Raw genomic sequence first — 72,089 nt, forward strand, 5'->3', positions numbered from 1 at the left:
TATTGGTTGGACTTTGGAGTATTTGCATCAGTGTCATCAATCAAAGAAGCCCATTCTCATACTTAATTTTGACTTTGAAAAAGCCTTTGACTCCATTGAGCACTATGTTATTTTTGAGATCATGAAGTATAAGGGCTTCAATAAGAAATGGATTGGTTGGATCAGGGAGCTTTTGACTACTGTTTCTTCTTAAGTGTTGCTTAATGGTGTGCCTGGTAAACACTTCTTGTGCAAAAAGGGGGTCAGGCAAGGTGATCCCGTCTCACCTCTTCTCTTTGTTTTGGTTGCTGATTTGTTGCAGTTAGTTGTTAATGAGATTCATGCCAAGGGTGATCTGCAGTTGCCAATTCCATGCCATGATAAAGATTATCCAATCATACAATATGCTGATGACACCTTGATAATTGTGCCTACTGTGGACAGTCAGTTGCTGGCTCTAAAGAGAATGCTGCTGGTTTTCTCTCAATCCGCTGGACATGATAAATCTTGCATGATCCCAATCAATGTTTCTCAGGCGGAGACAAAGAGATTGGCTGATATCTTTGGTTGCCAAGTAGGAGTTATGCCTTTTACTTACGTGGGTGTTCCTGTTGGCACTACTAAGCCTAAAATGATTGATCTTATGCCCTTGGTGGATTGCATGGAAAGAAGAATGACTGCTAGCTCCTCCTTTTTGGCCCAAGGGGGGAGGCTTCAGTACTTAAACTCTGCTCTGTCATCTCTTCCTATTTTTTTCCTGTGCAGTATCCTCATTAATCCTGGAATTTTAAAGCAGTTACAAAGGATTCAGAGGCAGTGTTTGTGGAGAAAGAACGGACAAGAGCCTGCCCCCTGCCCCCTCTCTGGCTACTTGGGAGCTGATCTGTATGCCTAAACATATAGGTTGGTTGGGTATTTTGAATCTTGGATTTCAGAATGTGGGTCTTCTTCTAAAGCATTTGAACAAGTTCTTCAATAAGGCTGCAGTGCCTTGGGTTAATCTTGTCTGGAATTCTTACTATCATGGAGTTGTACCACAGGGTACATCTTCATGTGGATCTTTTTGGTGGAAGGATATTCTCAAGTTGGTGGATAATTTCAGAGAGGTGACATGGATTAAGGTCAATCAGCGGGATACTGCTTTGTTCTGATCTGCCAAATGGCAGCTAGGAAATTCTGTTACCCCTTTGCAGCAAAGATTCCCAAGGCTCTTTTCTTACTGCATAGATGCTCTGTCAACCGTCAAAGAGGCCTTGGTTTGCTCAGACCTTATTTCTTGGTTCAATTTGCCTTTATCTGAGCAGGCTTACATGGAGTTTCTTTCTCTTAAAGATTTGTTGCTGCTTGATCCTTCTTCCAAGGATGTGTGGTACTAGCATGGATCTGATAAATCTTATACCCCCAAGAGGTTTTACATCCAAATGCATTTGAATCTGCCTTTTAATCCCCTTCTCAATTGGATTTGGTCAAGCTCTTGCACAATGAAAATCAAGGTTTTCACTTGGATGATGATCATGGACAGGTTAAATACTAAGGACAGTGTTGAGAGAAGGCATTGGCATATTGAAGATGGGATATCTTGTGTGCTTGTCATTTGCAGGTCAGGGAACACAGGGATCATCTCTTTTTCAATTGTCTCTTTAGCCAGCTTGTGTGGAATTACCTTCAGATTGATTGGCCTCAAGGTAACAACATGACAGAAATTGCTGTCAATGCCAGAAGGGATTTCAATAAGCCATTCTCTGCTAAAGTGGTGTTCACTGCTTGCTGGAACATTTGGCTGATTAGGAATGCTAAAGTTTTTAGGCATATCAGACCTAGCTTCAATCATTGGAGGAGATCTTTTGTACATGACATATCTTTACTCTCCTTTAGGATTAAGCCTAGATTCAAGGATAGCCTTGTTCGTTGGGTAACCTCTCTTCCCCCTTGATGTACTTTCCCTTTTTTCTTGCTTAGTATAGGCTTTTCTTTGGGGTTATTCTTCATAACCTTGTGTATATTGTAACCTGTTGGGATGGAATAAAATGATAGGCTGTGGGGGTTTTCCCTACAGTGCGCATTCAATAAAACCTTTTGACCATCGTATCATTTTGTGCAGTTTCACCAAAATCGAGATGAGCATCCCTGTGGCAAAGAAATTGAAGAAGCGTGATTAGAATAAGATTACTGGGACTAGTTGATGAGACATAAACTCATCACAAATACAGTACGTAGAAGCCAGTAGAGGTATGTGCGGGGCAAAGAAGTAGAGAAATATCCACATGGAGTGATGTGGGCTGCTGGAGCAGTGGTGCAAGCCAGCAGTAAAGGAAGTTGTACCTGAGGGATGTCGGGACGTAGATCAACCTTGAGGAGGGCGGCGGGAGGCGGCAACTGCCCACGTCGCAGCAGTGAGCAAGGGACGAAGGCATCCTCACCAGCTTTGTGAGAGAGAACAGCGGGGACCCCTGATCGGGACGTGCCGACAGTGGGTTTTCACCGTCGACGACGGCGACCGCATCTACACTAAGCATCCACCCCTTCCCCCGGCCGACGTGATCCACTGGGATGTTAGAGATGTGGCCACAATCGTTTTGTGCGAGAGAGTGTGAAGAGAGCAACCCCAGCCAGCAACCGTGTAGGCTGGCCCATCCTGACTATGTATATAGTGGAGCGGTTTCCTTTTCTCTCCATATTAACCTATCATATTGGTACGTGCCACTGAAGAAATTTATAAATGACGTGGCACCTACTACTCATTCTCCTATAACCTTGCGCTTGGCATCTCGAAAATATTAACCTTGCGATTGGCTCTTCGCCTCTTCGGGAAGTCGAGCAATAATGGTAGTGCAGTATATATCATTCTGGCTATATGAGACCGAATGAATTGCTGCACGTCTAGCACGTGGGCGAGGGTCGAGGGGCGAGGGAGAGTGATACATACGGAGCAAAATGAGTGAATCTACACTCTAAAATACTTCTATATCCATCAGTGTTTGGAGTATGTACTAGTAGTTCATATTGAAATCTACTAAAGTACATATATATTCCAAACAATATGATATAATCTCTATAACCAAGGTAGTAGGGACAAGGAGTAAACGGAGGGAGTAGTAAATTTTTCTCCTCGTCCTGCGAGCCACCCCGCGTGTGGGCGAGGGAGCGGGCATAAGGCGTACAGTAATAAACAAGCTTCACCTCATCCTGCGAGCCACCGCGCCCGTGGGCGGGGGAGACGGTGTACTCCCTCCATCTCTTTTTAGTCTGCATATAAGATTTGATCAAAGTCAAACTTAGTAAAGTTTGACCGACTTTGTAGACAAAAATATCAACATCTATAGTACTCAAGTTATATAGTATGAAAATTAATTTCATGATTCATCTAATATTATTGATTTCATATTGTGAATCTTGGTATTTTTTTCTATAAACATAGTCAAAATTAACAAAGTTTGACTTTGACCAAATCTTATATGCAGACAAAAAACAAATGGAGGGAGTACTAAGAAAGCTTGTCCTCATTCTGCGAGTTGACGGGACACATCAAAAATACTCCAGTGTATAGAGCCTTGCCTCTAAGGTAGGCCCCACATGGTTTGCTTCTTTTTATAACATAACACGTCAAGTCGCAATTTGTTTGTTCACTCGTGGTAGACGATCCTCCCTCCACCAAGTGGACAACCAGTACACGTGCCAAATTACCATGTGGGCTGCCTTTTCGTACCGAAATGAGCTCCACCATGTACCCGCGCGGGTGTGGTTGGGAAAGAGACGGGAGTATGTGCGCCGTGCATGCACCTCTTCTCTTCGTGCACGTCCCCACCTATGTGGGTGTGTGTGAGAGATACAAACCGCGTTCGTGAGTGTTTTTTTGGGATGGGGGGTGGGGGATGGAGGGGTTGATTTTGTGAATGTATTTGTGGGAATATGTGTCGATGACATCTCAAACAAAATTTTGCATGCAATGTGTGTGAAATGGAGGCCTATCCATATCATATATAGAGGGTCGGGCGATCCACGAGAAGAGAGGGAGGGGTCATAGATATCGATAGAGTCGAAGAGAGGGTCAAGTGGGTGGGTGCGAGATCGATGAAGAGAGCCATCGAAATTGTGTGTGTGTGTGTGTGTGTGTGTGCAAGTCAAAGATATAGGGCGACAGACCTACCGGAACGTCAGAGGGCACACGTCAAGTTTGTGTGTGGCAAGGAGACATGACTAGAGCGCTCGATGTATCGGTGTGTGGGGGGGAGGGGGTGGGGGGAGGGGGAGGCAAAGGCCTAACTATAGAGGTAGAACGACTCGTATATGTGTTGAGAAGGAGAGACCCAACTATGTCTTGAGGGAGATCGGTCGACATCCATACATAACTGAAGGACGGGAAATATGATGGGACAGAGAGAGAGAGGAGAGAGAGAGGGAGGGAGGGAGAGGGGTAGAGTGCTGATGGGTGATGGAGTTGCTTCTCGAAGATGGTGGGAGAGGCCTACTAGACAAACTGAGGGTGGAACTGCAATGTTATCAGTAAGAGTGGGGATGTGTTTCTGTGTGTGCCTGTGCGTGATAGATCTGTCGGGACGCATCCATGGATGATGAAGGGGAACCATGTGTTTGGTAGGCAAATCTAACTAGATCGGTAGATCAATTATTGTTTGTCAAAGAAAGGGAGAGACATAACTAATGAGGTAGATCGATGGATGCGTGTGTAAAAACGAGTTATAAGGACCTAGCTAGCTATGTGTATAGCGGGAGATCGGTCGATGTACGTCCATTTGTTAGAGGCAAATAAGGCCCAGCGAGACGGATAGACAGAGAGAATGGAGCTAGGAGGTGGTGCGAGAGGCCCAGCTATTAGCTAGATAGGGGGAGGAGTGTGCTGTTGTGAGATCGATGAAAAGAGGGGCGAGAGTTTACACGTGTGTGGGACCGTATGAGAGACACGAGGCAAGGACACATAAAGGTGGAGATTGAAGGTGCGTGTGTATGTTGTAGGCAGGCATCACTAGAGAGGTTTATCGATCAGCGTGTGTCGGAAAGGAGTTGTGGAGACTCTGGGAGAATGACCTAAAGAAAAAAAATGAATGTGCCCGGTGGATAGAATGCCGAGGGTGGGGGAGGGGGAGGGCGAGGAGGGTCTGTGCATGCACGAGAGAAAGTTAGTGGTAGCTACAAAGGTTAGAGGATTGTGTGGGTGTAAGAGACTAACAAAGATCATAATTTGATATGAAAGTGGATTCATATATTTGAATAGGGGATCATAGTGTTTTAAACATATGCATGCATGAATATAGCGGTGATACGCGTGCTGTGCACATGTTATACCATAATGTGATAATGCATGGCGTTTGCAACTCGCAGCTAAATGTCGAACAATCTAAACCATACTATACATCAAACAATCTCACATTTTATTTTAATTTGTGATAATGTGTGGCATTTGCAGCTTACAACTAAATATCGAACAATCTAAACAATACTATATATCGAACAGTCTCACATTTTATTTGAATTTGTGGTAATTTGTGGTGTTTGCAACTCAAATCTAAATACATGTAGGCGTAGGGGGCGGGGCACCATAAATAATGTGATAAACACATTATATATATGAGTCATGGTTTAGATTATGAAGATCTAGCTAGAGCTAGAAATGTAATGTGATTTGAAATCAATATAAAGTGGATTCAAAAAATTGAGTTCGAGTTCATATAGTACACATAGTTCATATGTAACTCGAGACTAATCATGTGGTGTGCTGTGAAGATAGTACACAAACGATGGTTTAACTTGACAATAATGATGATTGTAGATCTTATTAAAACAGAGAAACGAATTCAAATGCTTTGACTGCACAACAACCATTACTGTAGATCTTATTCAGATAGAGAAACGAATTAAAATTTAGTTCATATTGAAGCAGTAGTATATACGTTTGGAATGCACTAAAACGTTCATTTGAGTAGTAGGTTGCATGCATTATACACGTAGTGAAATATTTTAGTTGAACATAACATGAATTCAAAGTTTTGAATGACATTTGTAGTGCGAATTGATTTGGTACAGTACACGTTAGGCTTGTCTGGAAATTTCAACCCGCGCCTTGTTAGCCCGAAATATTTAAGATATATCTTTGTCTCGTTGTGCTTCGACAACTCCCTCCATCTCAACCCGCACCTTGCTATTCCAAAATTACAACACTCACGAAAACTCCCACCTCCTATGAAATCCCGACATGCGAAATGCCCGTGGTACCCCTGAACTGAAAGAACCGCCTCAAATCGGTGGGGGTACTTTCGTAACTTACCCCACATTTCGGACAAGCGTGTCCCTAAGCCATGGTTCCCCAGTCCCATCCCATCCGCCCAGCCATTCATACACCGAGGCCGTGAAAACTCGCGGCGAAGCCCCACACCCTCCTCCGTCCGCCACCCAGCCAGAGCCTCTTCCCCGACGACGTCGTCCACAACAACACCTCGACGTCCCTCATCCACCGTACCGGATGAGGATCCATCGTCGATCTCGTCGTCCCGCCGGTTCAGCCACCCCGCCCTCCACCTCCAAGGAGCTACCCAGATGTTCCCCTCATCTTTTGCGCCACCTCCATTCGCACACCGCCGTCTTCACCTGCACCACCGGAAGAGCATCATCATCACCGTTTCCTCGGATGAAGTTGCTGCCTAATCAGTGCCACCAAAGAGGTTCTACACTAATCGCCGCATTTTCTTCTTGATTCGATATCGCGGTGCTGCCGGCGCTCGGTCCCGAGCCGACACAGCGTGGCTCCATCCACGGTGGTGTCACCGACCACTTCCTCCATGGCGTCCCTCCCTCGGCGGTGACGTCCACATCAGTAGGAGTTGCTGCTGCTTTAGCTCTCGCTTGCGCTGCTGCTCTGCTCTTGCTCTTGGTCCCCTGCCTGGTCTTCTCTTGCTATTTCTCTTGCTCGCGCTGCTGCTCTCGCTCTTGCTCTTGCTTGTGATGCTGCTCCGATTTAGCTACACTTCAGTCGACTTAATCGACTTTTGGGTCAGTAGATTTTCAGGGGGTGGGGGGGCTTGCCGGGGTGAAGGAAGAACCAGCCGTAGCGGGGAGTGGGGCTTGCCGGAGAGGTACCCCATGATCTATCATAGGGCTCAGGGTGGGGGCGGTGGTCGCCGGCAGTGGTGGGGTGGTGGCGTGGGGATCGCCAGAGAAAAAGCTTGGCACGGGGGGGGGGGGGGCTAGAGGGATGACCGGGGTGGTGGCGGACCGGCGGTGGGGAGTGTTTTCGGGGCGGGCGGGGCGGTGCACCGCCGGCAGCGGGCAGAGGGGGGTTGTTGTTTGGCTGGTGGTGGCTGGCGGCTCAGGGGGGTGGAGGTTGAAGTTGAACTACATGCCCTTGATTTCGTATCCAATGGCTGCAAAATTGACTGACCAGAGATGAAAAAGTTAGTCGATTTACGTGTAGCCTCACCTTGCTAGTGCGTTCAGTTTCGACAGTAAAATTCAGTTTCGACAGCAAAATTCAGTTTCGATAGTTAAGTTCAGTTTCGACAGTTAAATTCAGTTTCGAAAGTTAAGTTCAGAGATGAGCGGCTGATGCATTTTACATCTATCACTTTGTGGTTATGTATTTTACGTCATCTATTGGAGATGCTATTAAAATTCCACTCAGGTTAACATTGTATCTCTTGTCCTGCTTCAACCTCGGCGTCGTACAACTCATCGGAGCTGCTCCAACGACGAAACCCTCCATCACAGCGGAGCAGTACCTCGGGCTCAATCTCCAGACACCTAAGATCTTCTTCTCCTCCTCCGACAGCCAAATCAGCCGGAGCATCCTCACCGGCCAACCCAATCACGTTGAGATCGACATGGCTTCGCCAAAGAGGTTGTACACTTGTTGCATCTCTTTTTTTACTCTACATGTTATATATAATGTCCACTGAGCACACGTAGTAACAGGAAATATGATTATTTTATCCTACTATATGACAAGCAGTGAGGTACCAGGCAACTTAGCTATCCGTGATGGACTCTCTTGAACGCCATCATTATTTAGCTCTGCGCGTTTGAGCTATGCATTTGTCGATGGCCCAGGGAGTTGAGCTAGTAGGGCAGTGGCCTGGGTCCAAAGTAGCACAAAAACATTTTTTTACTGTAGGCTTTTCCTTGCTCAAGCCTGCGTAGTAGAATCGCCAGTGCTTGAAAGGAAAAGTGAATGAAAGTTTCCTATGGTACTACTATTCATGAATTTGGTTCAAAGGAATGGACCAAAGGAAAACTGTAGGATTTGTTACTTTAGTGTCCACTTGAAAGAAAAAACGTAGGAATTTTAATTTTCACTTGTCCTCCTTCTCAAATTCCTATTCATGAAGCACAACACTAAGAGATAGTAGCATAATAGCATTATAACTGTACATTTTCTTGTGGTTTGACTTAATCTCACCATGCTTCTTTGCATCCTGTGATCTTCCAATTGTTGTGAATCAAACACCCAGATTGGCAAAAATCCTGTGTTTTTAAATTCTCTGTTTTGCACGTGCATTCCTATCCTATTCCTGTCTATTTCCTATCCCTGCATTGTTGGAATCCTCCAATTCAAATGAGCCCTTACAAACAGATAGTTGTCAAATAAAACCTTGCGTAGTTTGTCCCGCTCATGTTGCGCCGTCGTCCACCCCAACTCAGCTGCTCCAACGACAGAAGGGTCAAGCACAGCTGGGATCCGGCCTCCAGACTATCTTTTGCCGCCTCAGATCTTCTTCCCTGCCGCCGATAGCCATGAAAACTACATTACCATCATCAACCGAGCAGATGATCTCGAGGACTACACGGGTCCGCAAGAGAGGTCTCACTCTTTCGTGTCTGCTTACGTTATGCATCGCTTAATATTACATGCTACTTTAGCGTCCTGTTCACCGATTAGACTCTAAGTCAGCTCCAAACTAATGGTTAAACTTGAGTTTTAAATGGTTGTGGAGTACATAGCGGGGCCGCAATCAATATTATCTCTCTACTATCTAGTTAATCTCCGGTGTCTACTATGAGTTTCATGTTGGGTGGGAAACAAACAATAAAGAAGCCATTATCTGTATTTTTTAACTGAAGCCATTATCTGCCAGCTACTCTTAGTTTTGGGTCTATCCACAGGTTGCTACCATCACTCTGGATTTCTGCATGGACTCCTTATATAATCTCACTATGTTTTATTCCACTACTAGGGAAAACTTTATACACAGAATCTTAGCAGCAGCACGACACAAAAAGAAGCGCTACTGCTAATTAGCAGTAGCGCGGGTTTTTGACCCTCATTACTACTAAGTTGATAGTAGTAGCACGGGTTTTTAACCCTCGCTACTACTAAGCGGTCTCTACCATGCCCACCGACACATGCCATAGTAGTAGCGAGGGGTATAAACACGCGCTACTACTAAATTGATAGTAGTAGCGCGGTTTTGTACCCCTTGCTACTACTAGGTACGAGGTAGGTGAAGTCGCCATATCCTCGGCCGAATCCCCATCTCCTCCCCCAAATCCCTCCTCTCTTCCACCACTCTCTCCTCTCACTTTCCATACACTCTCACATGGACCTCTTGCCCATGCACCCATCCTCCTCCATGGCGCCGAAAGAGGCCGCCGCCTCGCGCCACCGGCGTCTAGGAGCTCGCCGGTCTTCCACCGACGTCTAGGAGGCCGCCGCCCCGCGCCACCACACCGGAGCACCTCGCCACCGGTGACTAGCTCCGCTACTCCCTACATCACCTTCCTGTCTCCCTCGGTTTTCCTTTTCCCTCTCTCCCTCTGGTTTGACTCACCCTCCCATGTCCATGCCCGTGCAGGTCATCGCCATGGATGACCCGGAGGTATCTGGCATGGTCGGGAAGAGGAGCCCCACGCCGCGGCCTGGCTCTGCCATAGAAACGGGCCCTCTCCAACAGCCACTGTTGGATCTGGTCTTCCGCTGTCCGTTTATGCCTTCGGCGACGCCAATCATCGCTAGATCTTACCATTGCTGCCATTGGCAACATGCACGGGATCGAGATTTTTTTTGTTTTTGAAAGTAATAGCAGTAGCGCGGGGTATAAGACCCGCTACAGCTAATTAGCAGTAGAGCTGTTTGCAATGCACGCTACAGCTAACCATGTATAGCAGTAGCGTGTGTCAACACGCACTACTGCTACAAGTTAGTTGTGGCGCCGTATCAGTAGCGCGGGCACCCGCGCTACTGATACACCCAAAACCCGCGCTGCTGCTAGGCTTTTCCCTAGTAGTGTTCCTATGCATGACATGTATTGTAAACAATGGAACTGAACATGTAGAGTAAAAGAGACGAGCCTTGCGTGGCAATAAAATTTCATGTAGACGTCGCTCCATGGTAGGTGCAAAGGCAGCCCCCCCTCCACGCATTTCAAATTGTAATCGAGAGGAAGATATCTGTTCTGAGGGGGATTCAGAAGGATAAGACAACTTCTATTTACCCCCTGAGGTCTTCGCTCTAACTTGGCATTCATGTTGGTTATATCATGCATATGGTGCCTTGCATTGCTTACTTTATACATCAAATATGTCATCTGCTTAGTTTAGACATCCTCCGTGCGAATGCAATCTGTTTAGTTTATTCATTGTTTATGTGAATTATGCAACGCCATCTTGTTTAGCTAGGCATCATATATGTGAATTTTGCAATGCCATCCTGCTTAGCCAGTCATCTTATATGTAAATTATATCAGGCCATCCTTTTTTTTCGTTATATATTACATTTGTCAACAATGTTAGTACATTCAACTGCTCTTTGTGTGCATCAGCCATTTGACACGGTGATGGCAAATTCTGGAGTGAAAATAAGGTCTTCAAAGCAGACTATGCTATCTGACAAAGCGCATATCTCGCTGGTTACGTATAGCTCCTCAGAGGAGGATTCAGAGACAAATACCAGTCCTATCCCCCCCCCCCCGAGGTGTATGCTCTAACTTGGCAGGGTTATGTTGCTCATATCGTGCGTATGGTGTCTCGCATTGCTATGTCATTTGGTTAGTTTAGACATGCTTTGTGTGAATGCCACCTATTCATTGTCTAATTACCATATATGTGAATTATGCATTGCCATATTGTTGCAAGACACTATATATGTGAAGTATGCAATGCTATCTTGTTGCAAAGGCATTATATATGTGAATTATGCAATGCCATGCTGTTTAGCCAATCATCATGTATGTGAATTATATCATGCTATCATTTTTTTGCATTATGTGTTCCATTTGTCGACAACGTTTGTATATTCAACTACTCTTCCTATGCATCAGCCATTTGAAGCGGTGATGGAAGTATCTGGAGTGAAAACAAGGTATTTAGAGAAGATAATGCTACCTGCTGAAGCAGACATCTTGCTGGTTATAGAGAGCTCCTCAGAGGAGAATTCAGAGACTGATGACCAGTCCTATTTCCCCCCTGAGGTCTATGCTCAAACTTGGCAGGGTTATATTACCCATGTCATGCATGTTGTCTTGCATTGCTTAGTTTTTAAATCATATATGGATTGCCATCTGCTTAGTTTTTACTATATAAATCATATATTTGAATTTTATCATGCCATCATGTTTACATAGTACATACACACCATCTATCTGAATTATGACATGGCAACCCATTTAATAAAGACATCATATAGTTATATCATCTCATCCTGTTGAGTGTTTACAGTCATCATATTTTGAATTATGGCATTCTATCCGTGAATGTATGTGAATTATGGCATGCCAACCTATTTAATAAACACATTATATAGTTATATCATGTCATCATGTTTACGTAGTCATCATATTTTGAACTATTCTTTCCATCTTTTTTAGTTAGCCATCATAATGTGAAATTGTGTCATGCTATCCTGTTTAGTTAGCCATCATATATGTGAAATTGTGTCATGCTATCATGTTTGGTTAGACAACATAAATGTGAATTATTTGATGCCCGCTTTTATTCCCCACTATCCATTGCACATGTCTATCAAAAAATGTCTATTCTTTCAATTACTTTTCTTGTTTATCAGCCATTTGAATTGGAGAGGGTGATGTCAGTATCTAAGGGAGTAACAACACGGTCTTCATAAAAGATAGTGCTACCAGTTGATGCAGATAGAACCACGGTTGTACTTGCCCAAGGACCAGATCCACCACACATAACCCAAACTCTCGCAGATTTTACCCCTACCCAGTTGGACATAGAACTAGCTACACCGCTTCTTACCCCAACCCCGGCAGATAGTAACCCAGTTCCAGTTGACACAGCACCGTTTCCACCATAGAGCACCCAAACATGAGCAGTTAGTAAGGGAACTGCAGTGCCCAAAGCACGAGGACCACCACTCCGAATCCCATCTCAACGCTTAAAGGAGAAGAAGATTTGTTCTTAGGTTAGGTTCTGTAGCTATGGTTCATACTCCTTTGCTCTTGCATTACTGTATTTACTCATACCAACTATTTTCAAATTTGAAGGATGGAACTGAAACTCCAATGGTGCAACAGGTATGTTTTAAACCTGTTTCTTTAACTAGTTTGCTATTGTAACCTGCTCTATGTTGATTTTAGTTTCAATTGAATAAATAGTTATGTTCTCATGTCATGCACATTACAAGTGTTGTTATTGCTCTACAGTTTCCCACACTTATATTCTGTCTATTCTGCTTTGTCTGAACAAATATTATTTGAACTGTGTCTCTATCTTGATTTGGCAACAAAAACTAGAATGATATAGACCATAAAGTGACCATGGTACATAGATATATGTTTGTTTCATGCTGTTATCCTGTCCACTTTACTACTGAACTCATTTACCAAAATTAGTTTTATATACAACATGGTAAATGTAACGTCCCGGATATACTTTCCATATTTGTATCCAACTCTTGCCGTCTCCGGCGCTAAGTTATATTTATTTCTCGGGTTTGGGTCTTTGTCTCCGTGTGTTGTTTTCTTTTTCGTGCATCTCTTATCATGTCATCACGTGCATTGCATTTGCATACATGTTCATCTCATGCATTCGAGCATTTTCCCCGTTGTCCGTTTTGCATTCCGGCGTTTCGTTCTCCTCCGGTGGTCATTTCTACCTTTCTTTCTTGTGTGGGGTTTAAACATTTCCGGATTGGACCAAGTCTTGCCAAGCGGCCTTGGTTTACTACCGGTAGACCGCCTGTCAAGTTTCGGGTCATTTGGACTTCGTTTGATACTCCAACGGTTAACCGAGGGACCGAAAAGGCCTCGTGTGTGTTGCATCCCAACACCCCCCAAATTTGGCCCAAAACCCACCAAACTCTGCTCCATGTCCTAGAGCGTTCGATCACGATCGTGTGGGCGAAAACCGCACCTCATTTGGACTCTCCTAGCTCCCTCTATGCCTATATATACACCCCTCCGTTTTCGGATCTCTCCCTCTCCCCGAAACCCTAAAAAAAAACATCCCCGCCAGATCCGCGCCGACGGACGTGTCCGCCCCCGGCCGGACATCGTCCGCCCGCCGCCCACCGCCGCCACGTGTCCCCGCGGGACCGCATCGCCGCCGCCGTCCCGGCCCGGGAGGCCCAGGAGGGGCCCCCGCGAGCCCGCGCCCCCGCGCCTCCTCCTTCCCCGAGCGCCGCCGCCTTCCGCGCCTCCGGCGACTGGCGCCGCCGCGGGACGCCGTCGCCGCCACCGCACCGGCCGCCGCCGTGCCGGACCCCGCCGCCCGTCCGCTCCTCGCCGCGCGCCCGCGCCCCCGGGGCCGCGCCCTCGTCCGCGGTCCACCTCGCCGGTCCACCTCGCCGCCGCCTCGCCGGCCTCCCCCTCCTCCACCGGCTCCGGCGAGCTCGAGCTCCGCCGCCGGCGCCGCCTCGGCTTCCGCGCCGTGATCCCGATCTGGATCCGGTCGCGTGAACAGTAAACCCTAACCCCGATTTTTTTTGCTAAGTCCTAAAATTTTTGATCCATGTTGCTCTGTTCGAGGTCCCGTAGCTTTGCAACCGTAGCTCCGTTGTGGGCGTATGATACATCAAAATGTTCGACTCGACATGTACATCATTTCATTCCATTGCATCATTTGCATTTGAGGTCATCTTGATACCCAAAATGCTGTTAGAAGGAGGCTTCGTGAGTTAAATTGCAGATCCGTTAGTTCATCATGCACTTTTGTCATTTTTGCTATATTTAATCCGTGCATGATATGCCTGTGCCCCCTTGGGATGTATGGTGAAGCATTTTGTCTTCTTTCCAGAGGCGCCACCCATGCATTTTTAGGATGTGTGTGTTGTCTTGTGCAAGCTTGCGAAGTAGGGTACCTGAGATTGCAGATTTCAGGGACTTAGTGATTTTCGCTAAGTCTGGGATATTTTAGTTCATGATGCTATATGTCCAGCTTGTTTCCTAATGATCCGTGCCTATTTTGAGGATGATCAGTAAGGGAGTTTTGATATTTATGTTATGCTCTATCCTTCCATGTCTTTGTTGGCATTTGTGGAGTGCTCTAGGTTGACTCAATCGAGCTCAACTTTTGCTTCGTTGTTAATCTGGGCAGATCGTCAACTTGTTTGCGATTTCGCCGATGCTACCGTTAGTGTTCCATGCATGCTATGCCTTTGTTCTTGCCTTGAGTAGCTAGAACTTTGTGCCTGCTTGCTGGTCATATGCTTTACTTGCCATGACTTGCACCGTAGTGAGTGCATCGAGCTCGTTTACATGCCTTCGTGAGTTAAATTTCAGCATGTCTCAGTTTTCACTAAGTCTGGAAACTGATTGTGTTCGAGCGATGTTCGTGAGCTCGGTAGAGTATTTTGTGAACCCTTTTGGCCCCAAGTCACTTTGGGTGTTTTATTAAGCTTGTTGAGTAGCTCCATGCCATGTTCTTACTTGTCATGTTCAGGTTTTCTATCATGTTGTTTTGCTGCTCCGAAGAGAGCTTCGTGATCTGAAATTTCAGACTAGTGTTAATTTCACTATGTCTGAAATCTGTTTTGCATTTGCATTTTAGCCATGCTTGTTTGAACCTCTTAATGAATGAATTTGCCTATGGCTCAGTGCTAGTGTTTTGTCAACCATCTTGTGTACATCACTGCCATGTATTTTGTTTTCATGTTTGGTGGCTGTAGCATGTTCATTTCGTTGCATTTTGATGCCTACTTGTTGTGAATCGCAGACCGGTGTCATATCTTAAAACGCTCGCCATTTCCAAACCGTAGCTCCAATTCCAATGATCTTTATATCGTTTTCAAGCGATTTCATCCCCTCTATCCAGTGGCACACTTGGTTTTCCAAGTTGAGGCCAGGTTCATGCATTTCCTGTCATATCTTGCATTTTGCATCCCGCATCGCATCCCGCATAGCATATCGTCATTTCATCATATTGCTTGGTCTTGCCCGTGGTTGATTGTGTCCTTGTTGCTTGTTTGTCTTTGGGTAGAGCCGGGAGACGAGTTCGCTACCGAGGAGCCCGTTGAGTTTGCTTGTGAGGATCCAGTCAACTCTGACAACTGTGCAGGCAAGATGATCATACCCTCGAAATCACTACTATCTTTGCTATGCTAGTTTGCTCGCTCTTTTGCTTTGCCAATGCTACGATGCCTACCATTTGCTTGTCAGCCTCCCAATTGCCATGTCGAACCTCTAACCCCCCTTTGTCCTAGCAAACCGTTGATTGGCTATGTTACCGCTTTGCTCAGCCCTTCTTATAGCTTGTTAGTTGCAGGTGAAGATTGGAGCCGTTCCTTGTTGGAACATTTATTTACTTGTTGGGATATCATTATATTGCTATGTTATCTTAATGCATCTATATACTTGGTAAAGGGTGGAAGGCTCGGCCTCTCGCCTAGTGTTTTGTTCCACTCTTGCCGCCCTAGTTTTCCGTCATATCGGTGTTATGTTCCCGGATTGTTGCGTCCCTTACACGGTTGGGCTATAATGGGAACCCCTTGATAGTTCGCCTTGATTAAAGCTTTTCCAGCAATGCCCAACATTGGTTTTACCATTTGCCACCTAGCCTCTTTTCCCTTGGGTTTCCGGAGCCCGAGGGTCATCGTATTTTAGCCCCCCTTGGGCCAGTGCTCCCTCTGAGTGTTGGTCCGAACTGAGCTGCCTGCGGGGCCACCTCGGGGAAACTTGAGGGTTGGTTTTACTCGTAGCTAGTCTCATCTGAGTGTGCCCTGAGAAAGAGATATGTGCAGCTCCTATCGGGATTTGTCGGCACATTCGGGCGGTGTTGCTGGACTTGTTTTAACCTGTCGAATCATCTTGTTGTACCAAGGTACCGAGTCTGATCGGTGTGTCTTGGGTGGAGGTCTATTCCTTCGTTGACCGTGAGAGCTTGTCATGGGCTAAGTTGGGACTCCCCTGCAGGGATTGATCTTTCGAAAGCCGTGCCCGCGGTTATGGGCAGATGGGAATTTGTTAATGTCCGGTTGTAGATGACTTGAACTAAACTAAATTAAAATGATTCAACCGTGTGTGTTACCGTGATGGCCCCTTCTCGGCGGAGTCCGGGAAGTGGACACGGTGTTGGAGTTATGCTTGCGCAGGATGTTCCTTTAGCTTCTCGCTCGTGCTTCGCCTTCTCTTCTCGCTCTCTTTTGCGTATAAGTTAGCCACCACATATGCTAGTCGCTTGCTGCAGCTCCACATATTTTGCCTTATCCATTCCTATGAGCTTAAATAGTCTTGATCGCGTGGGTGTGAGATTGCTGAGTCCCTGTGGCTCACAGATACTACAACTCCAGATGCAGGTTCAGGTGTTTCTGCTCCAGTTGACGATTACGAGCTTCAGTGGGAGTTCGACGAGGACTCTCAGCGTTACTACGTATCTTTTCCGGATGATCAGTAGTGGTGCCTAGTTGGGGTTATCGATTCAGGACCTTGTCGCATGTTGGGGGTCTTTTCCATTTTGGCGCCGTAGTCGGGCCATGAGTGCTTGTTTGATGGATGTTATTTATGTACTCTGATGTGACGTGGCGAGTGTAAGCCAACTATGTTATCTCCCCCTTTTATTATATATTACATGGGATGTTGTAATGATTGCCTGACTTGCGACATTGCTTTCAATGCGGTTATGCCTCTAAGTCGTGCCTCGACACGTGGGAGTTATAGCCGCATCGAGGGCGTTACAAGTTGGTAATCAGAGCCTTCCCTGACCTTAGGAGCCCCATTGCTTGATCGTTTTTAGCAGCCGAGTTGTGTCTAGAAAAATATTTTGAGTCCTTAGGAATTATATATCGGAGAGCTTAGGAATTCTTTTTACTTCCCAGTCTCCTCATCGCTCTGGTAAGGCATCCTGGCGTAGAGTTTTGACTCTTCTCTTCTAAAATTTCACTAAATTTTTTTTAGGTTCACGCGAGTATCTTGGTTTTGTTCCGATGGTTTTGTGACGAGAACATTGTTCTTGGTGCCTCCTGTCTTTAGGGGTTGTGGCAGTGTCCCGGGGAGTTGAGCTCCGAGGTGTTGTCGTCACAATTTTATCGTTGCAATTCTGGTATACTTGAGATATGTTCGCCGACATCGAAAATCTCTTTTATGCAGTTCGTTGGTGAGATAACCTCGACGCCACCCAGTACTGGGGCGGGAGTTCGGGAGTATCGCCATAACTTGTATAACGGATGCTTTTCGAAGGTTGAGGTAGATGGTTTCCGAAGTTTTCCTGGTTATGTGTTGAAGGATGGATACAGCTGGATGTAGGATTTGCTAGTTTGGGTGAGATATTGTGCTTCCCCTGTATCCCCAACACCTGATTGCATAACCGGAAAGGTTCGGGAGTTTCATAGGTGGGAATTCTAGTAGCTCTAGTTCTTCTTCCACGGATATTGGTTTGAGATTGGGATTTCTTACCGATTATTCGTTCTTGATCCGTACCTTGTTGATTTATTTCTCTACCTTAATTCTTCGTGGCTTCGCAATTTATGGATATGTGATCATTTGAAGAGGAATGCATTCGTTCATTTTGTTCGGATGTGAAGACTATATGTTGCAATTTTTCATTCCGTTGGATTCAGCTTCTATATTGTTGTCTATCTATGTGCTAATGGTGGTCAACCTGTTCAGGATGGCTCCTCCAACGCGCACGACTCCGAATCCTAATCCGCCTCCACCTCCGCCTCCTCCGGAAGCATGGCAAGCTGTGATGGCCGCTACTAATGCAAACACACAGTTGATCATGCAAATCCTTCAAGAGCGCAATCAAGGCAGTCAAGGGAATCAAGGCCATAATCAGCACCACTTTGCTACTCTGAACCAGTTCCTTGCTAATGGCCCAAAGACGTTCAGCGGTTGTGTTGAGGCTACCGATGCTGACGATTGGCTAGTGGATCTGGGCAAGCATTTTGAATGCAGCAACGTCAGGCCTGAAGATTTCGTCAAGTTCGCTTCTTTCCAGCTCAAAGATCAGGCTGCAGAGTGGTTCCAGCAGTACAAGGATTCCAGAGGTGGACGTCTGATCACTTGGGACGATTTCCGTCAAGATTTCCGCGCTCATCACATCCCTCAAAGTGTGGTTGAGAGTAAGCGTCAGGAATTCCGCAATCTGAAGCAAGGCTCTTTGTCTGTCTATGACTACAACAAGTTGTTCCAGAAGCTCGCCCGTTTTGCCAAGCAGGATGTTCCTGATGAGAAGAGCATGATCTATCAGTTCAGGGGTGGTCTTCGTGAGGAAATTCAGCTCGCTCTTGTCCTCTTTGAGCCGTTGAGATACGATGAGTTCTACAACATGGCACTGAAGCAAGAGGCTGCTCAGATGAGATGTGATGCTTCCAGGAAGCGTGCCAGAGATGTTACTCCGTCTTCCTCTACTCAAGTGGTCAAGCAGCAGAAGTATTGGCTTCCTCCTCCTCCGTTCCGTCAGCCGTATCAGCAGAAGAGCAAAGGTGGCGGTGGTTTCTCCCACCCACCCAACCCAGGCTTTCAGAACAAGGCTTCGTCTCAAGCTCCAAGATCGAGTGCTCCGTATCACCGTCCGCTTTCAGAGGTCACGTGCAACAAGTGCCAACAGAAGGGTCACTATGCCAACAAGTGTACCAACCAGAGGCGTCTTCCTCCTCCTCCTCCTGTCAGATCGGCAAGTACAGCGGTGGTCAAGCACAATCCCAAGCACGCCAAGGTCAATATGTGAATGCAGCTCAGGCTGAGGATTCTTCAGATGTCATTATGGGTAACCTTCCTGTTAATGATATTCCTGCAAAAGTTCTTTTTGACTCTGGTGCATCGCATTCCTTCATGTCATTTCCGTTTGCATCGGAGAACAATTTTAGCACTAGGGCATTACCTAGAGCTATGCAAGTCGTCTCTCCAGCTAAGCGACTAAGTTCCAGCATGGAGGTGCCGGATATTTCAATCTTGATGGGCGATTTCAAGTTTCTTGCTTCTCCTATGGTTCTTGGCAACTCGGATATCGATCTTATTCTCGGGATGGACTGGCTCTCTAAGCATAAAGCTCAGCTTGATTGTGCAGCCAGGCAGATTCAACTGACTCATTCGTCTGAGGAGTTCATTGTCTTTGCCGCTCGGGATAATTCCGTCCGGTTGTTTTCTCTCAATGAGAAGGGTGAATTGGATGCTATTTCGCAGATTCCGGTTGTTTGTGAGTATCAAGACGTCTTTCCAGAAGAGCTTCCAGGGATGCCTCCGCACCGGCCAGTTGAATTCGTTATTGAACTTGAGCCCGGTACGGAACCTGTGTGCAAACGTCCTTACAAGCTCGGCCCCGAAGAGTTGAAGGAGTTGAAGAAACAACTCGATGAGCAAGAAAGATTGGGTCTCATTCGGCCTAGTACTTCTCCGTGGGGTTGTGGTGTTCTTTTTGTGAAGAAGAAGGATGGATCGAGTCGACTTTGTGTTGATTACCGTCCAGTAAACAAGAAGACCATCAAGAACAAATACCCACTTCCCAACATCAATGAGCTGTTCGAACAACTCAAGGGTGCTCAAGTATTCTCCAAGCTTGATCTCCGTATGGGTTATCATCAGATTCGTATTCGTGAGCAAGATATTCCCAAGACGGCGTTCAGAACAAGTTTTGGTTCATATGAATACACCGTCATGTCTTTTGGCCTCGCCAACGCTCCTCCGACGTTCTCTCGCATGATGAACTTCATCTTCAACCCCTACACCAATGAATTCGTTTTGGTCTATCTCGACGACATTCTGGTTTTCTCGAAGAACAAGAAAGATCATGCCAAGCACTTGCGTTTGGTTCTTGACAAGCTCAGAGAACATCAGTTCTACGCCAAGTTCTCGAAGTGCGAATTTTGGCTCGATGAGGTTCTTTATCTTGGTCATATCATCTCTGCCAAGGGCATTTCCGTGAATCCTGAGAAGGTGTCCGCAATTGTGAATTGGGAACCTCCTCAGAACGTGAAGCAACTCCGCAGTTTTCTCGGTCTCGCAAGCTATTGCAGAAGATTCGTTGAAAACTTTTCTAAGATCGCCAAGCCTCTCTCAAATCTTCTTCAGAAGCACGTCAAGTACGTTTGGTCTCCGGAGTGTGATATTGCTTTCAACTCTTTGAAAGAGAAATTGGTCACTGCTCCAGTTCTGACTCCGCCTGATGAAACCAAGCCGTACGAGGTCTTTTGTGATGCCTCTCTCCAAGGTCTCGGTGCTGTACTGATGCAAGAGAAGAAAGTTGTTGCTTATACCTCTCGTCAGTTGAGACCTAATGAGAAGAACTACCCCACTCATGATCTCGAGTTGGCGGCAGTTGTGCATGCCTTGTTGACTTGGAGACATCTTCTATTGGGAAGAAAAGTGGATATTTTCACTGATCATAAGAGTCTCAAGTACATCTTCACTCAGCCTAATCTCAACCTCAGGCAGACTCGATGGGTCGAAATGATTCAAGAGTACAATCCGAGTATCGAGTATACTCCAGGCAAGGCTAATGTGATTGCTGACGCTTTGAGCAGAAAAGCATATTGCAACAGTCTGATTCTCAAGCCTTATCAACCCGAGCTTTGTGAAGCTTTCCGCAAACTTAATCTGCAAGTTGTTCCTCAAGGTTTCCTCGCCAACCTTCAAGTCTCTCCTACCTTAGAAGACCAGATTCGCCAAGCCCAACTTCTTGATGCTATGGTGAAGAAGGTGAAGATTGGTATTGCAAAGAGTCAGTCCAAGTACAAGTGCTACCGACTTGATGACAAGGACACTCTCTTTTTCGAGGATCGAATTGTTGTGCCCAAAGGTGAACTTCGTAAGGTGATCATGAACGAGGCTCACAACTCTCTCCTCTCCATCCACCCTGGTAGTACGAAGATGTATCAGGACCTCAAGCAAGCTTATTGGTGGACTCGAATGAAGCGCGAGATCGCTCAATTCGTGAACGAATGTGATGTCTGCAGAAGAGTGAAGGCAGAACACCAAAGGCCAGCTGGTCTCCTCCAACCTCTTGCCATTCCAGAATGGAAGTTTGACCATATTGAAATGGATTTCGTGACTGGGTTTCCAAAGTCCAAGCGTGGCAATGATGCTATCTTCGTTGTCATCGACAAGCTCAGCAAAGTGGCTCATTTTCTGCCTATCAAAGAGTCAATCACTGCAGCTCAATTGGCGGAACTCTATACCTCTCGCATTGTCTCTCTGCACGGTATTCCTCAAGTGATATCTTCAGACCGTGGCAGCATCTTTACCTCCAAGTTTTGGGATTCTTTTCAGAAGGCCATGGGCACCAACATCCGCTTCAGCACAGCTTTCCATCCTCAGACAAGCGGTCAAGTCGAGCGTGTCAACCAAATTCTTGAAGATATGCTCAGGGCTTGTGTGATCTCCTTCGGCATGAAGTGGGAGGATTGTCTTCCTTATGCTGAATTCTCATACAACAACAGCTTTCAAGCAAGTTCGGGCAAGGCCCCCTTTGAAATTCTATATGGCAGGAAGTGCCGTACCCCTCTCAACTGGTCTGAAACCGGTGAACGTCAGCTGCTGGGTAATGACTTAATCACAGAAGCAGAAGAAATGTGCAAAGTCATTCGTGATAACCTCAAAGCAGCCCAGTCCCGCCAGAAGAGCTACTATGATAGTAAGCACCGTGATCTGGTTTTCGAGATCGGAGATCATGTTTACCTCCGCGTCTCTCCCATGAAAGGTACTCGTCGCTTCGGTATCAAAGGGAAGCTTGCCCCTAGATACGTGGGACCTTTCAAGATTGTCAGCAAGAGAGGCGACCTCGCCTATCAACTCGAGCTTCCTTCAAACTTTGCAAATGTTCATGATGTGTTCCATGTCTCTCAGCTTCGAAAGTGCTTCAAGACTCCTGACCGCACCGTCAACTTCGAGGACATTGAGCTCCAAGAAGATCTCTCCTATCGTGAGCACCCAGTTGCTATTCTCGAAGAGACTGAACGCAAGACTCGCAACAAGTCAATCAAATTTCTCAAAGTCAAGTGGTCACACCATTCCGACCGTGAAGCTACCTGGGAACGCGAGGATCACCTCCGTTCTGAGTACCCGGAGTTCTTTCAGTCCTAGATCTCGGGACGAGATCTTTTCGTAGTGGTGGAGTGTTGTAACGTCCCGGATATACTTTCCATATTTGTATCCAACTCTTGCCGTCTCCGGCGCTAAGTTATATTTATTTCTCGGGTTTGGGTCTTTGTCTCCGTGTGTTGTTTTCTTTTTCGTGCATCTCTTATCATGTCATCACGTGCATTGCATTTGCATACATGTTCATCTCATGCATTCGAGCATTTTCCCCGTTGTCCGTTTTGCATTCCGGCGTTTCGTTCTCCTCCGGTGGTCATTTCTACCTTTCTTTCTTGTGTGGGGTTTAAACATTTCCGGATTGGACCAAGTCTTGCCAAGCGGCCTTGGTTTACTACCGGTAGACCGCCTGTCAAGTTTCGGGTCATTTGGACTTCGTTTGATACTCCAACGGTTAACCGAGGGACCGAAAAGGCCTCGTGTGTGTTGCAGCCCAACACCCCCCAAATTTGGCCCAAAACCCACCAAACTCTGCTCCATGTCCTAGAGCGTTCGATCACGATCGTGTGGGCGAAAACCGCACCTCATTTGGACTCTCCTAGCTCCCTCTATGCCTATATATACACCCCTCCGTTTTCGGATCTCTCCCTCTCCCCGAAACCCTAAAAAAAAACATCCCCGCCAGATCCGCGCCGACGGACGTGTCCGCCCCCGGCCGGACATCGTCCGCCCGCCGCCGCCATCCAACCCGCCGCCGCCACGTGTCCCCGCGGGACCGCATCGCCGCCGCCGTCCCGGCCCGGGAGGCCCAGGAGGGGCCCCCGCGAGCCCGCGCCCCCGCGCCTCCTCCTTCCCCGAGCGCCGCCGCCTTCCGCGCCTCCGGCGACCGGCGCCGCCGCGGGACGCCGTCGCCGCCACCGCACCGGCCGCCGCCGTGCCGGACCCCGCCGCCCGTCCGCTCCTCGCCGCGCGCCCGCGCCCCCGGGGCCGCGCCCTCGTCCGCGGTCCACCTCGCCGGTCCACCTCGCCGCCGCCTCGCCGGCCTCCCCCTCCTCCACCGGCTCCGGCGAGCTCGAGCTCCGCCGCCGGCGCCGCCTCGGCTTCCGCGCCGTGATCCCGATCTGGATCCGGTCGCGTGAACAGTAAACCCTAACCCCGATTTTTTTTGCCAAGTCCTAAAATTTTTGATCCATGTTGCTCTGTTCGAGGTCCCGTAACTTTGCAACCGTAGCTCCGTTGTGGGCGTATGATATATCAAAATGTTCGCCTCGACATGTACATCATTTCATTCCATTGCATCATTTGCATTTGAGGTCATCTTGATACCCAAAATGCTGTTAGAAGGAGGCTTCGTGAGTTAAATTGCAGATCCGTTAGTTCATCATGCACTTTTGTCATTTTTGCTATATTTAATCCGTGCATGATATGCCTGTGCCCCTTTGGGATGTATTGTGAAGCATTTTGTCTTCTTTCCAGAGGTGCCACCCATGCATTTTTAGGATGTGTGTGTTGTCTTGTGCAAGCTTGCGAAGTAGGGTACCTGAGATTGCAGATTTCAGGGACTTAGTGATTTTCGCTAAGTCTGGGATATTTTAGTTCATGATGCTATATGTCCAGCTTGTTTCCTAATGATCCGTGCCTATTTTGAGGATGATCAGTAAGGGAGTTTTGATATTTATGTTATGCTCTATCCATCCATGTCTTTGTTGGCATTTGTGGAGTGCTCTAGGTTGACTCAATCGAGCTCAACTTTTGCTTCGTTGTTAATCTGGGCAGATCGTCAACTTGTTTGCGATTTCGCCGATGCTACCGTTAGTGTTCCATGCATGATATGCCTTTGTTCTTGCCTTGAGTAGCTAGCACTTTGTGCCTTCTTTCTGGTCATATGCTTTCCTTGCCATGACTTGCACCGTAGTGAGTGCATCGAGCTCGTTTACATGCCTTCGTGAGTTAAATTTCAGCATGTCTCAGTTTTCACTAAGTCTGGAAACTGATTGTGTTCGAGCGATGTTCGTGAGCTCGGTAGAGTATTTTGTGAACCCTTTTGGCCCCAGGTCACTTTGGGTGTTTTATTAAGCTTGTTGAGTAGCTCCATGCCATGTTCTTACTTGTCGTGTTCAGGTTTTCTATCATGTTGTTTTGCTGCTCCGAAGAGAGCTTCGTGATCTGAAATTTCAGACTAGTGTTAATTTCACTAAGTCTGAAATCTGTTTTGCATTTGCATTTTAGCCATGCTTGTTTGAACCTCTTAATGGATGAATTTGCCTATGGCTCAGTGCTAGTGTTTTGTCAACCATCTTGTGTACATCACTGCCATGTATTTTGTTTTCATGTTTGGTGGCTGTAGCATGTTCATTTCGTTGCATTTCAATGCCTACTTGCTGTGAATCGCAGACCGGTGTCATATCTTAAAACGCTCGCCATTTCCAAACCGTAGCTCCAATTCCAATGATCTTTATATCGTTTTCAAGCGATTTCATCCCCTCTATCCAGTGGCACACTTGGTTTTCCAAGTTGAGGCCAGGTTCATGCATTTCCTGTCATATCTTGCATTTTGCATCCCGCATCGCATCCCGCATAGCATATCGTCATTTCATCATATTGCTTGGTCTTGCCCGTGGTTGATTGTGTCCTTGTTGCTTGTTTGTCTTTGGGTAGAGCCGGGAGACGAGTTCGCTACCGAGGAGCCCGTTGAGTTTGCTTGTGAGGATCCAGTCAACTCTGACAACTGTGCAGGCAAGATGATCATACCCTCGAAATCACTACTATCTTTGCTATGCTAGTTTGCTCGCTCTTTTGCTTTGCCAATGCTACGATGCCTACCATTTGCTTGTCAGCCTCCCAATTGCCATGTCGAACCTCTAACCCCCCGTTGTCCTAGCAAACCGTTGATTGGCTATGTTACCGCTTTGCTCAGCCCTTCTTATAGCTTGTTAGTTGCAGGTGAAGATTGGAGCCGTTCCTTGTTGGAACATTTATTTACTTGTTGGGATATCATTATATTGCTATGTTATCTTAATGCATCTATATACTTGGTAAAGGGTGGAAGGCTCGGCCTCTCGCCTAGTGTTTTGTTCCACTCTTGCCGCCCTAGTTTTCCGTCATATCGGTGTTATGTTCCCGGATTGTTGCGTCCCTTACACGGTTGGGCTATAATGGGAACCCCTTGATAGTTCGCCTTGATTAAAGCTTTTCCAGCAATGCCCAACATTGGTTTTACCATTTGCCACCTAGCCTCTTTTCCCTTGGGTTTCCGGAGCCCGAGGGTCATCGTATTTTAGCCCCCGTTGGGCCAGTGCTCCCTCTGAGTGTTGGTCCAAACTGAGCTGCCTGCGGGGCCACCTCTGGGAAACTTGAGGGTTGGTTTTACTCGTAGCTAGTCTCATCTGAGTGTGCCCTGAGAAAGAGATATGTGCAGCTCCTATCGGGATTTGTCGGCACATTCGGGCGGTGTTGCTGGACTTGTTTTAACCTGTCGAATCATCTTGTTGTACCAAGGTACCGAGTCTGATCGGTGTGTCTTGGGTGGAGGTCTATTCCTTCGTTGACCGTGAGAGCTTGTCATGGGCTAAGTTGGGACTCCCCTGCAGGGATTGATCTTTCGGAAGCCGTGCCCGCGGTTATGGGCAGATGGGAATTTGTTAATGTCCGGTTGTAGATGACTTGAACTAAACTAAATTAAAATGATTCAACCGTGTGTGTTACCGTGATGGCCCCTTCTCGGCGGAGTCCGGGAAGTGGACACGGTGTTGGAGTTATGCTTGCGCAGGATGTTCCTTTAGCTTCTCGCTCGTGCTTCACCTTCTCTTCTCGCTCTCTTTTGCGTATAAGTTAGCCACCACATATGCTAGTCGCTTGCTGCAGCTCCACATATTTTGCCTTATCCATTCCTATGAGCTTAAATAGTCTTGATCGCGTGGGTGTGAGATTGCTGAGTCCTTGTGGCTCACAGATACTACAACTCCAGATGCAGGTTCAGGTGTTTCTGCTCCAGTTGACGATTACGAGCTTCAGTGGGAGTTCGACGAGGACTCTCAGCGTTACTACGTATCTTTTCCGGATGATCAGTAGTGGTGCCTAGTTGGGGTTATCGATTCAGGACCTTGTCGCATGTTGGGGGTCTTTTCCATTTTGGCGCCGTAGTCGGGCCATGAGTGCTTGTTTGATGGATGTTATTTATGTACTCTGATGTGACGTGGCGAGTGTAAGCCAACTATGTTATCTCCCCCTTTTATTATATATTACATGGGATGTTGTAATGATTGCCTGACTTGCGACATTGCTTTCAATGCGGTTATGCCTCTAAGTCGTGCCTCGACACGTGGGAGTTATAGCCGCATCGAGGGCGTTACAGTAAACCTGTGATGTGTCTGCTTGTTTCTCTTTTAGAATGCGGACAAAATATTGGAGAACAGTACCGCGTTATGCAATGGTAAAGGAAGTAATGTAGATAAGGTTCAAGATAGTGAGACATACCAGTTGGTCTCCAAGAAAGCTGATAAAAACTACCTTGACGATAGTGAGAGAACCCAAAAGTCCTGTCTTGATCTAGTGTTCGAGTTACTGGCCATTACTGCTGGCACAAGCTCTTCGAACTCGCTGCCTGAATCAGTTCGTCTTCTTGAGTCTCAACTTCAAGTTGAAAGACATTGATCAGATGTGCTGCGATAGGAAGCTGAAGGACTGAGGAAGTCCCTACAGAATTCAGATGCATACTTCCTGGTGCAACAGCAAGCGCTGGAGGATTTAAGCGCCAAAAAAGACAAAGTTAATAAGCTTGCTAAGCATCTTGCCAGCATTATGGGTACCCAGGATATTGTTAGTTGACATCTTCTGAAGTGCTTTTAGTTCTGGATTTGTTTTGCTCCGGCATTTATTTGCGCTGGTCGCCAACTTTGACAACCATTGTATATGATATGCTGCTTTGTTCCCTATATTTTCACTGGTGGCGAACTTTGATGCCCAGTGGATGTAATATGTGTAATAGCTGTGATAGCCTAGCATTAGTTGCTTGCTTATTTATTTCCTTATTGTCTTGTTTATCTGTTTTCTTGTAATCAGTGCAGTTCTTTTTCCACGGTTTGCTAGTGGCCGCAATTACCTATTTTTAAAAACTAGGCCACAATAACCATGGGCTACATATTTACTGTAGTGACACTGGGCCTCCTACCGGCCATAGAAACAATGGGCCTTCTATGGGCCGTATAAACAATGGGCCTTCTACGGGCCGTAGAAAACAATGGGCCTTCTACGAGCCATATAAACAATGGGCCTTCTACGAGCTGTATCATCAATGGGCCTTATATGGGTCGTATGATCGATTGGCCAAACATGGGCCAATAACAGACCGCATTATGGCCGTAAACGGGCTAGAGATGGAATCGTCCGTTCATGGGCCGACCATAACGGGCCGTCGTCAATAGGTCGTATTTGATGACACTATGAAAACGGCCCAATGTATTAATGGGACACAAACGGGCCGACTGTAACAACGGGCTGAATTTGGCCCACAAGTAGAAATGACAGTAATGGGCCGTAAGTAACCGAATGCTGGAAATGAGCCCAAGAATAAATGGGCCCTGAGAAGGCTGAAAGATAACATGGGCTGGAAAAGGCCCAATGGAATAATGGGCCGTTAATGGGTATAAAGTGATACACTGTTTATTACGGTCCAGTTTCACCACGGGTCGTTAATGGGCCAAGAGTTACCAAGGTCTCATATGGGACGAAAGACGTCATGGGCCATACATGGGCCGGAAGTTAAAACGGACTGGAATCATGTTGGATGGCCCATATGATGCTACGGGACCTAATTCGGATAGGTCGTAAAAGGCCCTGGGTTAGCGGGCTATAAGTGGGATATATGCGAACAGGCCGTTAACAGGCTTTCAGTTGGCCGGCCCGCCACCTTTTGACCAAGTCAAACGGGCCGGCCTTTTCACAGGAATGGGCCTCTGTTGGGCCGTGCAACGTGTCAACGTATCATAGGCACCTTCTGTCCAATGAGTGGATGACATCTGTCCCAACGATGAGCTGACACGTGTTTCCTCCAGCCAATGATGATTTTACACATGGAAAATCCCCATTGGTCGGGGCTGTTAACGGGTTATCGGATCCAAAACTGGACTCGATAGCTTAACGGCGTTCCGTTACGGTGGATGCCACGTGTCGGTCACCCTTGATGAAAGAACTTCTGTGACACACGATTTATCGTCATGGAAGTGGACACTTCCGCGATGATAATTTTGGTAATGTCATGGAACACTTCTACGACAGCACAGGTATGACTATTTTGATTCTGTCATAAAATCATCATGGATGTACATGCATGACAAAAAACTCGACCTACTGTGACAAACACGTATCATCACGGAAGTGTATTTTTTTTTGTGAAAAGAGTTACAACAAATAGATCTCCAAGAGACCATTGTATTAATAATCAAAAAGAGAGAAGAAGCGATCTAGCTACTGCCTACGGACCCGCAGGTCTACAATGAACTACTCACGCATCATTGGAGAAGCACCAATAAGGATGATGAACCCCTCCGTGATGGTGTCTAGATTGGATCTCATGGTTTTGGAACTTGCGGCAGCTGTACTTGTGTTTCATCGACTCCCCTAGGGTTTCTGGATTTTTGAGGTATTTATAGAGCAAAGAGGCGGTGCGGGAGGCCACCGAGGTGGGCACAACCCACTTGGGCGCATTTGGGCCCCCAGGCGCGCCTAGGTTGTGCCCTCCTCGGGGCACCCCTTTGGTACTTCTTTGGCCAATCTTGGGTCTTTTGGTCTAGAAAAAATCTCCAAAAGTTTTGCTACGTTTGGACTCTATTTGATATTGATTTTCTACAAAGTAAAAAAAAAGCAAAAAACAACAACTGGCACTGGGTACTATGTCAATAGGTTAGTCCCAAAAAATGATATAAAGTTGCTATAAAATGATTGTAAAACATCCAAGAATGATAATATAACAGTTTGGAACAATAAAAAGTTATAGATATGTTGGAGACATATCAGCAGCAATCCCCCAAAATAGTATCGGAAATGGAGCTCCGGTCAAAGAGATCGAAAATCTCAGTTTTGAGAGCAAGACACGAGAGAGTGAGAGAGAGACAAAGACATACACACACACAGAGAGAGAGAGAGAGCTACATGTTTTTTTCAGGAGGTGAGTGACGATGTGAGGTAAGGGAGTAAGAGAGGTGGTCCTTGTGGGGCCCACTACCCACCAGGGCACGCCATGGGGCACCTGGGGCAGCCCCATGTGGTGTTTTCAGTTCTAGAAATTCTCAAATATTCAGAAAAATTGTGTTAAAATTTCAGGTCATTTTGAGCACTTTCACTTTTGGGCACTTTTTTATTGCACGGACAATTCAAAAAACTAGATATTCATGGAACTTTATTGTATTTAACTAAAAATAATAGAAATATATAAAATGAGTATTGATTGCTTGTATCTGTGTTGGTATTTCCCCAAAGAGGAGAGGATGATGCAGCACAACAACAGTAAGTATTTCCCTCAATTATGAAACCAAGGTTATCAATCCAGTAGGAGAACCAAGCAACACTATGTAAACATCACCTACACATAAATAACAAATACTTGCAACCCAACGCGTAAGAGGGGTTGTCAATCCCTCCTCGGTATTGAGATAGATTAAATTGTATGATATTTGATAAATAGATCTGACAAAAACACAAAATAAAATAAATAAAGAAAAAAGTGCAGCAAGGTATGTTAGGGTTTTTGGAATAATAGATCTGAAAACAATATTATAGGAAATAGACCCGGGGGTCGTAGATTTCACTAGTGGCTTCTCTCAAGAAAATAGCATACGGTGGGTAAACAAATTACTGTTGGGCAAATGATCGAAGAGCAAATAATTATGATGATATCCAAGGCAATGATCATGTATATAGACATCCACTACTAGGGAAATGCTTATAGGTAGGACATCAATAGTAGCGCTGGAAAATAAAAAGCGTTGCTGCTAATTAGCAGTAGTGCTGGTCTCTTGCAGCGCTACAAGTGCTGCTTTAGCAGTAGCGCTGGAAATGAAAAACGTGCTACTACTAAGTGGGACCCAACGAGCCCACCGATGCTAGCTGTAGTAGTAGCGCGACCCAAAATACTGCGCTACTGCTAAGATTTTAGCAGTAGCGCTTGCTTTGACAACACTGCTACTGCTAGTGGGCCCCACTTAGTAGTAGTGCTTTTCTTGGCAAGCGCTACTAGTAAGCACCAAAGTAGTAGCGCTCTCTAGAAAACAACGCTACTGCTAGGCGTGGCTGGTGTGCCACCTTTTGAACCCCCCTCTCCCCCTCTCGCTCATCCCCCCTCTCTAAGTTAGTTCTCCACCATTGTTGCACTTCTTCTATTTTCCTTCTACCTCTCTCCTCTCTGCCCATTAATGCCCCTCCACCATAATTCTCCTCCATAAATGGCCTCTATTCTCTACCTAGCTACCTCATTTATCTGGCTCTCCCTCCTTCCATACGTATAGATCTAGCTAGCTTATCTCTCCCCCTCTCCATTAGTTAGCTAGATTCATCTCTCCTCCCAACAACTAGATCTAGCTAGCTATTTAGCCATCCACACACTTTCGATCATCCCTATAGGTAGCGAAGGCCTCATCTAACTGTGCTCGATCTCTCTCGGGGGATAAGTGAGTAAAAAGTTGTGCATTTCAAGAATGGGAATATGTGTGTTTGAGATATGGACATGCCCCCGAGTTGCTTATGTTTTTTCGAAATGTTTATTTATTTATGTTTCGGTGACTTTTGAGCAAACTCGATATGTCCTATTTTTAGGCAAGGTCATGCAAATTTTTATTTGACATTGATGCATGCATGCATTTTGTTTATAACCCTTTTGCTTGTTGTACCGTGCAGTAGATCATGAAGGTGAGTGGATGGAAGGTGGAGCGATACTTGGAATCCGCGGCGATGGACATGTATGCACTACTAGGGAAAAGCCTAGCGGCAGCGCGGGTTTTAGGTCTATCAGTTGCGCGGGCTGGAGCGCTACTGGTACGACGCTACATCTAAAGGTTAGCAGTAGCGTGCCTCAACCCACGCTACTGCTATATCGACTTAGTATTAGCGCTTTCCCCGAGGAGCGCTACTGGTAATTAGTAGTAGCGCTTCTCCCTGCCCGTGCTACTACTATTATTTCGTATTTTATTTCTTTTTTATTTCATGTTGTATTCATACACCTTTACACAAGTTTTCATACAACAGGAATTTAGAGATTGTTTTTACATCATAATGAGTTATTACATCATGGGGTGAAAGAACCTGGACTAGTTTCAAGTGGATGTCTTCCGGGGAATCCCCAAGCTTTGACTTTTTGGTGTCCTTGGATTATCTTGTGGGTGCCATGGGCATCCCCATGCTTAGTCTCTTGCCACTCCTTGTTCCATAATCCATCAAAAGAATTCACCCAAAACTTGAAAACTTCACAACACAAAACTCAACATAAATCTCGTGAGCTGCGTTAGAGAAAGAAAACAAAAGACTACTTCAAGGTACTGTAATGAACTCATTCTTTATTTATATTGGTGTTAAATCTAATATATTACAACTTCTCTATGGATTATAAACTATTTTACTAGCCATAGATTCATCAAAATAAGCAAACAACACACGCAAAACAGAATCTGTCAAAAACAGAACAGTCTGTAGCAATCTGTAACTAACGCAAACTTCTGGAGCACTAAAAATTCTACCAAAATAGGAAGTCCTGGTAAATTTGTTTATTTAACAGCAGCAAAAAGAATCAACGCAAAAGCACATTCCTGTGATTTAAAAAAAGTATATTCGTGCGTGCAAAGTTTCTGTTTTTCAGCAGAATGAAATCAACTATCATCGTAGGTTATCCCATTGGTTCTACTTGGCACAAACACTAATTAAAATATAAAACCACATACAAACAGAAGCTATATGTATTATTTATTCCTAAACAGAAGCAAAAACAAAAAACACGAAATAAAATTGGATTGCCTACCAACAAGCGCTATCGTTTAACGCCCCTAGCTAGGCATAAAAGCAAGGATAGATCTAGGTATTGCCATCTTTGGTAGGAAATCCATAAGTGGCTCTCATGATAGATTCATATAGTAATTTTATTTTCTTTCTAGGGAAGTGTTCTATAGCTTTCTTTAAGGGAAATTGGAAGCTAATATTCCCTTCCTTCATATCAATTATTGCACCAATTGTTCTAAGGAAAGGTCTACAAGAATAATAGGACATGGAGGATTGCAATCTATATCAAGAACGATAAAATCTACGGGTGCATAATTCCTATTTGCAACAATAAGAACATCATTAATTCTTCCCATAGGATTTTTAATAGTGGAATCCTCAAGATGCAAGTTTAGAGAGCAATCATCAAATCACGGAAATCTAGCAAATCACATAAAGTTTTGGGAATAATGGAGACACTAGCACCCAAATCACACAAAGCATGAAACTCATAATCTTTAATTTTAATTTTAATAGTAGGTTCCCAATCATCATAGAGTTTTATAGGGATAGAAACTTTCAACTCAAGTTTTTCTTCATAAGATTGCATCAAGGCATCAACAATGTGTTCGGTAAAGGCCTTATTTTGACTATAAGCATGAGGAGAATCTAGCACGGATTGCAACAAGGAAATACAACCAATCAAAGAGCAATTTTCATAATTAAATTCCTTGAGATCCAAAATAGTGGGTTTAGCAACACCTAGGTTTTTATTTCTTTCAATCCCACTTTCATCAATTTCATCATCAAGATCTAGAAACTCTGAATTCTTAGAACGCCTTCTAGGTAAAGGAAGATCATATTCAGTTTCATCAAGATTCATATTGAAAAACAAAGATTTGATAGGGGACACATCAATAACTTTTAGATCTTCATCTTGATTTTCATAGGAATTGGAAGAACACGCTTTAATAAAGGCACCTTTGGAAGCATGCATCCTAGCGGTTCTTTCCTTGCACTCATCAATGGAAATTCTCATGGCTTTGAGAGACTCATTAATATCATGCTTAGGAGGAATAGATCTAAGCTTTAAAGAATCAATTTCAAGAGAAATTCTATCAACGTTCCTAGCCAAATTATCAACTTTAAGCAATTTCTCTTCAAGCAAAGCATTAAAATTCTTTTGTGAATTCATAAACTCTTTAACACTACTCTCAAATTCAGAGGGCATCTTATTAAAATTTCCATAAGAGTTGTTGTAGGAATTTCCACAATTATTAGAAGGATTACTAGGATAAGGCCTAGGATTAAAATTCCCTCTATACGCGTTGTTTCCAAAACTATTCCTACCAACAAAATTCACATCCATAGATTCATTATTATTCTCAATCAAAGTAGATAAAGGCATATCATTGGGATCGAGAGGAGTATTTTTAGGAGCAAAGATCTTCATAAGTTCATCCATCTTTTCACTCAAAAAATTGATTTCTTCTATAGCATGCACCTTTTTACTAGAAGATCTTTCGGTGTGCCATTGAAAATAATTAGCCTAAATATTATCAAGCAATTTGGTAGCATCTCCTAACGTAATTTCCATAAATGTGCCTCCCGCGGCCGAATCTAAAAGATTTCTAGAAGCAAAATTCAATCCGGCATAAAATTTTTGTATGATCATCCATAAATTCAAACCATGAGTAGGGAAATTGCGAAGCATCAATTTCATTCTTTCCCGAGATTGGGAAACATGCTCATGATCAAGTTGTTTAAAATTCATAATATCGTTCCTAAGAGTGATGATCTTAGCGAGAGGAAAATACTTAGAGATAAAAGCATCTTTGCACTTGTTCCAAGAATCAATACCATTTTTAGGCAAAGACGAAAACCAAACTTTAGCACGATCTCTAATTGAAAACGGAAATAACTTCAATTTGACAATATTGTTATCCGTATCTTTCTTCTTTTGCATATCACACAAATCAACAAAATTGTTTAGATGAGTAGCGACATCTTCACTAGGAAGGCCGGTGAATTGATCTTTCATAACAAGATTCAACAAAGCGGTATTGATTTCACAAGACTCATCATTATTAAGAGGAGCAATCGGAGTGCTAAGGAAATCATTATTATTGGTATTCGAAAAGTCACACAATTTGGTATTATCTTGCGCCATGGCAACAAGTAATCCAACACACAAGCAAACAGAAAGGCAACGGGAAAAAGGCAAACGGGAAAGAGAGGAGGAGATTGGGAAAGAGAGGGCAAATAAAACGACAAGGGTGAAGTGGTGGAGAGGAAAACGAGAGGCAAATGGCAAATAATGTAATGCGAGAGATAGGGATTGTGATGGGTACTTGGTATAGTTGACTTGCTTGCGTGAGCCTCCCCGGCAACGGTGCCAGAAATTCTTCTTGCTACCTCTTGAGCACTGCGTTGGATTTCCCCGAAGAGGAGAGGATGATGCAGCAAAGTAGCGTAAGTATTTCCCTTAGTTTTTGAGAACCAAGGTATCAATCCAGTAGGAGACCATGCACAAGTCCCTCGTACCTACACAAAACGATAGCTACTCGCAACCAACGCGATTAGGGGTTGTCAATCCCTTCACGGTCACTTACGAGAGTGAGATCTGATAGAGATGATAAATAATATTTTTGGTATTTTTGAGAGATAGATGCAAAGTAAAAAGTAAAAGGCAAAGTAAAAACAAAGCAAGTAAATAAAGCGATAGAGATTCATATGATGAGAATAGACCCGGGGGCCATAGGTTTCACTAGTGGCTTCTCTCAAGAGCATAAGTATTTTACGGTGGGTGAAAAATTACTGTTGAGAAATTGACAGAATTGAGCATAGTTATGAGTATATCTAGGTAATGATCATGTATATAGGCATCACGTCTGAGACAAGTAGATCGAAACGATTCTGCATCTACTACTATTACTCCACTCATTGGCCGCTATCTAGCATAAAAAGAGAGTAATGCTTTAACCAAGATGATTTGATGTAGATGGATAAATTCATGCAATATGATAAAAAAACCATCTTGTTATCCTCGATGGCAACAATACAATACGTGCCTTGCTGCCCCTTCTGTCACTGGGAAAGGACACCGCAAGATTGAACCCAAAGCTAAGCACTTCACCCATTGCAAGAACTACCAATATAGTTGGACAAACCAAAAAGGATAATTCGAAGAGACTTGCAAAGATAACTCAATCATACATAAAAGAATTCAGAGAAGATTCAAATATTTTCCATAGATAAGTTGGATCATAAACCCACAATTCATCGGTCTCAACAAACACACTGCAAAAATAAGATTACATCGAATAGATCTCCACGAGAGACGAGGAGAACATTGTATTGAGATCCAAAAAGAGAGAAGAAGCCATCTAGCTACTAGCTATGGACCCGAAGGTCTGAAGTAAACTACTCACACTTCATCGGAGGGGCTATGGTGTTGATGTAGAAGCCCTCCGTGGTGGATGCCCCCTCCGACGGAGCTCCGAAATAGGCCCCAAGATGGGATCTCGTGGATACAGAAGGTTGCGGCGGTGGAATTACGTTTTTGGCTCCTGTCCTGATTGTTTGGGGATACGTAGGTATATATAGGAGGAAGGAGTACGTGGTGGAGCAGTAGGGGGCCCGCGAGGTAGGGGGGCGCGCCCAGGGGGGCGCCCTCCACCCTCGTGACCGCCTCTGGAACTTCTTGGAGTAGGGTCCAAGTCTCCTGGATCACGTTCGGTGAGAAAATCACATTCCCGAAGGTTTCATTCCGTTTAGACTCCGTTTGATATTCCGTTTCTTTGAAACACTGAAATAGGCAAAAAAAACAGCAATTCTGGGCTGGGCCTCTGGTTAATAGGTTAGTCCCAAAAATAATATAAAAATGGAAAATAAAGCCCAATATAGTCCAAAACAGTAGATAAAGTAGCATGGAGCAATCAAAAATTATAGATACGTTGGAGACGTATCAGCAGGCTTGGGCGGCGGCGACAGAGGAGTAGGGGCATGGGGGAATGGAGGAGTTAGCAAAATTTGAGCCCACGGGTGGTTAAGTCGAACTAGCAGTAGCGCACTTTAGTAAACGTGCTATAGCTAACGTAGCAATAGCGCATTTTACGTAAAAACGCTACTGATAAGTCTAAGCACGCATCAAAAATTCTTCTACTAAGTACTTTAGCAGTAGCGAGTTTTGAAGAAAAACGCGGCTACTAAGTACTTTAGAAGTAGCGCGTCCAGGGAAGGGCGCTACTACTATATCTAGCCAGGAGGCAACGTTGTGGCAATTATAGTAGTAGCGCTTGTTTCACCTAGAGCGCTACTTCTACGGTGTTATTAGTAGCGAGCTTTCGTCAAGCTCGCTACTACTAATTAGCAGTAGCATTTGTTTTTAAGCCGCGCTGCTGCTAAGATTCTGTGTATAAGGTTTTCCCTAGTAGTGATACAAATAACCGGACTAGGATTAGATGTCCGTGTACAAGATGCAAAGGAGTCCTTTTGGACCCTTTTGATCATGGCAGTTTGAAGGCGCACCTGCTGATGAATGGTTTCATGGATGGCTATAGTCGGTGGATAAGTGAAGATGATGATGAGGATGTCCACATTGCAGGGAATAACGACATGTGGCTAGAATAAGAGATGACCGACCAACACGAAGACGATGGCACCGGACATGGTGGTGGGGAAGAGTCCGGACACGGCGGCGGCGGAGAATATTTCGGACACGGCGAAGAAGATACCGAACATGGCGGAGAAGGGGCGGCAGACTACACGCCACAGTCTCTGATGCTACTAAGTTCATTCATGCAGGACCGTCATGTTCGAGACCTCCTTCGCAAGAGTACGACTAGCGGGAGAGCCGCTTCTAGAGAGGTGACCAAGCTGGCACAACTTGAAGTAGAATCGAAGACTCTATTGTATGACGGTTGCGATCCCGAGGTGACCCGCTTGAGTTTTACGCGCGAACTTCTAAAGGCGAAGGCCAAAAAAAAATGGGCAGACAAAATCATAGATGAGCATTTGAAGTATCTACATAATAAAGTTCTTCCCACGGGGAACCTGTGTCCTAATTGAGGAGGCCAAGAAAATCATGTGCCCTCTTGATCTCTCGCACATTTGTATGGACGTACAACCTCCCCCATGGAAGTGCATGAAGACAAAGTACATACACATGAGCATGTTGATTCAAGGGCTGAAACAACCGGGAAATAATACTAACCAATATATGGGGCTTCTAAAAGCGGAGCTAGACATGTTATGGAAAACACCGGCATGGACATGGGATGCCAACAAAGGAGAGTATTTCTATATGAGAGTCGTATTGATGATGACGGTGCACAACTATCTCAGTTATGGGTACATGTAGGATTGAAAGTATGTCTAGAGGGGGGTGATTAGACTACTTAGCCAAATAAAAACCTAGCCTTTTGCCAATTTTAATTCTTGGCAGATTTTAGCAACTTAGCACTACTCAAGCAATCAACCTACACATGCAATTCTAAGAGTATAGCAGCGGAATGTAAATCATTGCATATGAAGGTAAAGGGGAGGAGTTTGGAGGGAGCAAACGCAATGTAGACACGGAGATTTTTGGCGTGGTTCTGATAGGTGGTGCTATCATACATCCACGTTTATGGATACTTCAACCCACAAAGGGTAACGGCTGCGTGAGTCCACAGAGGGCTCCACCCACGAAGGGTCCACGAAGAAGCAACCTTTTCTATCCCACCATGGCCATCGCCCACGAAGGACTTGCCTCACTTGGGTAGATCTTCACGAAGTAGGCGATCTCCTTGCCCTTACAAACCCCTTGGTTCAACTCCACAATCCTGACAGAGGCTCCCATGTGACACCTAACCAATCTAAGAGACACCACTCTCCAAAAGGTAATAGATGGTGTGTTGATGATGAACTCCTTGCTCTTGTGCTTCAAATGATAGTCTCCCCAACACTCAACTCTCTCTCATAGATTTGGCTATGGTGGAATGATGATTTGAGCGGAAAGCAACTTCGGGAAGGCTGGAGATCAAGATTCTTGTGGTTGGATTGGAATGTCTTGGTCTGAACACATGAGTAGGTGGTTCTCTCTCAGAAAATGAATGCTGGAAGTGTAGGCTTGTTCTGATGACTGTCGCCACAAATGAAGAGTGGGTGGAGGGGTATATATGGCCTCCACACAAAATTTATCCGTTACACACAGATTGCCAAACTCGGTGAGACCGAATGGTGAAACTCGGTCAGACCGATTCAGCTCAAAATGTGAACGTTAGGCTTTTCGATGGGACCGACATGATCAACTCGGTGGGATCGATGTGCTAGGGTTAGGGCATAACTTGATCTTGGTGAGACCGATCACATGAACCCGGTGGGACCGATTTCAGTAATAGGCAAACAGAGAGTTGGTCAGGCAAACTCGGTGGGACCGATCGCTCATTTTGGTGAGACCGAAATGTTACGAAAAGGAAACAAGGAGTTTGCATTGCGAGCTCGGTGGGACCGATCGCTCGTTCCGGTGAGACCGAAACGTTACGAAGGGAAACAGAGAGTTTGCAATCCCATCTCAGTGAGACCAAGATCCCTATCAGTGAGACCGAAGTGATTAGGGTTTGTGGCAGTGGCTAGGTCAAATGAAATCGGTGGCGCGGGATAGATCAAATCGGTGGGGTCTGTTCTCATGAGACCCCATCTTGGGGCCTTTTCCGACGATCTGCCGAAGGGGGATTTGATCATGGAGGGCTTCTACATCAACACCATTACCTTTCCGATGAAGCGTGAGTAGTTTACCACGGACCTTCGGGTCGATAGTTATTATCTAGATGGCTTCTTCTCTCTCTTTGATTATCAATACAAAGTTTTCCTCGATGTTCTTGGAGGTCTATTCGATGTAATACTCTTTTGCGGTGTGTTTGCCGAGATCCGATGAATTGTGGATTTATGATAAAGATTATCTATGAATATTATTTGGTTCTTCTCTGAATTCTTATATGCATGATTTGATATCTTTGCAAGTCTCTTCGAATTATCGGTTTAGTTTGGCCTACTAGATTGATCTTTCTTGCCATGGGAGAAGTGCTTAGCTTTGGGTTCAATCTTGCGGTGTCCTTTCCTAGTCACGGTAAGGGAAGCAAGTCACGTATTGTGTTGTTGCCATTGAGGATAATAAGATGGGGTTTTCATCATATTGCTTGAGTTAATTCCTCCACATCATGTCATCTTGCTTAATGCGTTACTCTGTTCTTATGAACTTAATACTCTAGATGCATGTTGGATAGTGGTTGATGTGTGGAGTAATAGTAGTAGATGCAGGCAGGCGTCGGTCTACTTGACATGGACGTGATGCCTATGTTCATGATCATTGCCTTAGATGTCATCATAATTATGCGCTTTTCTATCAATTGCTCGACAGTAATTTGTTCACCCACCGTAATACATGCTATCTCGAGAGAAGCCACTAGTGAAACCTATGGCTACCGGGTCTCTTTTCCATATTATTGAATCTCGTTTACATCTTGCTAGTTTCCGATCTATTATTTTGCAAGCTTTACTTTCCAATCTATACATCAAGAATACCAAAAATATTTACTTTATTATCTCTATCAGATCTCACTTTTGCGAGTGACCGTGAAGGGATTAACAACCCCTTTATCATGTTGGTTGCAAGTTCTTGATTGTTTGTGCAGGTATTCGGTGACTTGTGCGTCGTCTCCTACTGGATTGATACCTTGGTTCTCAAAACTGAGGGAAATACTTACGCTACTTTGCCGCATCACCCTTTCCTCTTCAAGGGAAAACCAACTCAAGCTCAAGAGGTAGCATATGTCAAGTCATGCCTGCAACTGGCATGTGATGCACAGTGGCTCTGCCGGAGGTCTCATGTCTAGCATGTTGCTGCTGGATCAAAGGTGGTGCGACAGTGGCGGGAGGCAGACGGTATGGAACGTTTGTCTTCTGGTTTCTTCTCCAGATGTATTTGGCTATGTCGATGCGCATGCATCGTGTCCTTGCTAAAAGTGGTGGATTGAAACTTTGATTTGGGGATGAAAATCCAGAGTTCAACCTCGTGATGGACTTGCCATCAGTGGTGCACGTGTTGTGATTTCTTCTTGAAGGCGTAGCCTAGGAGTTCTGTATTTTTCGCTTTACGGTCGTCTTGTAACATAGGGTTAGTGGTTACCTGGTGGAGTTACTGTTGCAAGGCATGCAACCTCGGATTATCTTTTCGCATTTATTTCCAGGTCGATGTTGTTCAGCTGGTGGATTTTGCATTCTTAATAATATGTGGTTGTATGCATCGGAGGCACGGGGTTATCCTCCTTTTCCAAAAAAAACACATTATAGATCAAAGTTATTATCTAAAGTTATCTCCATCACCGGCGACGAGCACGTGTGGATGAACGCATGCAGGATGGTGGAGTTGTCTAGCGTCGCGGTGATGTCGACTGTAGTATGGCCTGGCGAGGTGAATATATTGATCACTGCTGAAGGTGGGACGATGGAAGATGGTGGCGCATGCGATGCGCGCAGAGGGTCCAGCTAGACCAGTTGATGCTCCCGGCTTGCCGGCGGGCGGCTTGGTGAGACACTCGAATAGATGTTGTGTGTTGATGCGAGGTCATGGCACTTCATCGAGATTGTAGGTGAGGGAGTCCCGGATTAGGGGGTGTCCGAATAGCCGGACTATGACCATTGGCCGGACTCCTGGACTATGAAGATACAAGATTGAAGACTTCGTCCCGTGTCCGGATGGGACTTTCCTTGGCGTGGAAGGCAAGCTTGGCGATACAGATATGTGGATCTCCTACCATTGTAACAGACTCTGTGTAACCCTAACCCTCTTCGGTGCCTATATAAACCGGAGGGTTTTAGTCCGTAGGACGAACAACAATCATACCATAGGCTAGCTTCTAGGGTTTAGCCTCTCTGATCTCGTGGTAGATCTACTCTTGTACTACCCATATCATCAATATTAATCAAGCAGGAGTAGGGTTTTACCTCCATTGAGAGGGCCCGAACCTGGGTAAAAACATCGTGTCCCTTGTCTCCTGTTACCATGGGCCTAGACGCACATTTCGGGACCCCCTACCCGAGATCCGCCAGTTTTGACACCGACATTGGTGCTTTCATTGAGAGTTCCTCTGTGTCGTCATCTTTAGGCCCAATGGCTCCTCCAATCATCAACAATAATGCGGTCAAGGGTGAGACCTTTCTCCCCGGACAGATCTTCGTATCCGGCGGCTTTGCACTGCGGGCTAATTCGCTTGGCCATCTGGAGTAGATTGAAAGCTATGCCCCTGGCCATCAGGTCAGATTTGGAAGTTTGAACTACACGGCTGACGTCCGCGGAGACTTGATCTTCGACGGGTTCGAGCCACAGCCAAGCGCGTCGCACTATCACGATGGGCATGATCCATCTCTGCCGCTGAATAGTGCCCTGGAGGCCGCACCAGTGTCCGTTCCGACCCTTAGCTCGATGCCAACTGCGCCAATCGAGGACGGGTGGCTGGACACCGCCTTGGGGGATGCGATCTCTACGGCGATTGAGCCGAACACCATCCCTGTCCTTTGCAAGGCTCGTAACTCCAAGGTGCCAGACTCCTCTCCGGACTCCGAACCTTCCGCGCCCCTGGCAATCGAATCCAATTGGGCGCCGGTCATGGAGTTCACCGCTGCGGACATCTTTCAGCACTCGCCCTTTGGCGACATCCTCAATTCACTAAAGTCTCTCTCTTTATCAGGAAAGCCCTGGCCGGACTATGGTCAGGAAGGTTGGGATGTGGACGACGAAGAAATTCATAGCCCACCCACCACCCACTTCGTAGCCACTGTCGATGATTTAACCGACATGCTTGACTTCGACTCCGAAGACATCGACGGTATGGACGACGATGCAGGAGACGACCAAGAACTAGCGCCTACAGGGCACTGGAAGGCCACCTCGTCATACGACATTTACATGGTGGACATCACAAAAGATGGGAATGGCGATGGAACAACGGAGGATGACCCCTCCAAGAAATAGCCTAAGCGCCGGCGTCAGCGGCGCCGCTCTAAATCCCGCCACAACAAAAATGGTGATTCTGGCACGGGAGACAATAACACCCCAGACAGTGCCGAAGACAACCCCCTCTAGCAGGATTCAGTGCAGGAGGATGGAGAAGCCAACCCTCATGAGAGAGCGGCAGGCAGAGAGGTAGAGGACGATAATTACATGCCTCCCTCCAAAGACGAGGCAAGCCTCGACGACGACGAATTTGTCGTGCCTGAGGATCCCGTCGAAAAAGAGCGTTACAAACGCAGGCTTATGGCCACAGCAAGCAGCCTCAAGAAAAAGTAGCAGCAACTTAGAGCTGAAAAAGATTTGCTAGCCGACAGATGGACTGAAGTCCTGGCGGCCGAAGAGTACGAACTCTAGCGCCCCTCCAAGAGCTACCCAAAACACAGGTTGCTACCCCGATCAAAGGAGGAAGCACCCAAACCTACATCAACAGTGCATGATACGGCCGACCGACCACCTCATGGCCGCGACAGAGAGGCCTCTCGGCCCTCCACTCAAGCCGCACCCCTGCGTCGCTCAAAAAGTACCAAGGCACGGGGAAATGCGCCAGACCTGCTACACGTGATGATAACCGTCATGTCGGATACAGCAAATCCGGCCGAGCCGTACACAGCAGACAAAGCTCATTTGAGCTACGTCGTGATATAGCCCAGTACAGGGGCGCCGCACACCCACTATGCTTCACAGATGAAGTAAAGGATCATCAAATCCCCGATGGTTTCGAACCCGTAAACATCGAATCATATGATGGCACAACAGATCCTACGGTATGGATCGAGGACTACCTCCTTCATATCCACGTTTCGCCCTTCCGAATAAAGAATCCACCCACGATCTCTCCCAAGACGCCGCATTTGACGCGTGCCGTTGGGGAGGGCGCGGTGGATACGGAGTAAGATACGGTGTGGCCCAGGCCGCGTGTGCCTGTGCCCTGTTTTGGGCCTGGCCCAACAGCGCTCGGCACCGTGTGTGGCCCAGGCCCGGGGGCTCCTGTCGGTGTACTAGAGTAGGGGTACCCTAGTATCCCGAACTTGTGCACGTGCAGTTGCAGCGCCCCGCGGCAAGGCTTGTCGGGCGACCGCCAAGATCCTCCGTGGTTCCTTTGGAGCCATTCAAGAACAAAATATTTAAGCCCAGGAGACAAGGCCCCGGCAAAAGGAGCTTGCCGGGAAGGCCAATCAAGGCATTTCAAGGAACTTGCCGCGACGCGCCGCGCGTCCCAGCAAGGCCCAGTGAGCGACAAGCGGCCACTCTGTGCCCACGCTCCAGCGCATCCACCAACGTGTCGCTCTGGGAGCCTTTCCAGGCGCGCGTGGCAGGAGGCTATGCAGCCAGCGGTACACGGTGGCATGCGAAGCTGACAAGATCGCCATCGTGGCGAGCGGTGGCGCCCCTGACGGTCCTTTTCTACAATGTTTGGGCTACACAGACGGGCATTTAATGCCCTTGTCCCCTGCCGTCAGGGTTAGGTAGGAAACACTGTACAAGTAACTGTACCAACCACCTCTCTTTTTACATTTGTACCCTTGTTTACGTTGCCACCTGTTGGTGACCTCTTTAGCGTATAAAAGGAGGCCCTCGCGCAACGTAGAGGGGGTTCGGATCATTTGAAAGCCAGAAAAACACTTAGCTCTCTCTCGAGCAAGAACACAATACAAACAAACAAGAAATAGTAGGAGTATTATCTCTCCGGAGAGCTCCGAAGCTGGGTAAACTGCTCGTGTGCTTCGCCTCGATCCGCTCTTCGTGCGACCTCCGCCCCCCTGCCGAACCGAAAGGGGCCATGGTCCACCGGCCCCATAGGTGTTCATGGATCAGTTTCCCCGACACTGACCGTCGTGATGGGGCGAGAGCCGGTCGCTGTTCGAGAGGTTTTCGAGTCCCTAAAGAGTTATGCCGCTTAGAGTGAGGAGTCGTCTTTGTCCGGCCCAGGTGTGGATAGCGCCCCGAATTCGGCCTTCCGAATACTAGGGGCTTCGCCGAAATTTAAAATTATAGAATTCTATCGCTAAGTGAGAGTGTTCAAGCATTATAGTCCGGTTTCCTTGTTTGTTGCGTTGAACGCCTCCCTTGAAGGACCCAAGAATGGGAAAAAGAGCGCTCAAGTTTATCCCGAACACCCCAGCACTCGTGGCATGGGGGCAGAAGCCGATGACTCGCCATCTCTCAAATTTAATAAACGGCTGCACAGAAGGTAATATTTTAAATTCACAAGCGTTGCTTAGCGCATATGAACAAGTTTTCAAGCGTACCTGATAACAAATGCGAGTTTACTCAAAAATTACATCTTTGGAGCATTCACCCGCTATAAGGCAGGCACCCTTCAGGATGCCCTCATAATACATCTCGGGCTTGCGATACTCCCTACCCGACGGTGGAGCGTCCTTCACAAGCTTCTCAGCGTCCATCTTGCCCCAGTGTACTTTAGCACGGCAAGGGCCCTACGGGCACCTTCAATACAGACAGAGCACTTGACGACTTCAATCCATGGACAGGCGTCCACCAGCCGCCTCACCAGCCTAAAGTAGCTCCCACACATGGCTTCCTCAGGCCACAGCCGAACTATGAGGACCTTCATGGCCTGTTCGGCCACCTTATGGAGCTCGACCAGCTGCTTTAGCTGGTCACTCAAGGGCACCGGGTGACCGGCCTTAGCATACTGAGACCAGAACACCTTCTCCATCGAGCTCCCCTCCTCGGCCCAGTAGAATGCAGCAGCGTCGGACACACTGCGGGGCAGATCTGCGAATGCTCCTAGAGAGCTCCGGATTCGGGTAAGTAACAAGTAATTCACTTTCATGTGCTTGCTCTGCATAAAGAATGCCTTACCCGCCGCTATCTTCTTCATTGCCTCAATTTCCTGGAGGGCCTTTTGGGCTTCGGCCTTAGCGGCTTTGGCGCTCTCAAGAGCCGAGGCGAGCTCGAACTCTTGAGTCTTTGAGTCATGCTCCAAACTCTCGTGTTTTTCCACGAGAGCCTGGAGCTCTTGCTGCACCTCCGCCACCCGCACCTCCTGCTTCTCTCGCTCGGTGTACTCTGCGGCCGTATTGCTTTCGGCCTTGGACACCGCTTCCTTCAGGGTCGCCACCTCGCTCGTGGCCCCTACAATTCTCACGTTATTCCTGTTATTTTTTGCAACCACATCTTTTATATACTTCCATAAGGTATTACTTACCTTCCTTGTCCTCGAGCTGCTTTTTGGCAAGGCCGAGCTCGTTCTCGGACCGCTCGAGGCTCTGCTTCAATGCATTGACCTCCGCAGTCAGTGTGGCAGAGGTCAACAGCGCAACCCGCATTCCCCATATTGACATACTTATGTTAGACTCCTGCATACATCTTTTTAGATCCTCAGCTCGACTTTTCTTTCCGAACACCAAACTGAGCATCAGGGGCTACTGTCTATGCGGTAATATTTTTACATATTTTAGATACATACCTCAAAGCCTGTTAGAAGGCTGGTACAGGCTTCAGTCATCCCGCTCTTGGCAGACTGAACTTTCTGGATCACCACACTCATAACAGTGCGGTGCTCCTCATCGATGGAGGCATCGTTAAGCGCCTCCAGCAAATTATCTGATGCCTCCGGTTGAACGGAGGTCACCGGTGTCGCAGTCTCGCCCTTCTTACGAAGGGGCCGCCTGCTGGACTCCAGAACCACTGAAGGCTCCAGTACGGAGTCCGGCCTAGGGCCAGACTTAGAGCCCTTTGGGGTTTGATCCCCCTTGTGCCTGGAGTCCGGGAGGTTGCCTTGCGGTGCCTCTTGGACCTCCTCCTCCTGGCTGGACCCCTTTTGGGACCCCACCTTGGCGTCATCCATAGCGCGGGGAGAGGAGGCAGCCGGAAGTGAAGTGCTATTCACGTCCGACGAAGCTAGGGAGCCGCTCGTTGAAACATCGAGCCCGTCTTTGGGCGGGCTGCAGGGTTATATTCGGTGTTAGGAGATTCTATACGGCAAACGAAACGCCATGAGTTATTCTGGTATCCGGACACTTACGATGTCGCCAGGGGCTTATCCCTTGGTGGCCACTCGTCTTCGCCGTCGTCGGCGTTGGTGGAGTAGTCCGGAGGAAGGGTCCTTCCCTTCTTGGACCCTCCGGCCTCCCTAGTTGGGGCGGCCTTCCTTTTCTTCTCTCGCCCCGCTGGGGGAGAGGCCTCTTTTTCCTCCTCCTCGTCTTCGCCGGAGGAGTCTGCCTCGGAGTCATCGGCCGATGAGTCCGACAACACCTGGCGCCGGGAACTCCTTCGAGTTCCCGTGTCCTTCTTTGTGGCCTTCTTCTCCGGCACCAAGTGAGGTGCCGGAACCAGCAGCCCCGTCAATCGGGCGTCCGCTGGGTCTTTTGGCAAGGGAGCCGGACAGTTAACCTACCCGGACGTCTTCTGCCAGGCCTGTCAAAGGTAAGGGAGTTTAGATCCCGCATAGAGTCAAACTATGAAAAACAAGTGTCCTGTAAAGGGTAAAATAGCTTACCTCGCTGGCTTGACGCTGCGAGCTGAATCCGCGATCTTCGATAGCGGATGCGGGAGCCTCGGCGCCCTTGAACATCACCTTCCAGGTATCTTCATACGTAGTGTCGAAGAGCCTGCTCAAGGTTTGGTGCTGTGCCGGATCAAACTCCCACAAGTTGAAGGCCCGTTGTTGGCACGGTAGGATCCGGCGGATGAGCATGACCTGGACTACGTTGACAAGCTTGAGCTTCTTGTTCACCAGGTTTTGGACGCAGGTTTGGAGTCCGGTCAGCTCTTCCGAATTACCCCATGTCAGGCCCATCTCTTTCCAAGAGGTGAGCCATGTCGGGAACCCAGATCGGAATTCGGGGGCCGCTGCCCATTTAGGGTCACGCGGCTCGGTGATGTAGAACCACCCCGATTGCCACCCCTTTATGGTCTCCACGAAGGAGCCCTCGAGCCATAAGATGTTGGGCATGCTGCCCACCATGACACCTCCGCACTCTGCCTGGCGGCCGCCCACTACCTTCGGCTTGACATTGAAAGTCTTCAGCCATAAGCCGAAGTGGGGCTGGATGCAGAGGAAGGCCTCGCACACGATGATGAACGCCGAGATGTTGAGGATGAAATTCGGGGCCAGGTCGTGGAAATCCAGGCCGTAGTAGAACATGAGCCCCCAGACAAATGGGTGAAGTGGAAAACCTAGTCCGCGGAGGAAGTGGGTGAGGAACACCACCCTCTCATGGGGCCTGGGGGTGGGGATAAGCTGCCCCTTGTCGGGGAGCCAATGCGCGATGTCGCTGGACAAGTATCCGGCCTTCCGCAGTTTTTTTATGTGCCCCTCCGTGACAGAGGAGACCAGCCACTTGCCTCCCCCTTCGGACATGGCTGGGGAAGGTTGAGGCGAGATGTCCAGACCTGGGCGCTGGAGCTCGAGTGCGCGGAAATGGATGAGAAAAGGAGGAAGAAGGCGTGTGTGAAAAAGTGGATCCTTATCCCCTTATATCGACAGACGAAGCTATGCGTCCCCACTAGCCTGGTAAAACTCGCTTATCTCCCAAGTGTCGTAATCGATGGCGCGGTTGGGTTACCCACGCCTGTATTGATGAGAATCTCGGAATTAGGGGACACGATCTCAGCTTCGACAAGACGTGCCAAGGAAACCGCCTCGCTAAACGTGCTGAGGTGGGACACAAAAAACGATTCGAAAAAAGGCTTGGGCGTGGTGTGATGTCACGCCACGGCATACGTCAGCAGAGTGAATTTGTGTAAATATTATTCTCTCTACGCGGGTATGTGGAACTTATTTTGCAGAGCCGGACACTATCCTTGTGTTCAAAATCTTCTATGAAGTATTTGGAGGAGGAACCCGCCTTGCAATGCCGAAGACAATATGCGCGCCGGACTCGTCGTCATTGAAGCCTGGTTCAGGGGCTACTGAGGGAGTCCCGGATTAGGGGGTGTCCGGATAGCCGGACTATGACCATTGGCCGGACTCCTGGACTATGAAGATACAAGATTGAAGACTTCGTCCCATGTCCGGATGGGACTTTCCTTTGCGTGGAAGGCAAGCTTGGCGATATGGATATGTGGATCTCCTACCATTGTAACCGACTCTGTGTAACCCTAACCCTCTTCGGTGCCTGTATAAACCGGAGGGTTTTAGTCCGTAGGACGAACAACAATCATACCATAGGCTAGCTTCTAGGGTTTAGCCTCTCTGATCTTGTGGTAGATCTACTCTTGTACTACCCATATCATCAATATTAATCAAGCAGGAGTAGGGTTTTACCTCCATCGAGAGGGCCTGAACCTGGGTAAAAACACCGTGTCCCTTGTCTCCTGTTACCATCCGCCTAGACGCACAGTTCGGGACCCCCTACTCGAGATCCGCCGGTTTTGACACCGACAATATGTGTAGCAACTATAATTGCCAGGAAGGTGGCTTTGGGGTGATCCATGTATTTGTTTTGTTGGGTTCTGTGAAATAATATAATGAGATGATTGTGCGCATCGCTTGATGCAAAGGCTGAGAATAATCCTCCTTTTCAAAAAAGGGTGGAGTCATATGCCAATAAAAACTTCTTCAGGAAAAATAAATGAATTTAAACAAATAATTTTTGTATTTCACAAGATAACAAATTCAATATATCTATGTTACTATGAGTACTGAGTAGATCCAATGGTTTTTCTGCCGAAGTACTCACATAATCTTTGGCACTGCTTCAGCTCAATTAGGTAAATAAGTGTTCTGTTTTATGCCTTCCACAAAAGAATGTGCAAATCAACTGTTGGCTATTTCAAATCTGGACATTAACTTCATTGGAAAGCATATACTGAACCTTCAGTGAGAAAATGTGTTATCAGTCTAGAGGAATGATGAAACTCTTTCCAGCACATAAGTGAGATAATAGATTTGCTCAAACATCACATTATCAATCAACGTTATCATCTAAAGTTATATCTATCTCAACTGAGGTTTACAGTGGTGAGAAATTAGAAATAACAAACAATCTTACAAGAATTCTATGCTTATAATCTCCTTGTGAACATTACTTGTATTACTTTGTGCACCGACTTGGCATGTCTAGGTGTTTAGGGATGCAAATTTGGAACCTATAGGGTACCCTCTGAGGGAGTCCTGGATTAAGGGGTCCTTGGACAGCCGGACTATATACGTGGGCCCGACTGTTGGGCTATGAAGATACAAGACATAAGACTTCTTCCCGTGTCTGGATGGGACTCTCCTTTGCGTGGAAGGCGAGCTTGGCGATTCGGATATGTAGATTCCTTTCTCTGTAACCGACTTTGTGTAACCCTAGCCCCCTTCGGTGTCTATATAAACCGGAGGGCTTAGTCCGTAGAGACAACAACAATCATAATCAACTCTTGTAATACTCATATTCATCAAGATCAATCAAGCAAGAAGTAGGGTATTACCTCCATAGAGAGGGCCCAAACCTGGGTAAACATTGTGTCCCCCGCCTCCTGTTACCATTAGCCTTAGACGCATAGTTTGGGAACCCCTACCCGAGATTCGCCGGTTTTGACACCAACATTGGCGCTTTCATTGAGAGTTCCGCTGCGTCGTCACCAGAAGGCTTGATGACTCCATCAATCATCTACAACAATGCATTCCAGGGGGAGATTTTTGTCCGAGGACAGATCTTCGTATTCGGCGGCTTCGCACTGCGGGCTAACTCGCTTGGCCATCTAGAGCAGATCGAAGGCTACACCCCTGGCCATCAAGTCAGATTTGGAAGCCTAAATTTCGTGTCTGATATCCGCGGAGACTTGATCTTCAACGGATCCGAGCCTACGGCGGATGTCCCCTGCCACCACGATGAACATGACCTAGATCTGTCATCGGACCGTGCTCAGAAGATAGCGCCTGTAGCCGCTCTGGCCCTAGATCTGGACCAGACCGCACCGTCCGAGGATGGGAAGCTCAACCCCGCCACGGAAGCCGCAAACTCAGCGGCGTTCGAGCCGCACATAGACCCAACATTGAGCTGGGCTTGTGTCATCGGAGCCTCAGATTCATCCCCGGTCATAGGTTCCGGACCGCATGCATCCGCGTCCATCAAACCTGATTGGGCGCCGATCTTGGAGTTCAGCTCCGCAGACATCTTCCGGCACTCGCCTCTTGGCGATGTGTTAAACTCATTGAAATCCCTCTCCTTGTCAGGGGACCCATAGCCGAATTATATCCGGTTTGAGCGGAAAGCTGATGACGGAGAATTTTGCTTCCCACCCACCACCCACTTCATCGCCACTGTCGAAGACTTAACCGACATGCTCTATTACGGCTCCGAAGACATCGACAGTATGGACGATGATGCTGGAGAGGAGCAGGCACAAAAACCACCACCCATAGGGCGACGGACAGCTACATCCTCGTATGATATATACATTGTGGACACACCTATAGAGAAGGAGGCCGACGGTGATAACGGTATGCCTGTCGATGAACCTCCCAAGCGTCGGCGTCAGAAGCGCCGACCTCGATCCAGTAAAAGGAAAAACAGCAACATTGTCACAGACGACGATGATAATCTGAACCAAACAGAGGACCTAGCAGAACCAGCGTTGGATCAGGACGCGCGACAGGACGGCGAGAACATTCCGGCGATGTTGTCTGACCCAAGCGATGCCAAAGATAGCAATTACCAACCTGTCTCCAAAGAGGAGATCAGTCTGGGCGATGATGAATTCGTCGTCCCAGAAGAACCATTAGAACAAGAACACCTCCATCAAAGGCTAATCACCACCACAAGGAGCCTGAAGAAGTAGAAGCAGCGGCTTAAAGCTGCACTGGATGCGCTCAATGACAGATGGAACGAAGTGCTAGACGCTGAGGAAAAATACGGCGATAATCACCAAATAAAGGGCTATCCTAAGCGTAAGCTGCTGCCTGAATTCGACTACGAGGCTATTGCGCCTATACCGCTGAAAAACAATACGACCGACAAGCCGGACCGACCACCTCTTGGTCGAGACAGAGCGCCCAGCAATGCCGCACACAAGCCCGCACCCCCTCCCTGTAAAGGAAGGGAGGTTACGGCTCAGGACCAGAAACACGATGTACATGAGGACCTGGACAAAAAGGCTGGTAAAACCAGGTCTATCTAAGGATCCAGGGAACATGCTCCTACACGGAACCATGATTATCGAACCAAATATGCCGGTCATTTACCAGTTCGGAACCTATACCGAACATTACAACCGCCGGAACCACACCACGACATAGCCAAATACAGGGGTGCCGCACACCCCCTGTGCTTCACCGATGAGGTGCTGGAACACGATTTTCCAGAAGGGTTTAAACCCGTTAACATCAAGGCATATGATGGAACGACGAATGCTGCGGTTTGGATAGAAGACTTGATTCTTCACATCCACATGGCCCGCGGAGATGATCTCCATGCCATCAAATACTTACCCCTCAAGCTAAAAGGACCAGCTCGGCACTGGCTAAAAAGCCTCCCCGAAAACTCAATCGGAAGCTGTGAAGAACTTGAGGATGCTTTTTGGGCCAATTTCCAAGGGACCTATGTCCGGCCCCCGGATGCAAACGATCTAAGTCACATAATCCAACAACCCAGAGAATCAGCTCGTAAGCTTTGATATAGGTTTCTCACTAAGAAGAACCAAATCGTCGATTATCCGGACGCCGAAGCCTTACCGGCCTTCAAACATAGTGTCCGCGACGAATGGCTAGCCAGATACCTCGACCAAGAAAAGCCAAGGATAATGACAGCCTTAACTACACTCATGACCCGCTTTTGTGCGGGCGAGGACAGCTGGCTAGCCCGTAGCAGCACTAGTGATCCCGACACATCTGAAGTCAGGGATGCCAATGGAAAACCACGACGCAAAAAAAACGTCGGAACAATGGAGAAAGCCCAGACAATACAGCGGTAAACACCGGATTCAGGGGCTCGAGACCTGGTCAACGGAAGAAGCCATTTAAAGGCAATAAAGACGGTCCATCCAGCCTAGATAAAATTTTAGACATGCCCTACTAGATCCATGCCAACCCCGCTAAACCTGTGAACCATACCAACCGTAGTTGTTGGGTTTTCAAGGAGGCCGGAAAACTCAACGCCAAACACAAAGGGAAGGGACCTCAAAGCGAAGACGAGGACGAATCTCGCCAGCCGAACATGAGGGGACAGAAGAAATTTCCACCAGAGATCAAAACAGTGAACGTGATCTATGTCACTCATATCACAAAGAGGGACCGCAAACGCGCACTCCGAGATGTCTATGCCGTCGAGCCCGTCGCCCCCAAATTCAACCCATGGTCGCCCGGTCCAATCACCTTTGATCGAAGGGATCATCCGACTAGTATCCGTCATGGGGGTTTGGCTGCCTTAGTGCTCGACCCAATAATCAACGGATACCACCTCACTCGAGTCCTTATGGATGACGGCTGCAGCCTGAATCTGATATATCAGGACACTGTCCGCAAGATAGGGATAGACCCATCAAGAATCAAGCCAAACAGCACTACCTTTAAAGGAGTCATACCGGGCATAGAAGCCCGCTGCACGTGCTCTATAACATTGGAGGTTGTATTTGGCTCTCCCGATAACTTTCGAAGCGCAGAACTAATCTTCGACATAGCTCCGTTCTGAAGTGGCTATCACGCACTACTTGGAAGAACGGCCTTCACCCATTTTAATGCAGTCGCGCATTATTCTTATCTAAAACTCAAAATGCCTGGACCACGTGGCGTCATTATAGTCAGCAAAAATACGGAGCGCTCTCTTCATACAGAAGAATACACGGCGGCCCTAGCAGTCGAAGCACAAAACGACCTATTCAAGCCGAGCAGCTCATCAGTCGTTAAGACCACAGACACAGCTAAACGTATCCTGCGTACACCTCAGTGCAACAGCTCAGATAAACCCGAGCTCGATTAGCAGCTATGCCCCCGTCGACTGCCCCATAAGGAGATAGCACACGTGCCATGTATACATAAATACACACTCAAAATTCCTTGGGTGGCGCCGGGGGCACACTGCACACAAAAAGTCCATAGTTAGGCTCGACCCTATTCGGTCTCTAGAAGTTATATTTCACGGTTCATTAAAACGAACCAGCTTTACTTACGGCCACATCAGATTCTTTTACCTGGTTTGTTCCCCTTCACAGATGGCCATCACACTATACCCTTCAAGGACACTTCACAATGGAGAAAACGGCGCAGACGTGCAGCAGGGCCCCGCATTAAGGTTTATTTTTTAGATTAAGACCCTGTGTAAACCTTTTTATCTCTTTTTGTTTTATACTTTCCTGGCATGTAAAATGTCCAAGAAAGATATCGGCATTACTTGTAAATATACGACTCGCCGTACTAAAGTGGATGTTATAGAAGCAGTTTGGTTCATATTGCGTTTTGAGATTTATGCTCTCACCACCTGCGTTCTTTCCCCACGTTGGATTGCCATGCGTGCCTTGATACCAGGGTCTATTACCAGGGGCTGTATTCAGCCCGGTATATATATTGAAAAGTCCGAACACCTATAGGGAGTGTTCGGCGTCGCGAGTTTGGCCTTATATGCACCAGCTCTGAATCATGTGTTTGCTAAATAGTTGGGTTGCCCGGCTCCTGTGCTTACTACCTTACGTTCTGTTATATCGGCTAGGGTAGTAAAGGGAGAACTACTGCGATTGTGTCCTGGCTCGTCTGGATGAGCACCTCAGTAGAGAAAGACGAAAACTGACTGTCATGATGCGGCGAGAGCTAGTTAACCATTCGATGACTTGTCAGAATCTTCGTGATTCCCTCCTTATTAAACGAAGGACCGTTACTCTGGTCACGTATGTCAAACGCGCCATATTCGGATAAACGCAAACATACCAGGGGCTATATCATAGACCTGCTGTCAAACTCCTATGGCCAAGTGAAAGTGTTAAAGCCCTATAGTCCGATTGCCTGGTTCTCCGCACTGACTCCTACTTCATGGACCAAGACGTTGGGTCAAGTGTGATCAAGTGCTTTTCCAAACACCCCCGCGTTATACGCGAAGGGGCTAAAGCCGACGACTGGCAAACTTTCAAATTATATTTATATAAACAGCCGCACATGAGGCACCGAAACTTTTCGGGCAAATTTATAAAAATATAGCCTTAAAACATATCATAACATTGTTTTTACAATTTCAGTACACTTCACTCGAACATAATATCTTTCGAGCATTGATCGTCTATCAAGCGGGCACCTTCTAGGACATCTTCAAAATAATGTTCTGGCATGTTAGGGTCCTTGCCTTCGGGTGGACTCTGCGCTACAATACCGGTGGCCTTCATCTTCGTCAAATACATCTTGACAAGGCAAGGGACATCCATGCACCTTCTATGCATGCTGACCGCTTAATAGCGTCGATACGCGGCACCGCATCAACAAGTTGCCGCACCAAACCGAAATAACTATTCAGAATTGGCTTAGTCGGCCATAGCCGGACTATGACATCCTTCACGGTAGTTCCAGACATCTTGTGGAGCTCAGCCCCCTGGGCCATCTGTTCATTCAACAATGGACGGTTTGGCGTGTGAAATTGCGACCAGAATAGCTTCTCTGTCGCATGTCCTTCTTGCGCGTGGAAAAACTGATTCGCATCGGCAACACTCTTCGGCAGGTCCAAAAAGGCGTCTGGAGAACTCCATAGTTAATTAAGCGGGGCATACTTCGGATCGCCAAACTTATTTTGCAATAAAAAGGGCTTACCAGCCACGATCTCCCCAGCTTGTCGGATCTCTTCCCGAGCTGCTCTAGACTCAGACCGGGCTTACCTCGCCTCTTGTAAGGCCTTGTCAAGATCGGCCGCTTTGGCTTTGTTATCTCTCTCAAGAACTTGGCATCGGCTAGTGGCACCCTCCAGCTCAAGTGCCATAGTAGATATTCTCTTCTCGCACTGATGCTGAGCAGTCTACTCGGCCTTTAATTCGGCAGCTGCATTACTCATCCTGGCTTGCTCCTTGGCCCAGGCAATTTCAGCCCGAAGGGTCTCAACCACGGTGGCACTATCTGCAGTTATGCATATACAAATTCCCAGTGTCATGCTCATTTCATAATACCATGTACTGAGTGCCCCAAAGGCATACCTTGCGCCTCGTCGAGCCGCCTATTAATAAGCGTGATGTCATCATCCGCTACATCAACTTTCTGCTTCAGATGTGCTACCTTTGTAGCTTGGGCAGTTGCCATGGATGTAACAACCTGTGTTTCAATTAGTCAGATCATTTCCTGGGCATATATTTTTGATCCTCTGATCTCCTCCCTTTGGATGTCAACCAGAGTCTCAGGGGATACTATCTATACACAGGTGAAATTTGCATTTATAACATAAATAAAATTACACTACGTACCTTGAAACCTCTTAGTAGGCTCGTAAAGACTTCATTCAATCCACTTTTCATGGACCAAACTCTTTCAACTACTATATCCATCAAGGTACGATGTTCCTCTTAGACGGACGCATGTTACAATATGTCCATCAATGTATTCGGCGCCTCCGGATCCGGAACAGGTTGCGTCGTCCCTTGAAACTTCGATAGTCCGGGTCTTTAGTTGCTAGTCCCCGTGAGGGCCGTACACCCCAGACCCTGGACGACTGAAGCGTTACCTTCGGGCCCAGTCTTCACTACCCCTCGTGCCACTCATTGATCGGGAAAGATTCTCCGGGACGACACCTCGGTGTCGTCTGCCTTATCAGGCAGGAAGATCTGTGGAGGCGTCTCGCTCTCCATCATCTCCGAAAGAATATCCCCCGAAGAGGAGGACTGTTGAGGAGGGCTACGAACCGGACTACAAACATATATTTTAAATGTTACCCTCACAGCCAGGAAAGAACGGGATATGTTTAAAACACCCTGGTTTACTTACGATTTGGCTGAGGGCCTATCTTTGCAAAGTGACTGCATGTCAACGTCACCCCCTGATTGGGATATCTTCCCCCGCTTAGAAGCTTCTCTCTTCAAGTCTTCGGACGCGGTCCTTTTCTTCCCATGAGGAGAAGGGATGTCAGTTTGCCCTTCCCTTCCACCTTCGAAAGTGACAGTTCTAATTTCCCCGGACAAATTGCCTGGTGTACCTTCAGAGTGGAGGTCACCTTGGGCCTCTTTGCTCTCCTCCTTATCTTTCCCTATCGGCACTTGATATGGTGCCGAAGCCAGCATCCTTGTTAACACCGGATCAACAAAGTGTTCTTGAAGTGGAGCCGAACACCTAATTCTCTCCACCTTCTTTATCTAGCCCTGGAAGAGTAGAGATTTATCAGTACAACATTATGAGGAATTTGGCTGAACTGTGTTCGGGAGTTAAGTCCTCCGGGGTATCTGGATGATGGCAGTCAAGACCGATGTCTTCTGTAGTGTCCAACCACTATTTTCGTGCGCTGAAGAATAATTTCCACATCTCTCTGAGCATTGTGCCGGAGAAGTGCTGAAGGGTCCGTGGACCTTCCGGATTGAACTCCCACATACAGAGAGGACGCCGCTGGCACGGTAGGATCCGGCAGACTAGCATTACATGGATTTTGTTGTGAGACCGGTGTCCTTTCCAATAAGGCTTCGAATGCGACTTTGCAATGTCTGCACTTCATCAGTAGATCCCCAGTCCAGGCCCTTGTTAATCCACAATGCGAGCTGTAACGGAGGGCCATATCAAAACGCAAGTGTAGCTGCCCACTTTTTACCACGCGGTTCAGTAATGTAAAACCACTCCCGTTGCCATAGGTCAGAAGATTCTGTGAAGGAGCCCTTTGGCTAAGGAGAACTGGTAAGTTTGCTTATTGAAGCACCTATGCACTCCGCCTGTTTCCCATTGATTACCTTCGGTTTCACGTTAAAAGTCTTAAGCCATAAGCCGAAGTGTGGGGAAATATAGAGGAAGGCCTCGCACATGATGATGAACGCCAAGATGTGAAGGAAGGAGTCTGGAGCTAGATCATGGAAATCTAGCCCGTAATAAAACATGAGCCCTCGAACAAAGGGATGAAGAGCAAACCCAAGCCCTCAGGGGAAGTGAGAAATAAACACGACCCTCTCATTGGATCTGGGAGTAGGAATAACCTGCCCTTCAGCAGGAAGCCTGTGGAGGATTTCCGCAGTCAGGTATCTTGCCTCCCTGAGCTTTGTGATATCCTCCTTTATGACAGAAGAGGCCATCCACCGGCCTTGAAGGCTGGGTCCGACCATGGCTGGAAGCTCTAAGCGACTGGATTGACCCTTGGGTGTTGGAACTTGAGGTGGGAGGTAGAGGAAAGGATTGGCGTGGAAAGAAAATGACATGTCTTAACCCCTTTATAAAGGCGACGAATATCAAACGTCCCCTCCGCGGCCTTAAAACATGCCTATTCCCAAGAAATCATGCCAACAGAACGGTTGGGTTACCCATGCCCGTGTTGATGAAAATCCCATAATAAGGGGACACGATCTCTGCTTTGACAAGACGTGCCAATAAAAACCGCCTCTCGAAACATGCAGTGGTAGGCTAGAAAACAATTCAAAATACTGGCCAGGTGATGACGTAATGTCGTGCTACCAAAATTGTCAGTGGATCGGACTCGTGAAAATATCATACTATCTACGATTGTGTGTGGGATTTGTTTTGCAGAGCCGAACACTATTTTAGTTCGGAATGATTTTGGGATATTCGGAGGAGGAACCCGCCTTGTAATGTCGAAGACAATCTGCATGCAGACTCATCGTCATTGAAGCCTGGTTCAGGGGCTACTGAGGGAGTCCTGGATTAAGGGGTCCTCGGATAGCCGGACTATATACGTGGGCCGGACTGTTGGCTAAGAAGATACAAGACAGAAGACTTCTTCCCGTGTCCGGATGGGACTTTCCTTTGCATGGAAGGCGAGCTTGGCGATTCAGATATGTAGATTCCTTTCTCTGTAACCGACTTTGTGTAACTCTAGCCCGCTTCGGTGCCTATATAAACCGGACGGTTTAGTCCGTAGAGACAACAACAATCATAATCATAGGCTAGACTTCTAGGGTTTGGTGATATCTACTACACAACCTTCTTCTTGTAGATGTTGTTGGGCCTCCAAGGGCGGAGGTTTGTAGGACAGTAGCAAATTTCCCTCAAGTGGATGACCTAAGGTTTATCAATCCGTGGGAGGCGTAGGATGAAGATGGTCTCTCTCAAACAACCCTGCAACCAAATAACAAAGAGTCTATTGTGTCCCCAACACACCCAATACAATGGTAAATTGTATAAGTGCACTAGTTCGGCGAAGAGATGGTGATACAAGTGGAATATGGATGGTAGATATAGGTTTTTGTAATCTGAAATTATAAAAACATCAAGGTAACTAATGATAAAAGTGAGCACAAATGGTATTGCAATGCTAGGAAACAAGGCCTAAGGTTCATACTTTCACTAGTGCAAGTTCTCTCAACAATAATAACATAACTGGATCATATAACTATCCCTCAACATGCAACAAAGAGTCACTCCAAGGTCACTAATAGCGGAGAACAAATGAAGAGATTACTATAGGGTGCGAAACCACCTCAAAGTTATCCTTTCTGATCGATCTATTCAAGAGTCTGTAGTAAAATAACACAAAGCTATTCTTTCCGTTCGATCTATCATAGAGTTCGTACTAGAATAACACCTTAAGACATAAATCAACCAAAACCCTAATGTCACCTCAAGTATCCGTGGGCATGATTATACGATATGCATCACACAATCTTGGATTCATCTATTCAACCAACACAAAGTACTTCAAAGGGTGCCCCAAATTTTCTACTAAAGAGTCAAGACAAAAACGTGTGCCAACCCCTATGCGTAAGTTCACAAGGTCAACCCGCAAGTTGATCACCAAAATGTACATCAAGTAGACCACGTGAATATCCCATTGTCACCATAGATAAGCACATGCAAGACATACATAAAGTGTTCTCAAATCCTTAAAGACTCAATCCGATAAGATAACTTCAAAGGGAAAACTCAATCCATTACAAGAGAGTAGAGGGGGAGAAACATCATACGATCCAACTATAATAGCAAACCTCGCGATACATCAAGATCGTGCCAAATCAAGAACACGAGAGAGAGATCAAACACATAGCTACTGGGACATATCCTCAGCCCTGAGGGTGAACTACTCCCTCCTCGTCATGGAGAGTGTCGGGATGATGAAGATGGCCACCGGTGAGGGATCCCACCTCTGGCAGGGTGCCGGAACAGGGTCCCGATTGGTTTTTGGTGGCTACAAAGGCTTGCGGCAGCGGAACTCCTGATCTATCGTGCTCCTAGATGTTTTCCGGGTATATGGATATATATATATATATATATATATATAGGTGAAAGAAGTTGGTCAGGGGAGCCACGAGGGGCCCACGAGGGTGGGGGGCGCGCCGATGGGGTAGGGCGTGCCCTGGACCCTTGTGGCCTCCTCATTGCTTCCGTGACGTCTACTCCAAGTCTCTTGGATTGCGTTTGTTCCGAAACCGATTCTCCCTAAGGTTTCATTCCGTTTGGACTCCGTTTGATATTCCTTTTATATGAAACACTGAAATAGGAAAAAAAACAGCAATATGGACTGGGCCTCCGGTTAATAGGTTAGTCCCAAAAATAATATAAAAGTGTATAATAAAGTCCATTAAACATCCAGAACAGATAATATAATAGCATGGAACAATCAAAAATTATAGATACATTGGAGACGTATCAAGCATCCCCAAGCTTAATTCCTGCTCGTCCTCGAGTAGGTAAATGATAAAAACAGAATTTTTGATGTGGAATGCTACCTAGCAAATTTCTCAATGTAATTTTCTTTATTGTGGCATGAATGTTCAGATCCAAGAGATTCAAGATAAAAGTTTAATATTGACATAAAAATAGTAATACTTCAAGCATGCTAACAAAATAGTTTATGTCTTATCAAAATAACATAGCCAAAGAAAGCTTATCCCTACAAAATCATATAGTTTGGACATGCTTCATTTTCGTCACACAAAATGCTCCCATCATGCACAACCCCAGTTTCAGTCAAGCAATTGGTTCATACTTTTTAATGCGCTTCAGCCTTTTCAACCCTCACGCAATACATAGCTTAAGCCATGGACATAGCACTATGGGTGGAGTAGAGTATGATGATAGGGATTATGTGAGAAAACAAAAAAGGAGAAAGTCTCACATTGACGCGGCTAATCAACGGGCTATAGAGATGCCCATCAATTGATGTCAATACGAGGTGTAGGGATTGCCATGCAACGAATGCACTAGAGCTATAAATGTATGAAAGCTCATCAAAAGAAACTAAGTGGGTGTGCATCCAACTTGCTTGCTCACGAATACCTAGGGCATTTTGAGGAAGCCCATCATTGGAATATACAAGCCAAGTTCTATAATGAAAAATTCCCAGTAGTATATGAAAGTGACAACATACGAGACTCTCTATCATGAAGATCATGGTGCTACTTTGAAGCAAAAGTGTGGTAAAAGGATAGTAACATTGTCCCTTCTTTCTTTTTCTCTCATTTTTTTGGTGGGCTTCTTTGGCCTCCTTTTTTTATTTGGGCTTCTTTGACCTCTTTTATTTTTCATAAAGGTCCGGAGTCTCATCCCGACTTGTGGGGGAATCTTAGTCTCCATCATCCATTCCTCACTTGGGACAATGCTCTAATAATTAAGATCATCACACTTTTATTTATTTACAAATAAAGAATTACAATTCAATACTTAGAACAAAATATGACTCTATGTGAATGCCTCCGGCGGTGTACCGGGATATGCAATGAATCAAGAGCGACATGTATGAAAGAATTATGAAGGTGGCCTTGCCACAAATACGATGTCAAATACATGATCATGCAAAAGCAATATGGCAATGATGGAACGTGTCATAATAAATGGAACGGTGGAAAGTTGCATGGCAATATATCTCGGAATGGCTATGGAAATGCCATAATAGGTAGGTATGGTGGCTGTTTTGAGGAAGATATAAGGAGGTTTATGTGTGATAGAACGTATCATATCATGGGGTTTGGATGCACCGGTGAAGTTTGCACCAACTCTCAAGGTGAGAAAGGGCAATGCATGTTACCGTAGAGGCTAGCAATGATGGAAGGGTAAGAGTGCGTATAATCCATGGACTCACATTAGTCATAAAGAACTCATATACTTATTGCAAAAGTTTATTAACCCTCGAAGCAAAGTACTACTACGCATGCTCCTAGGGGAAGGGTTGGTAGGAGTTAACCATCGCGCGATCCCGACCTCCACTCATAAGGAAGGCAATCAAAGAACAACCCATGCTTCAAATTTGTCACACAACGTTCACCATACGTGCATGCTACGGGACTTCCCAACTTTAACACAAGTATTTCTCAATTTCATAATTATCCAACTAGCATGACTCTAACATTACCACCTTTATATCTCAAAACAATTATCAAATATCAAACTTCTCATAGTATTCAATTCACTTTATATGATAGTTTTTATTATACCCAACTTGGATGCCCATCATATTAGGACTGAATTCATAGACTCTCAAAATAATATAAGTGAAGCACGATAGTTCATCTATTTCTTCAAAATAAAATCACCACCATGCTCTAAAAAGATATAAGTGAAGCACTAGAGCAAATGACAAACTACTCCGAAAGATATAAGTGAAGATCAATGAGTAGTCGAATAATTATGCAACTATGTGAAGACTCTCTAACATTTAAGAATTTCAGATCTTGTTATTTTATTCAAACAGCAAGCAAAACAAAAGAAAATAAAATAATGCTCCAAGCAAAACACATATCATGTGGTGAAGAAAAATATAGCTCCAAGTAAAGTTACCGACGATTGAAGACAAAAGAGGGGATGCCATCCGGGGCATCCCCAAGCTTAGGCTCTTGGTTGTCCTTGAATATTACCTTGGGGTGCCTTGGGCATCCCCAATCATAGGCTCTTGCCACTCCTTATTCCATAGTCCATCGAATCTTTACCCAAAACTTGAAAACTTCACAACACAAAACTTAACAGAAAACTCGTAAGCTCCATTAGTATAAGAAAATAAATCACCACTTAGGTACTATTATGAACTCATTCCAAATTCATATTGGTGTAATATCTACTGTATTTCAACTTCTCTATGGTTCATACCCTCCGGTATTACTCATAGATCATCAAAATAAGCAAACAAGACATAGAAAACAGAATCTGTCAAAAACAGAACAGTCTGTAGTAATCTGTATCATTCGAATACTTCTGTAACTCAAAAAATTCTGAAATAAATTATTTGACCTGAGGAATTTGTCTATTAATCATATTCAAAAATAATCAACCTAAAATCGCTCTCCAGTAAAAAACGGCAGCTAATTTTGTGAGCACAAAAGTTTCTGTTTTTTACAGCAAGATCACATAGACTTCACCCAAGTCTTCCCAAAGGTCTACTTGGTACAAAAACTAATTAAAACATAAAACCACATATAAACAGAGGCTAGATGAATTATTTGTTACTAAACAGGAGCAAAGGCAAAGGACAAAAGTAAAATTGGGTTGCCTCCCAACAAGCGCTATCGTTTAACGCCCCTAGCTAGGCATGATAATTTCAATGATGCTTGCCTCACATAGAAGATAAGAATTGAAACATAAAGAGAGCATCATGAAGAATATGACTAGCACATTTAAGTCTAACCCACTTCCTATGCATAGTGATTTTGTGAGCAAACAATTAATGGGAACAATAATCAACTAGCATTGGAAGGCTAAACAAGCATAACTTCAAAACTTTAAGCACATAGAGAGGAAACTTGATATTATTGCAATTCCTACAAGCATATGTTCCTCCCTCATAATAATTTTCAGTAGCATCATGAATGAATTCAACAATATAACCATCACATAAAGCATTCTTTTCATGATGCACAAGCATAGAATTTTTATTACTCTCCACATAAGCAAATTTCTTCTCATTCGGAATAGTGGGAGTACCATAAGAGACTCGAATACTATAAATTGTTTCCACATTAAAAGAGTAATATTCAGAAAAAGGGTAATCATAATCATGAAAAGTTTTATAACTATAATCATCACTTTTTATAGCATAAGTGTCATCACAATAATCATCATAAGTAGCAACTTTGTTCTCATCATAATCAATTGAAACCTCTTCCAAGATCGTGGAATCATTACTAAATAAAGTCATGACCTCTCCAAATCCACTTTCATCAATATAATCATCATAAATAGGAGGCATCCTATCATCAAAATAAATTTGCATATAAAAACTTGGGAGGTTAAAAGTATCATCTTCATAAAACATAGCATCCCCAAGCTTGGGACAATCATTAATTGCAGCAAATACATTCTCAAACTTGTCATTCTCATCAAACATAGCATCCCCAAGCTTGGGCCTTTTGATATCATAATCATAATCACTCTCATCATTAATAGTATGGTTAGCACCAATAGCATAGCAATTATCATCATCACAATGACTAATAGGAGGAACATCATTTGGGAGGGGTACCTTTTACCTTTGCTTCTATGTCTTTTATTTTTCTTCTTCGCATCATGTGTGGGGTTAACCCTGTTTTTGGAGCTCCTTATTAATGAGATTGGTTGGATAGAAGGCTCCTCCTCGTTACCTGATTCATCATAAGAAAGAATAGGAGGATATTGGGAAATCTCTTCCCTTTCATTAGTATTCTCTTCATCTTATATTTGTTTTGTTGATTTTATGTAATTGGCAATGTAAAGATTTTCAATGCAATTCACCGCACAATACATATAAATTTCCTCTAGATCAAAATCAAGGACTTTATCAAGGACAAACTCTAGAAGATTCTTAGTTAAACGTTATTTCTTCATAACCCATAAGCAAACTAAGTTCATTATGATGTGCAAGGGAAATCAAGTCATCACAATTTTTGGACACGATTCGATCATGAACCAATTTGCATTGGCTATTTAAATGATCACTTTCATTGCAAAGTTCACAAGGATGGCAAAGAAAATTTAAATTTTCAGCAAAAATTTCTAGCTTCTCTTGCAACCATTTAGTGTCTAAATACTTATGCCTCATGCAAAATCTATCTTCCCTATTTGGTGTGTACTTGCAAACTCTATGCACTCCACAAAAGTTGACATGCTTATAAGAGACATTTTCATCATGACTTGTGCAATCATCATTAGTACTATGGATATTCAAAGAGTTCCTACTAACAACATTGCAATCATGCTCATCATTCAAAGATTTAGTTCCCAACATTCTACTACATTCTTCTTCTAACACTTTGACACAATTATCGGAATCCTTATTTTCATGAAAGATATTAAAAAGATGAAGCATAGGAGGCACCCTCCATTCCATTTTTTGTAGTTTTCTTTTATAAACTAAACTAGTGATAAGACAAGAAACTAAAAGATTCAATTGCAAGATCTAAAGATATACCTTCAAGCACTCACCTCCCCAGCAACGGCGCCAGAAAAGAGCTTGATGTCTACTACACAACCTTCTTCTTGTAGACGTTGTTGGGCCTCCAAGTGCAGAGGTTTGTAGGACAGTAGCAAATTTCCCTCAAGTGGATGACCTAAGGTTTATCAATCCGTGGGAGGCAGAGGATGAAGATGGTCTCTCTCAAACAACCCTGCAACCAAATAACAAAGAGTCTCTTGTGTCCCCAACACACCCAATACAATGGTAAATTGTATAGGTGCACTAGTTCGGCGAAGAGTGGTGATACAAGTGCAATATGGATGGTAGATATGGGTTTTTCTAATCTGAAATTATAAAAACAACAAGGTAACTAATGATAAAAGTGAGCACAAACGGTATTGCAATGCTAGGAAGGAAGGCGTAACGTTCATACTTCCACTAGTGCAAGTTCTCTCAACAATAATAACATAACTGGATCATATAACTATCCCTCAACATGCTATTCTTTCCGTTCGATCTATCATAGAGTTCGTACTAGAATAACACCTTAAGTCACAAATCAACCAAAACCCTAATGTCACCTAGATACTGCAATGTCACCTCAAGTATCCGTGGGCATGATTATACGATATGCATCACACAATCTCAAATTCATCTATTCAACCAACACAAAGTACTTCAAAGATTGCCCCAACGTTTCTACCGAAGAGTCAAGACGAAAACGTGTGCCAACCCCTATGCATAAGTTCATAAGGTCACTGAACCCGCAAGTTGATCACCAAAACATACATGAAGTAGATCACGTGAATATCCCATTGTCACCACAGATAAGCACATGCAAGACATACATCAAGTGTTCTCAAATCCTTAAAGACTCAATCCAATAAGATAACTTCAAAGGGAAAACTCAATCCATTACAAGAGAATAGAGGGGGAGAAACATCATAAGATCCAACTATAATAGCAAAGCTCGCGATACATCAAGATCGTGCAAAATCAAGAACACTAGAGAGAGAGAGAGAGAGAGATCAAACACATAGCTACTGGTACATACCCTCAGCCCCGAGGGTGAACTACTCCCTCCTTGTCATGGAGAGCGCCGGGATGATGAAGATGGCCACCGGTGAGGGATCCCCCATCTAGCAGGGTGCCGGAACAGGGTCCCGATTGGTTTTTGGTGGCTACAGAGGCTTGCGGCGGCGAAACTCCCGATCTATCGTGCTCCTGGATGTTTTCGGGGTATATTGATATATATAGGCGAAAGAAGTCGGTCAGGTGAGCCACGAGGGGCCCACGAGGGTGGGGGGCGCGCCCAAGGGGGTAGCGCGTGCCCTGGACCCTCATGGCCATCTCGTTGCTTCCCTGACGTCTACTCCAAGTCTCCTGGATTGCGTTTGTTCCAAAAACGATTCTCCCGAAGGTTTCATTCCGTTTGGACTCTGTTTGATATTCCTTTTCTGCGAAACACTGAAATAGGCAAAAAACAACAATATGGACTGGGCCTTCGGTTAATAGGTTAGTATGGAACAATCAAAAATTATAGATACATTCCAATGTATCTATAATTTCTGATTGTTCCATGCTATTATATTATCTATTCTGGATGTTTTATATGCATTTATATGCTATTTTATATTATTTTCACGACAAACCTATTAACCTAGAGGCTAGTGCCAATTTCTGTTTTTTGCCTTCTTTAGAGTTTCGCAGAAAAGGAATACCAAACGGAGTCCAAAAGGAATTAAACTTCCGCGATGATCTTTTTTGGACCAGAAGCAAACCAGGAGACTTGGAGATGAATTCAGAGACTCAACGAGGTGGCCACGAGGGAGGAGGTGTAATGCCCGGATAATTATGCTACAGTGACCCGTGCTAATGACGCCACATCACCTCGTTTACTGTTGCTAATCGTGTGTTAGTTCAAAATGTTTCGAATCAAATTTGAATTAACGACAGACAACCAAAGTTTTCAAACATTAAAACAAAATGTTCGGAGTGTGCAAATATATGCCTAGGTATTTATGGTGAAGGAACTGTGCTTTTATAAAAGGCCTAAATATTTAAAAGAAATTAAAACAGAAAAGAAATAAGATAAAAAGGAAAAAGAAAAACAAAGACTAAAACTAACAAAAAAATGGGAACATCCCCCTCCCCCAAGGCCCACTGGCCCAGCCGCCCCCCACTCTCTCCATAACCTCCCCCCGAAATCCTAACACCCACCCCGTCGATCCACTCGCCCCCCCCCCCCACTCTCTCCATGCCTCTCCTCTCCTTCCCCCGACCTAGATCAGATCGGGGCTTGGGGGCTCAACCCCGCTGGCCGCCGCCGCGGCCACCTTGTCGCCGGAGCCTCCCCACCGGCCTGCTTCCTCTCCGCCGAGTCATCTCTGTCCTCCCCCTCGTCCCCCACGGCCCTGTGCCCTGCAACCCCCCCGTGAGAGCCCCCTCGGTCCCGTCCCTCTCTCTCTCTCTGCACGCAGTCACCGGCGCCGCTCGCTCATTGCCTCGTGCTCGCTAGCACTGCACCTAGTGCCGCTGCCCCCCAGCTCTCCCCGCGACCAGATCGCCCCTCTTCGCAACAGCCCGCCCCGGCCTCCTCTCTCGTGCGCACGCGCGCTCACCATGGCCCCTCCCCGTGCCGCGGCCTGGCCGAGCGCCCGCGCCTAGCACGTGGCCGCTGCCCCCTGCTCCCCTGTCACCGCGCGCCTCCTCTTCTCACCGCGCCGCCGCGCCTCGTTGCTCCCTCACGCGCACCCACGCCGTTCCCCGCTGTGCCCAGTGTGTGCCTGGCCGCGCTCCCGCGCGCCCACAGCTGCTCCTGCCTGCTTTGCCACGGCCTTGCGTGGCCCCGCTCTCCCCGCGCCCGGTGCTGCTCCCGCCATCGCCGGCCACCGAGGCCCCGGGCACGCTCGCCCTTGCCTCTCGTGGCCTCGGGTGCGAGCACCCACACCCGTTCGTCTGTCGCCCGTGAGCCCGACCCGCTGTGGCCCTTTGGCCCAATGACAAGGGGGTCCCGCCCAGAACGTTTTTATAAAAACATAATTAAAGATAATAATAATAAAAATATCAATTAATTAATTAAAGAATTAATTAACTTAATTAATCCTGATTAGATTAACCTATCACTAGTTAACTTAATTAAACCCTGATTAGCCTGAACAGTCAATGACATGAGGACCCCACATGTCATGTTGACCAGGCCAACGGTCAACGTTGACTGCTGATGTCATGCTGACATCATGCTGATGCAATAATACTATTTCGAATTCATTTAATAATAATAATTTAGAAAATGATTTAAAACTTTAAAAATTAATATAAAATAATCTGTAAGTCGGATGGAAAAACTTTGTACATGAAAGTTGCTCAGAACGATGAGATGTATCCGAATACGCAGTCCGTTCGTCAGCCATGCATCCCTAGCATAGTGAACCTGCAACATTTCACCTCTAGTTCATCTGTCCGAAAACGCGAAACACCGGGGATACCTTCCCGGATGTTTCCCCCCTTTGCCGGCACCTCTCATTGTCATGTCATGCATCGTCATGCTTATGTTTGCATTGTATTTATTGTTTCTTCCCCCTCTTCTCTCGGTAGACTATGAGACCGACGCTGCCGCTGCACAGTTCGACTACGGAGTTGATGACCCCTCCTTCTTGCCAGAGCAACCAGGCAAGCCTCCCCCCTTGATCATCAGATATCGCCTATTCTTCTCTCTACTGCTTGCATTAGAATAGTGTAGCATGTTACTGTTTGGTAATCCTATTCTATTGCATAGCCTGTCATTGTTGCTACAGTTGTTAATACCTTACCCACAATCCTAAATGCTTAGTATAGGATGCTAGTTTATCATCAGTGGCCCTACATTATTGTCAGTCTGCCTTGCTATACTATCGGGCCGTGATCACTCGGGAGCTGATCATGGGTTTATACTATACATACATATACTATATAGATGGTGACTAAAGTTGGGTCGGCTCGTAGAGTACCTGCAAGTGATTCGGATATGGGGGCTAAAAGGACAGGTGGCTCCATCCAGGTAGTGGTGGGCATGTGTTCCCGACGGCCCCCGAGTGCTACTTTGAGGTGGAGCGACAGGGCAGGTTGAGACCACCTAGGCGAGAGGTGGGCCTGGCCTTGGTTGGCGTTCATGGTTACTTCAAAATAACATGCTTAACGAGATCTTGGTATTTGATCTGAGTCTGGCTACTGGCCTATACGCACTAACCAACTACGTGGGAACAGTTATGGGCACTCGATGTCGTGGTATCATACGAAGCCTTCTAGACGTCAACGACTGAGCGGCGCGCGCCGGATTGGACTAGAATGCGTGCTCTTGTATTAGGGAGGCTAGGTCTGCTTCCGGCCACCCACGCAACATGCAGGTGTGCAATGGGCCACGGGCCCAGACCCCTGCGCAGTTAGGATTTTGACCGGCGTGCTGACCTCTCTGTTAGGCCTAGGTGGGGCTGCAACGTGTTGATCTCCCGAGGCCGGGCATGACCCAAGAAAGTGTGTCCGGCCAGAGGGATCGAGCGTGTTGTGTTATGTGGTGCACCACTGCAGGGAAGTTTATCTATTCGAATAGCCATGTCCCTCGATAAAAGGACGACCCGGAGTTGTACCTTGACCTTACGACAACTAGAACCGGATACTTAATAAAACACACCCAGACAAGTTCCAGAGACAACCCGGTGATCGCTTTTCCACAGGGCAGCTAGGGGAGGATCGCCGGGTAGGATTATGCTATGCGATGCTACCTGGAGAACTTCAATCTACTCTCTTCTACATGGTGCAAGACGTAGGCTACCAGAAGTGTAGTCTTTGATAGGACTAGCCACCCCTCTCTTATTCAGGCATTTGCAGTTCAGTCCACCGATATTTCCTCTTTACACATATACCTATGCATGTAGTGTAGATCCTTGCTTGCAAGTACTTTGGATGAGTACTCACGGTTGCTTTGCTCCCTCTTTTCCCCCTCTTTCCTTTTCTTCTTGGATGCCGCAACCAGACGTTGGAGCCCAGGATCCAGATGCCACCGTCGACGATGACTCCTACTACACTGGAGGTGCCTACTACTATGTGCAGGCCGCTGACGATGACCAGGAGTAGTTTAGGAGGATCCCAGGTTGGAGGCCTGCGCCTCTTTCAATCTGTATCCCAGTTTGTGCTAGCCATCTTATGGCAACTTGTTTAACTTTTTTCTGTACTCAGATATTGTTGCTTCCGCTGACTCGTTTATGTTCGAGCACTTGTATTTGAGCCCTCGAGGCCCCTGGCTTGTAATATGATGCTGGTATGACTTATTTTACTTTTAGAGTTGTGTTGTGATATCTTCCCATGAGTCCCTGATCTTGATCATACACATTTGCGTGCATGATTAGTGTACGATTGAATTGGGGGCGTCACAAGTTGGTATCAGAGCCGACTTTCTGTAGGAATCCCCTTCCACACTCATTGGCCGAAGTCTAGTCTAGTCACTACAAAACTTTTACTAACATGGTTGTGTGAATTACGGGCCCACGTCGCCATTAGGTGGTATTAGGATCTTTTACTCCTTGACCTTTACTCTGGAGCTCTGAACTATCTTCTACTCGGGTTAAATGAATTTACTAACTCTAATATTAGGATCCTGTGACCACATTCACCCCAAACTTGGATAAGCCACAGTTATTCTCACTACAAAAACAATACACTTCCGTGATGATACATGTTTGTCGCAGTAGGTCGCGTTTTTTGTCATGCATGTACATCCATGACAAATTTATGACAGAATCAAGATAGTCATACCTGTGCTGTTGTAGAAGTGTTCGATGACATTACCAAAATTATCATCACGGAAGTGTCCACTTCCATGACGATAAATCGCGCGTCACAGAACTTCTTTCATCAAGGGTGACCGACACGTGGCATCCAACGTAACGGAACGCTGTTAAGCTATCGGGTCGGGTTTTGTATCTGATAACCCGTTAACAGCCCCGACCAATGAGGATTTTCCACGTGTAAAATCATCATTGGCTAGAGGAAACAAGTGTCGTCTCATCGTTGGGACAGATGTCATCCAAATATTGGACGGAAGGCGCCTATCATACGTCAACACGTGGCACGGCCCAACAGAGGCCCATTCGTGTGAAAAGGCCGGCCCGTTTGACTTGGTCAAAAGGTGGCGGGCCGGCCCATGGAAAACCTGTTAACGGCCTATTCGCGTATAGCCCATTTACAGCCCGCTAACCCAAGGCCCGTTACGCCCTATCCGAATTAGGCCCAGTAGCGTCATCTGGGCCATCCAATATGATTCCAGCCCATTTTCACTTCTGGCCCATGTATCGCCCATGACGTCTTTCGGCCCATATGAGGCCCTATGTAACTCTTGGCCTATTAACGGCCCGTGGTGAAACTGGCCCGCAATGAACAGTGTATCACTTTACACCCACTAACGACCCATGGTGAAACTGGCCCGTAATGAACAGTATATCACCTTACACCCATTAAGGGCTCGTTATTCAGTTGGGCCGTTTCCAGCAAATGTTATCTTTCGGCCTTCTCAGAGCCCATTTATTCTTGGGCTCATTTGCAGCATTCGTTTACTTACGGCCCGTTACTGTCATTTTCTGCTTGTGGGCCAAATTCAGCCCGTGGTTACATCAGCCCGTTTGTGGTCCGTTAATACGTTGGGCCATTTTCATAGCGTCATCAAATACGGCCTATTAACTATGGCCCGTTATGGTCATATGGCCCGTATAAGGCCCATTGATGATACGGCCTGTAGAAGGCCCATTGTTTCTACGGCCCGTAGAAGGCCTACTGTTTCTATGACCAGTAGGAGTCCCACTGTTTCTACGGCCCGTAGGAGGCACAGTGTCACTACAGTAAATATTAGCCCATGGTTATTGTGGCCTAGTTTTAAAAAGAACTGCACTGACTACAAGCAAACAAATAAACAAGACAATAAGGAAATAAATAAGCAAGCAACTTATGCTAGGCTATCACGACTGTTACACATATTACATCCAGTGGGCATCAAAGTTCGCCACCAGTGCAAATATTGGGAACAAAGGAGCATATAATATACACTGGTTGTCAAAGTTGGCGACCAGCGCAAATAAACGCCACCACAAAACAAATCCAGAACTGAAACCACTTCAGAAGATCTCAAGAAACAATATCCTGGGTACCCATAATGCTGGCAAGATGCTTAGCAAGATTATTAACTTTCTCTTGTTTGGCGCTTAAATCCTCCAGCGCTTGCTGTTGCACCAGAAAATATGCATCTGAATTCTGCAGGGACTTCCTCGGTCCTTCAGCTTCCTGTCGCATCACATCTGATCCATGTCTTTCAACTTGAAGTTAAGACTCAAGAAGACAAACTGA

Source organism: Triticum aestivum, chromosome 4B, assembly GCF_018294505.1.
Source record: "Triticum aestivum cultivar Chinese Spring chromosome 4B, IWGSC CS RefSeq v2.1, whole genome shotgun sequence".
NCBI lineage: Eukaryota > Viridiplantae > Streptophyta > Magnoliopsida > Poales > Poaceae > Triticum > Triticum aestivum.